Source organism: Petromyzon marinus, unplaced genomic scaffold (assembly GCF_048934315.1).
Source record: "Petromyzon marinus isolate PM22_M1 ecotype Great Lakes invasive population unplaced genomic scaffold, UKy_Petmar_22M1.pri1.0 PM_G_Scaffold_4, whole genome shotgun sequence".
NCBI lineage: Eukaryota > Metazoa > Chordata > Hyperoartia > Petromyzontiformes > Petromyzontidae > Petromyzon > Petromyzon marinus.
The window spans coordinates 3,136,099-3,208,187 of NW_027422983.1; the positions used below are offsets into that span (position 1 = coordinate 3,136,099).

Consider the following 72,089-nt stretch of genomic DNA (forward strand, 5'->3'; position numbering starts at 1 on the left):
ATGGCCATGCAAATGCCTTGTTACATACAGTACATTTGAAGGGTTTCTCTCCTGTGTGAGTTCTCTGGTGCCGTGTAAAATTTCCAGTCCGGTCCGTGCTGTATGCACGCTGGTCGCATTGTTGACTTGTCGTACCGAGCTGCGCTGAGTGCCTTTGCTCCATCAGACCAATTCTGCAGAGGAAGCGTCAGCTGCAGACATAAAAAATAATATCCACACCATCTACACGTCAGGCACAGAGGAATGCACACGTGACTTACACGTCTATACTTATTAATATATTCATGATGTAATGAAAAGTTTCTCAAATTCATCAGATTTGATGAACGTGCAAACGCCTTCCCACACAGAGTGCACCTGAAGGGTTTCTCTCCACGAGCTGCTATGGCACACAATGAGAGGGGAAATGTCATTAATATGCCTGGAAGCCTTCATATCTTCCAAGATGAATGTTAACCCAAAACTCTAAGCACACAATTTCGGCTGTCTGACTACAAAAGGAATATTTATGAAAGCTAAATTCAGCTGACATAGCAAAGGGTTTTGAAAACAATACTATTTGTGTTATGCAGAAATGCATTAATTAATGTTCAATCGCAGTTCCGACTTCAGCTGCATGTGTGTGCTGTGTTCACCTCCTGTTTACATTCTTATGAAGAGTTCCAGAGGAAAACAAAAATAAACTATTGTTTTGATATAACCTCCGTGTTCAACAGAGTTAATAGACTTTACTTCAAACACAAACTTGACACTGTCACACACTGCCATGAGTAAACAGGTGGTGGTGTTACCAGAACCATGCCTGGCCACCTTCATCTGCTCAGCATTAATTCTTCCTCACTCCACCAAGTAATGAATCCAGGATCAATCAACATAGCCGAGGCTATCCGTGTCTCTGTCTCTCTCTCCCCGTGGTGAAGGTGTTCCCCTCCACACATTCAGAGTCAACAGCGGCACGCGCTTAGCGTCTTTGACCGATAGATACATTGACGCACATATTGTTGGTTCTTTCAGTAAAGTCACGTAGATTGAAAATAAAAATAACAGATTAAATTCAATAAGATAAAGACCACTTGTGTTGCGATCGAAACGACGTGGTTTTTGCTTTATTTGCAATTCTTAATTATTTTACAATGTTATTTTTTTCTATCTACGTGACTTTACCGAAAGAACCAAGAATATTAATTCCTGCAGTCACCAAAGTTTTAAGTCAAAACATTCACACACGTTGACAAAGCCTCACCTTGTGTTGTTGTGGGCAGGTCGCTTCTGATAACAAGAGCGGTATAGCAGTTCAAGCGGGCTTGGCCTGGTGAAAAAAATAAAAACTGCGTGAATGTTGACAATAAAACAAAGTTACAAAGTGGCGAGCCGGGTGAAGACAAATTAAACTTAAGCGAGATAATTAAAGTGAACGCAATCAGGCGAGGGCAGGAGGCAAGGCCCCGCGTGGCTAGGCCCCGCGTTGTAAAGTTCCAACCTGGACATCGATTCCCATGCTCGCTGCTACTCAACTGACATCCCTACGAAAGAGAGCGAGGCTCTACCTTGGTAAACAACAACCACCACCACGACCACCAACACGATAATAATTTCTCACCTCGGATTTCAGTGCAAGAGCGAAGCGATCGCTTCCTGTTACCTCGTGACGTCACGCGGCAGCAGCAGGTAACATGACGTCACGGTAAAAGACACTCCCCTACCACGAGCGGCTCCTTAACTGAATAAAATTATGTTAATGAGCCCGGGCAATATGTCGAGGGATGGGGGCGTGGGTGCTGAACCCGTCCCAATAAACTCGCGACGGCTTTCACGAACTCATCATGTTAATGAGCCACCAGTCACTGGGCGTGGCTTTGCCCAAATAAGGATTGTACCGGAACAGATATCGGCAGTGACCAAGCAGAGGTGACGTCACTCTCAAGGGCGCGCAGGACGGGGGTGGGGTGAATACCTTGGTGACATGACGTCACTAGCAAGGCTAACGTGACATTGACTTTTCCAAGACAGAGGTTCTTTGTAAGCCATCTGGCTACCATGAGAGATTCGTTCATGAGGCTATCCACATATACAAGCACAGAGACAATTTCAACCGAGAAGATGGATTCTGGCTTAGCAATCATTGGAACGATTTGATAAACCATTTCAGGTCTTAATTGATTATTCACGCTTACAGTGGCTTTCAGACAGCATACATAAATTTTTCGTCTCCCCCCTCCTCTTTTCAGAACATAGATGGACTAGTCCTTCTAAATAAACTGCCAAATCGCTGCGCGTGGTGCTAACGTTTATAAATAAATAAATACACCGTTAAAAAATAAATACATTTATGCAAACCGACACACCTGATGACGACCGTTTGTGTTATGGTCCAAACGTCGTGAGAATTTTTATTGTTATATATATTTTATTATTTTATTGTTTCCCTTCAACGTGACTTTACCGAAAGAGCTAAGAATACGGAATATCATTTGGGTCATTTTTTTTTGTTACTCAAGATGAGATTTCTGATCATAACCAATAAAAATTTGTGTTTTTTTATTCAGACCGCGCCAATACCAACGCGAGTGTTTATTGTTGATGGTGAGTTTTGTAAATCCGTCGTACGGTTAAAAAGAAAAACAATTTCCCCGAAAAAAAAATCTCTCCGCCTTGGAGCCAATCAGGTTCCAGTTTCTCCCCTCCCACGTGACGCGGAGTTTTATTTGGCTCCTCCCCCTCCTCGCTCGCCGCCATTTTGAGAGTCGTGAGGGAGGTGAAGCCTGCGGCCTTGACAACGACGAAGATTCACCAGGGTCAGTGACAACCTCACACTCACACACACACTGTGACAACCTCACACACACACTGACAACCTCACACTCACACACACTGTGACAACCTCACACTCACACACACACACTGACAACCTCACACACACACACTGACAACCTCACACTCACACACACACTGACAACCTCACACTCACACACACACTGTGACAACCTCACACTCACACACTGACAACCTCACACACACTGTGACAACCTCACACTCACACACACTGTGACACACTAACACTCACACACACTGTGACAACCTCACACTCACACACTGTGACAACCTCACACTCACACACTGACAATCTCACACACACACACACTCTGTGACAACCTCACACACACACACACTGACAACCTCACACTCACACACTGTGACAACCTCACACTCACACACACTGACAACCTCACACTCACACACTGACAACCTCACACACACACACTGACAACCTCACACACACACTGACAACCTCACACTCACACACTGACAACCTCACACTCACACACACTGTGACAACCTCACACTCACACACACACTGACAACCTCACACTCACACACTGACAACCTCACACACACACTGACAACCTCACACTCACACACACTGACAACCTCACAATCACACACACTGACAACCTCACACTTACACACACTGACAACCTCACACTCACACACTGACAACCTCACACTCACACACACACACTGACAACCTCACCCTCACACTCACACACTGACAACCTCACACTCACACACACACTGACAACCTCACCCTCACACACACACACTGACAACCTCACACTCACACACACACTGACAACCTCACACACACACACACTGACAACCTCACACTCACACACTGACAACCTCACACTCACACACTGACAACCTCACACTCACACACTGACAACCTCACACTCACACACTGACACACTGACAACCTCACACTCACACACAGTGACAACCTCACACTCACGCACTGACAACCTCACACACACACACTGACAACCTCACACTCACACACACTGACAACCTCACCCTCACACACACACACTGACAACCTCACACACACACACACACTGACAACCTCACACTCACACACACACACTGACAACCTCACACTCACACACTGTGACAACCTCACACTCACACACACTGACAACCTCACACTCACACACTGACAACCTCACACACACACACTGACAACCTCACACACACACTGACAACCTCACACTCACACACTGACAACCTCACACTCACACACACTGTGACAACCTCACACTCACACACACACTGACAACCTCACACTCACACACTGACAACCTCACACTCACACACACACTGACAACCTCACACTCACACACACTGACAACCTCACAATCACACACACTGACAACCTCACACTCACACACACTGACAACCTCACACTCACACACTGACAACCTCACACTCACACACACACACTGACAACCTCACACTCACACACACTGACAACCTCACACTCACACACTGACAACCTCACACTCACACACACACACTGACAACCTCACCCTCACACTCACACACTGACAACCTCACACACACACACACACACTGACAACCTCACCCTCACACTCACACACTGACAACCTCACACTCACACACTGACAACCTCACACTCACACACTGACAACCTCACACTCACACACTGACACACTGACAACCTCACACTCACACACAGTGACAACCTCACACTCACGCACTGACAACCTCACACACACACACTGACAACCTCACACTCACACACACTGACAACCTCACCCTCACACACACACTGACAACCTCACACACACACACACACTGACAACCTCACACTCACACACACACACTGACAACCTCACACACACACACTGACAACCTCACACACACACTGACAACCTCACACTCACACACACTGACAACCTCACACTCACACACTGACAACCTCACACTCACACACTGACAACCTCACACACACACACACACTGACAACCTCACACTTACACACTGACAACCTCACTCACACACACACACTGACAACCTCACACACACTGACAAACTCACACACACTGACAACCTCACACTCACACACACTGACAACCTCACACTCACACACTGACAACCTCACACTCACACACTGACAACCTCACACACACACACACACTGACAACCTCACACTCACACACACACACTGACAACCTCACACACACACACTGACAACCTCACACTCACACACACATACTGACAACCTCACACTCACACACATACACTGACAACCTCACACTTACACACTGACAACCTCACTCACACACACACACTGACAACCTCACACACACTGACAAACTCACACACACACTGACAACCTCACACTCACACACACACACTGACAACCTCACACTCACACACTGTGACAACCTCACACTCACACACACTGACAACCTCACACTCACACACTGACAACCTCACACACACACACTGACAACCTCACACACACACTGACAACCTCACACTCACACACTGACAACCTCATACTCACACACACTGTGACAACCTCACACTCACACACACACTGACAACCTCACACTCACACACTGAAAACCTCACACTCACACACACACTGACAACCTCACACTCACACACACTGACAACCTCACAATCACACACACTGACAACCTCACACTCACACACACTGACAACCTCACACTCACACACTGACAACCTCACACTCACACACACACACTGACAACCTCACCCTCACACTCACACACTGACAACCTCACACACACACACACACTGACAACCTCACCCTCACACACACACACTGACAACCTCACACTCACACACACACTGACAACCTCACACTCACACACACACACACTGACAACCTCACCCTCACACTCACACACTGACAACCTCACACACACACACTGACAACCTCACACTCACACACACTGACAACCTCACCCTCACACACACACACTGACAACCTCACACACACATACACACTGACAACCTCACACTCACACACACACACTGACAACCTCACACACACACACTGACAACCTCACACACACACTGACAACCTCACACTCACACACACACACTGACAACCTCACACTCACACACTGTGACAACCTCACACTCACACACACTGACAACCTCACACTCACACACTGACAACCTCACACACACACACTGACAACCTCACACACACACTGACAACCTCACACTCACACACTGACAACCTCATACTCACACACACTGTGACAACCTCACACTCACACACACACTGACAACCTCACACTCACACACTGAAAACCTCACACTCACACACACACTGACAACCTCACACTCACACACACTGACAACCTCACAATCACACACACTGACAACCTCACACTCACACACACTGACAACCTCACACTCACACACTGACAACCTCACACTCACACACACACACTGACAACCTCACCCTCACACTCACACACTGACAACCTCACACACACACACACACTGACAACCTCACCCTCACACACACACACTGACAACCTCACACTCACACACACACTGACAACCTCACACTCACACACACACACACTGACAACCTCACCCTCACACTCACACACTGACAACCTCACACACACACACTGACAACCTCACACTCACACACACTGACAACCTCACCCTCACACACACACACTGACAACCTCACACACACATACACACTGACAACCTCACACTCACACACACACACTGACAACCTCACACACACACACTGACAACCTCACACACACACTGACAACCTCACACTCACACACACTGACAACCTCACACTCACACACTGACAACCTCACACTCACACACTGACAACCTCACACACACACACACACTGACAACCTCACACTTACACACTGACAACCTCACTCACACACAAACACTGACAACCTCACACACACTGACAAACTCACACACACACTGACAACCTCACACTCACACACACTGACAACCTCACACTCACACACTGACAACCTCACACTCACACACTGACAACCTCACACACACACACACACTGACAACCTCACACTCACACACACACACTGACAACCTCACACACACACACTGACAACCTCACACTCACACACACACACTGACAACCTCACACTCACACACATACACTGACAACCTCACACTTACACACTGACAACCTCACTCACACACACACACTGACAACCTCACACACACTGACAAACTCACACACACACTGACAACCTCACACTCACACACACTGACAACCTCACACTCACACACACTGACAACCTCACACTCACACACTGACAACCTCACACTCACACACACTGACAACCTCACACACACACACAGGCTGACAATCTCACACACACACACTGACAACCTCACACTCACACACTGACAACCTCACACACTGACAACCTCACACTCACACACACTGACAATCTCACACTCACACACTGACCTCACACTCACACACTGACAACCTCACACTCACACACTGACAACCTCACACTCACACACACTGACAATCTCACACTCACACACTGACAACCTCACACTCACATACTGACAACCTCACACACACACTGACAAACTCACACACTGACAACCTCACACTCACACACACTGACAATCTCACACACACACAGGCAGACAATCTCACACACACACACACTGACAATCTCACACACACAGAGACTGACAATCTCACACACACACACACAGGCTGACAATCTCACACACACACACACTGACAATCTCTCACACACACACAGGCTGACAATCTCACACTCACACAGGCTGACAATCTCACACACACTGACAATCTCTCACACACACATAGGCAGACAACCTCACACACACACAGGCAGACAATCTCACACACACACACACTGACAACCTCACACACACACAGGCAGACAATCTCACACAAACACACAGACTGACAATCTCACACACACACAGGCAGACAATCTCACCCACACACACAGGCAGACAATCTCACACACACAGGCAGACAATCTCACACACACACACAGGCAGACAATCTCACACACACACAGACTGATAATCTCACACTCACAGACTGACAATCTCACACACACAGGCATACAATCTCACACACACACAGACTGATAATCTCACACACACAGGCAGACAATCTCACACACACACAGACTGACAATCTCACACACACACACACTGACAATCTCACACACACACAGACTGACAATCTCACACACACATGCTGACAATCTCACACACACACACAGACTGACAATCTCACACACAGGCAGACAATCTCACACACACACACTGACAATCTCACACACACACACAGGCAGACAATCTCACCCACACACAGGCTGACAATCTCACACACACACACACTGACAATCTCAAACACACACACAGGCAGACAATCTCACCCACACACACAGGCTGACAATCTCACACACACACACAGGCTGACAATCTCACACACACACAGTCTGACAATCTCACACTCACACAGACTGACAATCTCTCACACACACAGACTGACAATCTCTCACACACACAGACTGACAATCTCTCACACACACAGGCTGACAATCTCACACTCACACAGACTGACAATCTCACACACACAGGCAGACAATCTCACACACACACAGTCTGACAATCTCACACTCACACAGACTGACAAACTTTCACACACACAGGCTTGATAAAATAAAATAACACAATAAAATTCTCACGACGTTTCGGCCACAACACAAGCGGCCTTCATCAGGTGAAGGGACGAGACTGTCTGGAGGACAGCGCTGGAGCGAACACAGCCACGCTCAGATCACGACCTTTAAGCTGTGTGAGAAGAAACAAAGCGCCTTGACAAAGGAATTAGCATATAATTTAGCATTGAAATAGCTGAGTGATTAGCTTGTGACTGGTCACAGAAATGGCTATGTTAAAGTTAAAGCATACACATCCGCAGAGGCACCCCTTGACAAAGGAATTAGCATTGAATTTAGCTAATCACTCAGCTATTTCAATGCTAAATTCTATGCTAATTCCTTTGTCAAGGCGCTCTGTTTCTTCTCACACAGCTTAAAGGTCGCGGTCTGAGCTTGGCTGTGTTCGCTCCAGCGCTGTCCTCCAGACAGTCTTGTCCCTTCACCTGATGAAGGCCGCTTGTGTTGTGGCCGAAACGTCGTGAGAATTTTATTGTGTTATTTTATCAATTTATTATTTTATTCTCATTCTACGTGGTGGTGACTTTACCGAAAGAACCAAAGAAGATCAATCCTTGCAGTCACGAAAGCTTTAAATCGAAACAACTGCCTTGTTCAGGTCACGAGCGCGAGGGGTGACGTCACGCGGAAGGGGAGGGGTGCGGGGGGGGTCCGTGACGTCACACGGTCGCCCGCAACCACTCTCCCGCACCGTGACGTCACGCGTGCCTCAACCCCCTCCCCCACCGTGACGTCACGAGCGCAGCTGCAGGGTGACGTCACCGAGCGTGTGGATTGCTGTGAGGTAAAAACAACACAAAACTATATATTTTTTTCTATATCTCACATTAAACACTTCGGGGTTCATATCAAGCAGAGGGCTGTTATTTTACGTTGCCGAGTAGTTTGATTATAAATACAATTTTACACGTCTTTTTTTTTAAGACTTCGGAGTTGCTACGTCTGAGGGGGGTTTTTTGTTCTTAATTTTTTTTCTCACCCCTTGAAGGTCACGAAACAAGCGATAAAAAGTGCGGGAATCCGAGTGTTTATAAATAACAAAAACAATATTACACGCTGGGGGGGGAGGGGTTAACAGGTCCCTGCAGGGTGGGCTGGTAGGAACATTGGAATTTTGTCAAGTCTCTGCGCTGTCTATTGCTGATTTTACACCCAAACAGCACGAGATTTCACTTCGTTAAAGTATTGAAAGGGGACGGACGGACACATTAATCTATTGCAGGCTGGTACACTCAGTTTACAATCTTCGCTACTACCAGTATAAAGGATGTCAGTGACAAGAGAGTGACTCTCAATGACGTCACTCACGTGGTTAAATAAAGGATGACAGTCACACGAGATTTCACTTCGTTAGAGTATTGAAAGGGGACGGACGGACGGACACATTAATCTATTGCAGGCTGGTACACTCAGATTACAATCTTCCTTCCTACCAGTAAAAGTTGCCTCATAGTAGTGATGAGACACCACGTCTGAGGGTTACCCTCAGACGTGGTGTCTCACTAAACACAAACAATAAAAAAAGCGCGGGAAACCCTCAAAAAGTTGTGAGGCGATGGATTTAATTCATTTATTTTATTTTTTATTTGGTATCGCCCTGTGAGCCACGACCCAGCGTCGCTTTCGTAAGGGCGAAACTTTCATCAGCCTCATGGGGTCCACAACATTTTACTTTGCTTGGAAATACGACGTTTTACACCCCCCCTCCCATCCCCAGCGATTTGATTGCTGTGCAGGGTTTGGAATGTGCTAGGAGATGTTAACTACTTCGCCTGTTATCATCACGGTGACTAGGAGATGTTAACTACCTCGCCTGTTATCATCACGGTGACTAGGAGATGTTAACTACCTCGCCTGTCATCATCACGGTGACTAGGAGATGTTAACTACCTCGCCTGTCATTATCACGGTGACTAGGAGATGTTAACTACCTCGCCTGTTGTCATCACGGTGACTAGGAGATGTTAACTACCTCGCCTGTTATCATCACGGTGACTAGGAGATGTTAACTACCTCGCCTGTCATAATCACGGTGACTAAGATATGTTAACTACCACGCCTGTTATCATCACGGTGACTAGGAGATGTTAACTACCTCGCCTGTCATAATCACGGTGACTAAGAGATGTTAACTACCTCGCCTGTTATCATCACGGTGACTAGGAGATGTTAACTACCTCACCTGTTGTTATCAAGGTGACTAGGAGATGTTAACTACCTCGCCTGTCATCACGGTGACTAGGAGATGTTAACTACCTCGCCTGTCATAATCACGGTGACTAAGAGATGTTAACTACCTTCCCTGTCATCATCACGGTGACTAGGAGATGTTAACTACCTCGCCTGTCATAATCACGGTAACTAGGAGATGTTAACTACCTCACCTGTTGTCATAAAGGTGACTAGGAGATGTTAACTACCTCGCCTGTCATCACGGTGACTAGGAGATGTTAACTACCTCGCCTGTTATCATCACGGTGACTAGGAGATGTTAGCTACTTCGCCTGTTGTCATCATGGTGACTAGGAGATGTTAACTACCTCGCCTGTCATCATCACGGTGACTAGGAGATGTTAACTTCCTCGCCTGTTATCATCACGGTGACTAGGAGATGTTAACTACCTCGCCTGTTATCATCACGGTGACTAGGAGATGTTAACTACCTCGCCTGTCATCATCACGGTGACTAGGAGATGTCAACTGCCTCGCCTGTTATCATCACGGTGACTAGGAGATGTTAACTACCTCGCCTGTTATCATCACGGTGACTATGAGATGTTAACTACCTCGCCTGTCGTCATCACGGTGACTAGGAGATGTTAACTACCTCGCCTGTTATCATCACGGTGACTAGGAGATGTTAACTACCTCGCCTGTTATCATCACGGTGACTAGGAGATGTTAACTACCTCGCCTGTCATCATCACCGTGACTAGGAGATGTTAACTACCTCGCCTGTTGTCATCAAGGTGACTAGGAGATGTTAACTACCTCGCCTGTTATCATCACGGTGACTAGATGTTAACATCCTCGCCTGGCCTACAGGAGATCGTCGGTTCGCGCCCAGGCCCTGACCACGCTTGCTCCTGCTGCTGTATATTTGGAGTCTGCGTCTCTCTCCCCATGTTGATTGCGTGGATTTGTCTCAGGGTCCTCCGATTTTTCCCGATACGGGGCCATCCATTTAGTTCGTTGTCATGGAGGGGGATACCCAAAATGCGTACGCTTGCATATGGAGGGGTCTACTCACAATGTACGCATAGGAAATGGGGGGGGGGGGGTTGAAGCCTCGATAATAATGCAGCCGGCGGTGGACTATCTGTTTGCTTAAACACGTTAATATGAATAATTGATCGTTTCTGCGTGGATTACATATCGGCCGTTCTACGGCCGATTCTAGGGGGTGGGGGGGTGATGCGTCAGGCGAACGTACGTAGGCAGGTGGGGGGGGGGTGTGTAAAAAGTCCGCGTGCGTTCGGGGTCAGGTTTTGACAGATTTTTGCGTACGCACGAAAAGGATGGCCCCTACACATTTAGATACTGTACAGCACTCTACACGGAGTGATCCCAGCTGTCCGGCAATGGTTTGTGTGATCATTCTCTGTACTACAGAGTGGCATGTGTGTGATCTCCATTGGTTTCCTCCGAGTTTCCCTCCCATAGCTAAACCCACAAACACAGTGGAACTGGTACTTGCCAGAACCACATCCCAAAGCTAAAAGATTACCTGGAAATGGCTCAGTGGGAGGGATCACAGCAACATCGCCCCCTCTTGTGCAAACTTGGCAGGACCCCTCCTGAAGAAGAGTTGAGACTCAGTGGGGCTTTCCTGAGCAACAGGCGTATTCATACATTAACAATACGGATGAATACAGACGGCACATTGAGTGTGGCATGCAGTCATTATCCTCTGCCATTGTCAATCGACTTCTGGAACGAAGGCCTCCCCAATCCGTCCCAATCTCAAGTGGTGAGGACTCAACACAGCTAGTCAGCCACTGACAAGCTCCCTCACCTACTAACTCACTCATCCAACCACCCACTCATCACATTGAAGGTTACGACAGCACGCTAAGCCAGCCAGCCACTGACAGGCTCACTCACCTACTAATTCACTTGCACCCACTCACCAAACTGCAAGCACAACAAGACACTCACTGAGCCAACCAGCCACTGACTAGTTCACTCACTCACCCACGCACGCATCCACTTACCCACTCACCACATTGCAGGTCACGACAGCACACTAAAGCCAGTCGGCCACTCACAGGCTCACTCACCCACTAACTCACCCACCCACTCACCAAACTGCAGGCACAACAAGACACTCACTGAACCAGTCAGCCACTGACAAGTTCACTCACCCAGAAACCCATCCACTCACCCCACCACCCTGCAGGTCACAACACACTCACCCTCGCAGAGGTTTTTGGGCAAGCGTTGCGCATTTTCAGATGCGCTTCTGCGTCCGTCTGGAACCATTTTCCTTCTGCTATTAGGAATCCACTGAAACTGTGCATTTTAAAATCATCTTGATTGAAAACTAATTTCTTTTGCACTGGTCTTTGTGTTTAGTTTCTTGTCCTCTACCCGTACCTCCGATTAGCACGGTTCGCTCTGTACGGTGTGAAATAAGTTCAACGTGCATACACCCAGCCCATCAGCCACTTACAAGTTCGCTCACTCACCCACAAACTCATCCACCCACTCACCAAACCGCAGGTCAGAACACTCCCCCTGCTCAGCAATTTATCCTCTAAAACCGTTGCTCTCCCAACTGATTTCTGTTTGCTTCGCCATCGTACTTTACCTCACTTGCTTCCGTCATTACCCTGACCAAGATCTCTCGCCGCCCTTAACGAACGAGACCGCACCCCGGTGCTCTCTCTGGAGCTCTCAGCCGGTCAGTAAATGGCAGGAGCTCGCAAAAAAAAAACGCGAACGCATTTTGCGCGCTCCATGCGAAAACGTGTTTCACCCGCGATTCGTTTCCCTCAACCAGAACGGCGGCGACTGGAACAGAAGAACTGGCGGCCCCCCCGGGGCCAGTGGTCAGGCGGGGAGGAAATGTCGGCGCACGAAGAAATTCTGGTGTGCAACTTGAGGAAGTGCCAGCGCATTGTCGGCGACTTCGCCTGGGTCACCTCCTGCTCGCACCTCTTTTGCGACGAGGACGGTGAACGCGAGTTCAAGACGGGGGCGGTCGCCTGCCCGGCGTGCGGCGCCTTGCCGCGCGGCAGCCTGGACGTGGTGCGGGTCTGCTTGAACCCCCCCGAGGAGCACAAGTCCATGGTGCTGGCGGGCCTAGGGCCGGACACCATCCAGGAGATATGTTCACGGGCGCTTTCATTCTGGATCTTTCAGGTATCGGCGTCTGGATCTTTCAGGTATCGGCGACGGATCGGTGACTTTTTAAGATTAAAAATTATTTTTTAAAAAGTAACAAACTGAAATGTTTTATATTTTAGCGGATAAAGTCCCACTGAGCTACGTAACCGCTTGAGCACCGTTAATTTTTTCCAGCGGGTAGGTTACCAGGTGTCGTCGTTGGCGTTCGGGGGAGGGGGGACAGGCCGGTGGTGGCGGCGCTCGTGACGGCACAGAGGGGTTTGCCGTTTAGAATCTTGCTGCGGCCGACCCGGGAGTTACCGTGGTGCGCGTTGTTTCTCAATGTTGTGTTGCAGTAAGTGCTGTTCACAAGAGGGAACCTGTTCCATTTGTTTTTCATTAAAAAGTTTAGGACTTTGCGGCCGCCAAAAACACTTCCTTTACATTACACAGACCACCCATACAGGTCGACACAACAACCGCCATTCGCCACTAAGTGGCGGTGACCTCACCACATCGCTTGTGCCAGGCTATGTGCATGTTGAGATCACGTGAAGAGTCGAAGGCCAACTGGTAGGAGGTTATGGGGCAGACCCAGGTGCCAGGGGTCCACTGACTGAAATGAATGGCCGATGCACCACCTGTGCCCCGTACTGTGCCAACTTGCTGTGCTTCAGCCACCCAACTGCCCAGCAGCAGCATTCACGAGCCTCCTCCAATTAGGCCGATCTAGACACCACTGGTACCAGTCCACTCAGCTCCACATCCTCTTGTACCACATCACTCCATCTCTTCTCGTTTAGCCCCCTCTATCTGGCTGAACAAAAGCTGTTTAGGCATGTGGGCTACATGACCCAACTAATGCAACCTTGCCTGCCAGAGGAGCTCACCGATGGGATTTTGTCCAGATCTTTTAAAGATCTGTGAGCTCCTCACACAATCCAGCCTGGTTAAACCCAGGATGGATCGTAGGCAGGCCAGCCTAAATGTTTCTAACCAGGGAAGATTTTCCTTTAGGGGGGTTTACATTTTGCAAGCGTAGAGAAGGGAGGGCATGACTGGCCGAGAAGATCCGAAGCTTCATAGGGAGTGACAGACCAGGTAGCTTTACGCAACTGATGGAAAGTTAATGCCGCTTGACTGATTCGGAATGAGACCTCTGTTGTCAAACCGGAGCTGGTCATGAGCACACTGCCCAGGTATGGAAAACTCTTCACTCTCTCCACAAACACAAAGATCCCCCATATAGCCTTAACAGGCCGGCATGGCACATGAAGGGGTGAGTGGCAAGCACAATGCCACGTCAGAATTGGGTATTACAGATAGGTAGCCTGCCGCCAACAAAAGAAAAGCTCCAGCAGAATTGCTTCATTATTTAGTTCTATCCATGGCTGGGTGAGCACGTCCCTACTTATCAAGCATTGTGCTCACCATTGTACCGAGTCACTTAAACGCAGGCGAGCTGCTGCTTCTCTACTGCATGAAAGTGACATGGCATGTTATCGTGAAACACCTCTATAGGCTTATCTTCCAAAGCCTCCAATTTGTGCGCAAGCTTTAACCCGCATTACATCGCCAATACTAACTAAAATAGCGCCTTCATCTACTGGCAGAAATTTAGTAACACGCTTTTCAAGATTATTACAAATCAGAACCTCTGAGTGCGTGTGATACAGCCACCGTTTAACGCACTAAAACATCACCTATTGCTAATACTCATGTTTAGTTTCATATCGCGTCATCATTCATTGCAAATTGCATCTCACCATCGCTGAGGAACCTCAGGCATACAGGCTGTGAGCCAACACCAACAATTAGCCAAGCTCTGCAGTCCTCTGCAAATTAAGTTAATGAGTGTTGATCCCTCCAATTCGCACAATTGGCTCCGTACCGTGCAAAAGAAGTTCAACATACACGCATACAGAAGGGATCTACAATATTTAGTCTGCACTTTGCTGTACTGCCTTCTTCCGGCGTGCCGGGGAGTGGCACCTCCTCGACGTCCATGGGAAGGGATTTTCGCAAAACGTGTGCGGTCCAGCCACCCTCACTGCCTCTGCGGTGCTGGATTAGAGGCTACGTACAGCATAGCCATCACCACCAAGCTATCTGTGATCCCCGAGATGCCTTTGTCCGTCTCCAAATTACACGCACTTTGCCCGTCTTAATGCAATGGACGCCATAAATACGGACTCTGAAATATCGAATATCACGAATGAGAATGCTTACCTACCCTGCTTGGTGGGTTAGCACAGGGGTCCCCAACCCCCTGTTAGGAACCGGGCCGCACAGCAGCAGGAGGTGAGCGGTGAGTCCGCGTGTGGCCCGCCCCATTATTTTATTATTTACCACTTCCGTCCGCGCCTCCTTCCCGCACTGCGCACTTGTCTCAGTCACAGTGTTGGTATAAAGCCCACAAGCTCTAACCCCCTAGTAGCCACAATGTGTAATAAACAAACGTCGCTGGAGAGCTTCTTTGAAAAGGGGGAAAGACCCAATGATGAACCCCCCCCCTCCCCCGGTCCGTGAAAAAAATTGTCTTCCACGAAACCGGTCCCTGGTGCCAAAAAGGGTGGGGGCCGCTGGGTTAGCACATTCCAAATGTAGCGTAATAGCGCCGTCTGCCGACTGAAAGTTATAAATACAGTGTACGGCAGTACATACGTCAGCAGGCGACAGTACACATGGGGGGAAGACCACTAGGACAGAGTTCATGGCCCCGATGATGGCAGCCTCGGCCGGTTGGTGCGCCCTGTTTTGTCCAGTTTTGTCTTGAGAGGGGCTTGCTGTTCAACACACTCGTGCTGGTGAGAGAGGCCTGCTGTTCATCACACCCGTGCTGGTGAGAGAGGCCTGCTGTTGAGAGGCCTGCTGTTCATCACACCCGTGCTGGTGAGAGAGGCCTGCTGTTCAGTACACCCGTGTTGAGGGGCCTGCTGTTCAGCACACCCTTGCTGGTGAGAGAGGCCTGCTGTTGAGAGGCCTGCTGTTCAGCACACCTGCGCTGGTGAGAGAGGCCTGCTGTTGAGGGGCCTGCTGTTCAGCACACCCGTGCTGGTGAGAGGGGCCTGCTGTTCATCACATCCGTGTTGGTGAGAGGGGCCTGCTGTTCAGCACACCCGTGCTGGTGAGAGAGGCCTGCTGTTCAGCACACCCGTGTTGAGGGGCCTGCTGTTCAGCACACCCGTGCTGGTGAGACGGGCCTGCTGTTCAACACACCCGTGCTGGTGAGAGGGGCCTGCTGTTTAACACACCCGTGCTGGTGAGTGGGGCCTGCTGTTTTAACACACCCGTGCTGGTGAGAGGGGCCTGCTGTTCAGCACACCCGTGCTGGTGAGAGGGGCCTACTGTTCAGCACACCCGTGCTGGTGAGAGGGGCCTGCTGTTCAACACACCCGTGCTGGTGAGAGAGGCCTACTATTCATCACATCCGTGCTGGTGAGAGGGGCGTGCTGTTCATCACACCCGTGTTGGTGAGAGGGGCCTGCTGTTCACTCCCATGCTGGTGAGAGAGGCCTACTGTTCATCACACCCGTGTTGGTGAGAGGGGCCTGCTGTTCACCACTCCCATGCTGGTGAGAGGGGCCTACTGTTCAACACACCAGTGCTGGTGAGAGAGTCCTGCTGTTCAGCACACCCGTGCTGGTGCGAAGATGGCGCCGATGATAGTAGCCTCAGCCGGTCGGTGCGCCCTGTTTTGTCTTGTTTTGTCTGTCAATTCAGTGTTTTGCCAAGATTTTCGGAGTTCTTTAACAAGAGACGAACTTTTAAATATCAGGGAAACAACTCCTGTGGATTTAATTCCTACTTTTCTGCTTCCAGCGGCAGAATTAGTAGGCATTCTAGTCAATGCCGCGCTAGGCTTTGCTCAAGCAGCGAAACGCCGCCCAAGGGGTAAACGGTCGGGGGCTCTAGTACGGCTACGCAGACGCGGGATCCGAACAGTGCTTCTGAGCTTTTTCCTCTCCAACGTACGTTCACTGTACAACAAAATGGATGAACTTCAGCTACTGATGGTAAAAAACAAAGACTTTCTTTCAGCTTCTGCTTTGTGCTTCACGGAAACATGGCTGTGTGATTTGATTCCGGACACTTCGCTACAACTAGCAGGATTCCATCTTGTAAGATCGGATCGTGACATAGCACTCTCCGGCAAGACGAAAGGCGGTGGTATTTGTTTTTACATTAACGCATGCTCGCCGATCAGATTCTGAGTGTGGAGCGAGCAAATCCAGATTCGTTGGTTATCGTACTTGGCGACTTTAACAAAGGTAATCTCAGCCACGAACTCCCCAAATACATACAATTCATTAAATGCCCAACCAAAGAAGGGAACACTCTGGATCACTGCTACACTACAGTCAGTAGAGCCTACCACGCCGTCCCCCGAGCAGCACTAGGACACTCTGACCATGCCATAGTCCACCTGATTCCTGCATACAGGCAGAAACTAAAACTCTGTAAACCTGCTGTGAGGACATCTAAACAGTGGACCAGTGAGGCTGTGGAAGATTTGCGGGCGTGCTTAGACTGTACTGACTGGGATATGTTCACGACTGCTACCAATAGTCTGGATGAACTCACAGAGGCTGTGACGTCCTACATCAGCTTCTGTGAGGACTGCTGTATCCCAACACGTACCAGGGTGAACTTTAACAACAATAAGCCCTGGTTCTCAGCAAAGCTCAGAAGGTTGAGGTTGGAGAAGGAGGAAGCGTTTAGGAGTGGAGATAGAGACAGATTCAAGGAGTCGAAGAACAGGTTTAGCAAAGCGGTGAGAGAGGCTAAACGACTGTACTCAGAGAGACTAAAACACCAGTTCTCTACAAACGACGCTGCTTCTGTCTGGAGAGGGCTCAGGCAGATCACCAACTACAAACCCAGAGCCCCCCACACCACTAACGACTCCCGCCTAGCCAACGACCTGAACGAGTTCTACTGTAGATTTGAAAGACAATTGGACTGTCCTGAACCACCCCTTCCAACCCAAGAGGCCCCATCCCCCACCAATACTACAGAGACGACTATCTCCTTTCAGGAGGGAGAAGTTAATAGACTTTTCAAGAGGCAGAATCCACGCAAAGCAGCCGGGCCGGTCTCTGTCTCTCCAGCCACCCTCAGGCACTGCGCTGACCAGCTGTCTCCGGTGTTCACCAACATCTTTAACACCTCCCTGGAGACATGCCATGTACCAGCCTGTCTCAAGTCCTCCACCATCATCCCTGTGCCCAAAAAGCTAAGGCCAACAGGACTAAATGATTACAGACCGGTCGCCCTTACATCTGTGGTAATGAAGTCTTTTGAGCGCCTGGTCCTGGCACACCTCAAAGCCATCACAGACCCTCTCCTGGACCCCCTTCAGTTTGCCTACAGAGCCAACAGGTCTGTGGACGACGCAGTTAACATGGCCCTCCACTTCACCCTACAGCATCTGGATGCCCCAGCATCCTACGCCAGGATCCTGTTTGTGGACTTCAGCTCTGCCTTTAACACCATCATCCCTGCCCTGCTTCAGGACAAGCTCTTCCAGCTGAACGTGCCCTACACCACCTGTAAATGGATCACACTTCCTGTCTGACAGGAAGCAGTGCGTTAAGCTGGGAACACAAATCTCCGACTCCAAGTCCTTCAGCACCGGAACTCCTCAGGGCTGCGTCCTTTCCCCTCTGCTCTTCTCCCCGTATACCAACAGCTGCACCTCCAATCATCTGTCCGTCAAACACTTGAAGTTTGCGGACGACACCACCCTCATTGGGCTGATCTCTGGTGGGGATGAGTCTGACTATAGGTGGGAAGCTGACAACCTGGTGACCTGGTGTAGCCAGAACAACTTAGAGCTAAATGCTCTAAAGACAGTTGAGATGGTTGTGGACTTCAGGAAGAATACAGCCCCCCTCACCCCCATCACCCTGTTAGACTCCCCAGTCAAAATTGTAGAGTCCTTCCGCTTCCTGGGCACTATTCTCTCCCGGGACCTCAAGTGGGAACTGAACATCAGCTCCCTCACCAAGAGAGCTCAACAGAGGATGTACTTTCTACGGCAGCTGAAGAAATTCAACCTACCAAAGACAATGATGGTGCAATTCTATACATCGATCATTGAATCCATCCTCACCTCCTCCATAACCATCTGGTACGCTGCTGCCACTGCCAAGGACGAGAGCAGACTGCAGCGTATCATCCACACTGCTGAGAAGGTGATTGCCTGCAATCTACCAACCCTCGAGGACCTGCACACGACAAGGTCCATGAGGCGAGCGAGGAAGATTGTGGCGGATTCCTCCCACCCTGGACACTCTCTGTTTCAGCTACTCCCCTCCGGCAGAAGGCTTCGGTCCATCAGGACCAAAACCTCACGCCATAAAGACAGCTTCTTCCCATCTGCTGCTGGCCTGTTAAACAAGGCCAAGGGCTTACACTGATTTTAACATTTTATCTACATAATGAAACCTTGCCGATATTAACTATGTTAACCTATTTGTATTTTTTATTTTTAAATTACTTAAAGCTATTTTATATTCGATATTTATTCAATTTTATATACTTCAGCCCCTTGGTGGTAGTTAGACTTTTAACCCTTATTATTATAGTAAGATTTGTTTAAAACTTATTTAAGATTTTAGATTCCTATATGTTGAATGTATGCACCATCCTGCCAAAGTAAATTCCGTGTTGGTGTGAACTTTCATGGTGAATAAAACCCTTTCTGATTCTGATTCATAGACTACAATGTTATCTCATTAGGAATCGATTCTAAACGCTCTCCTTTTCTACACAATCGATTCTCATGGTAGGTATCCCAATGGGATTCGATTCTATGCGCTTTAAATCACTAGCTAGATCGATTCCTATGTTATTAGAACAAATCGCCATAATCAATTTCCATGTTATCGAAAATGTATTCGATTCCATTGTACACTCACGACCAACGTCAATTCCAATGCAGTCCCAATAGGGATCGATGCCATCGGCTACATTTTTGACCACTATCGATTCGCATTTGTTATCCCCATAGGAATCGATCCGAGTTTTTAATTAAACCTTGAATCGATTTCCTCAGCACGTGACTTGGGTGAGGCGGCCACGTGGCTGCGTGTGGGGTTAATGGCGATGTCGAAACTCTACAAACTTGGCCTACTCTTCCCCTTCATCCTGCCTCTCCTCCTCCTCCACCACCTCGTCACGTGCAGCAGCCACGGTGAGCAGAGCCCGAGGTGGTCGATAAATCGGGTGCCAGGTTGTGATTGTGGGGGAGTGGTCGTGCAGTGGTTAGCGCACTGTGTGGGGAGTGGTGGTGCAGTGGTTAGCGCACTGTGTGGGGAGTGGTGGTGCAGTGGTTAGCGCACTGTGAGTGGGGAGTGGTGGTGCAGTGATTAGCGCAGTGTGAGTGGGGAGTGGTGGTGCAATGGTTAGCGCACTGTGTGTGTGAGTGGGGAGTGGTGGTGCAGTGGTTAGCGCACTGTGTGTGGAGTGGTGGTGCAGTGGTTAACGCACTGTGAGTGTGTGTGTGAGGAGTGGTGGTGCAGTGGTTAGCGCACTGTGTGTGTGAGTGAGGAGTGGTGGTGCAGTGGTTAGCGCACTGTGTGAGTGTGTGGGGAGTGGTGGTGCAGTGGTTAGCGCACTGTGTGTGAGTGGGGAGTGGTGGTGCAGTGGTTAGCGCACTGTGTGTGTGAGTGGGGAGTGGTGGTGCAGTGGTTAGCGCACTGTAAGTGTGTGGGGAGTGGTGGTGCAGTGGTTAGCGCACTGTGTGTGTGTGTGTGGGGAGTGGTGGTGCAGTGGTTAACGCACTGTGTGTGTGTGTGTGGAGTGGTGGTGCAGTGGTTAGCGCACTGTGTGTGTGTGAGTGGGGAGTGGTGGTGCAGTGGTTAGCACACTGTGTGGGTGTGAGTGGGGAGTGGTGGTGCAGTGGTTAACGCACTGTGTGTGTGTGGAGTGGTGGTGCAGTGGTTAGCACACTGTGTGTGTAAGTGTGTGGGGAGTGGTGGTGCAGTGGTTAACGCACTGTGTGTGTGAGTGAGGAGTGGTGGTGCAGTGGTTAGCGCACTCTTGAGTGTTTTTTCCCCATCTGCCCAGCTCCGCTGTTCCCACTGAATGTTCGTTTGGAGTCTCGAGACCTCCTGGCGACCCTTTGCTGGGACCCCGTTGAAGCGGCTCCCAGTGGGGATGGAGGGGATAGACCCCCACTTGTTGATCCTTTAACCATCAACTCGACCACCACCACCACGACCAACTCAACGTTCCTGAATGTTACATACACAGTTCAGAGCAAACTGTGAGATGCTCACTCACTCACTCAGCCACTCACTCACCAACCCACTCACTCACCAACCCATTCACTCACCCACTTACTCAGCCACTCACTCACCAACCCACTCACTCACCCACTCACTCACTAACCCACTCACCAACCCACTCACCCACTCACTCACCCACTCACTCACCCACTCACTCACTCACCAACCTACTCACTCACCCACTCACTCACCAACCCACTCACTCACCCACTCACCAACCAATTACCCACTCACTCACCAACCCACTCACCCACCCACTCACCCACTCACTCACCAACCCACTCACCAACCCACTCACTCACCAACCCACTCACTCACCCACTCACTCACCAACCCACTCACTCACCCACTCACCAACCAACTTACCCACTCACTCACCAACCCACTGACCCACCCACTCACTCACCAACCCACTCACCAACCCACTCACTCACCAACCCACTCACTCACCCACTCACTCACCAACCCACTCACTCATCCACTCACCAACCAACTTACCCACTCACTCACCAACCCACTCACCCACCCACTCACCCACTCACTCACCAACCCACTCACCAACCCACTCACTGACCAACCCACTCACTCACCCACTCACTCACCAACCCACTTACCAACCCCCTCACCCACTCACTCACCAACCCACTCAATCACCCACTCACTCACCCACTCAATCACCCACTCACTCACCAACCCATTCACCCACTCACCAACCCACTCACTCACCAACCCACTCACCCACCAACCCACTCACTCACACACACACCCATTCACCCACTCACTCACCAACCCACTCACCCACCAACCCACTCACACACACACGTCTCTCTCACCCACTGGCTCCTCACCACCCTCACCACTCCTCCCTGTGTCTCTGTCTGCGCAGCTTCAGACGAGCCCGCTGGCAGACCGTCTGCGCTGCCACAACGGAGACACGGTGCGACGTCTCCTTGGCGCTGGACGATCCCGGTGGCCGCTACCTCCTCCGTGTGAGATTATCCTTCTCATCCTCGCCATCGCGATCCTCACCCTGGGTAGCGCTTGTGGTCGTGCCCTTGAGGGAAAGTGAGTGGCACGAGATTGTACATATGCCTGTGTCTTTGTGTGTGTCTCTCTCTCTGTGTCTGTGTGTGTGTCTCTCTCTGTGTCTGTGTGTGTGTGTCTCTCTCTGTGTCTCTCTCTCTGTGTCTCTCTTTGTCCGTGCCTGTCTGGTGCTCACTAACAGCACTTGCCCCAACGGTGTTTTTCAGGCTACACGGAGGATCTTTGTCATCTTTGTCTGTGTGTGTCTCTCTGTGTGTTTGTGTCTCTGTGTATGTCTGTGACTTTTTCTGCCTGTGTGTGTGTCTTCGGCTCACAGGGGGAGATCACACAAACTCCACTCACTCGCTGTGTAGGACAGGGGAAGATCACACAAATTCCACTCACACTGTAGGACAGGGGGAGATCACACAAACTCCACTCGCTCTGTAGGACAGGGGGAGATCACACAAACTCCACTCACTCGCTGTGTAGGACAGGGGGAGATCACACAAACTCCACTCACACTGTAGAACAGGGGGAGATCACACAAACTCCACTCACTCACTCTGTAGGACAGGGGGAGATCACACAAACTCCACTCACTCGCTGTGTAGGACAGGGGGAGATCACACAAACTCCACTCACTCTGTAGAACAAGGGGAGATCACAAACTCCATTCACTCTGTAGGACAGGGGGAGATCACACAAACTCCACTCACTCTGTAGAACAGGGGGAGATCACACAAACTCCACTCACTCTGTAGGACAGGGGGAGATCACACAAACTCAACTCACTTGCTGTGTAGGACAGGGGGAGATCACACAAACTCCACTCACACTGTAGAACAGGGGAGATCACACAAACTCCACTCACTCACTCTGTAGAACAGGGGGAGATCACACAAACTCCACTCACTCACTCTGTAGAACAGGGGGAGATCACACAAACTCCACTCACTCACTCACTCTGTAGGACAGGGGGAGATCACACAAACTCCACTCACTCTGTAGAACAGGGAGAGATCACACAAACTCCACTCACTCACTCTGTAGAACAGGGGGAGATCACACAAACTCCACTCACTCACTCTGTAGGACAGGGGGAGATCATACAAACTCCACTCTGTAAAACAGGGGGAGATCACACAAACTCCACACACTCACTCTGTAGAACAGGGGGAGATCACACAAACTCCACTCACTCTGTAGGACAGGGGGAGATCATACAAACTCCACTCACTCTGTAGGACAGGGGGAGATCATACAAACTCCACTCACACACTCTGTAGAACAGGGGCAGATCATACAAACTCCACTCACTCACTGTAGAACAGGGAGAGATCACACAAACTCCACTCACTCTGTAGGACAGGGGGAGATCACACAAACTCCACTCACTCTGTAGAACAGGGGGAGATCACACAAACTCCACTCACTCTGTAGAACAGGGGGAGATCACACAAACTCCACTCACTCAATCTGTAGAACAGGGGGAGATCATACAAACTCCACTCACTCTGTAGTACAGGGGGAGATCACACAAACTCCAGTCACTCTGTAGAACAGGGGGAGATCACACAAACTCCACTCACACACTCTGTAGGACAGAGGGAGATCACACAAACTCCACTCAAACTCACTCTGTGGAACAAGGGGAGATCACACAAACTCCACTCACTCTGTAGAACAGGGGGAGATCACACAAACTCCACTCACTCTGTAGAACAGGGGGAGATCACACAAACTCCACTCACTCTGTAGAACAGGGGGAGATCACACAAACTCCACTCACTCTGTAGGACAGGGGGAGATCACACAAACTCCACTCACTCTGTAGGACAGGGGGAGATCACACAAACTCCACTCACTCACTCACTCTGTAGGACAGGGGGAGATCACACAAACTCCACTCACTCTGTAGGACAGGGGGAGATCACACAAACTCCACTCACACACTCTGTAGGACAGGGGAAGATTACACAAACTCCACTCACTCTGTAGGACAAGGGGAGATCACACAAGCTCCACTCATTCACTCTGTAGGACAGGGGGAGATCAAACAAACTCCACTCACACACTCTGTCGGACAGGGAGAGATCACACAAACTCCACTCACTCTGTAGGACAGGGAGAGATCACACAAACTCCACTCACTCACTCTGTAGTACAGGGGGAGATCACACAAACTCCACTCATTCACTCTGTAGGACAGGGGGAGATCATACAAACTCCACTCACTCTGTAAAACAGGGGGAGATCACACAAACTCCACACACTCCTTCTGTAGAACAGGGGGAGATCACACAAACTCTACTCACTCTGTAGGACAGGGGGAGATCATACAAACTCCTCTCACTCACTGTAGAACAGGGGGAGATCACACAAACTCCACTCACTCTGTAGGACAGGGGGAGATCACACAAACTCCACTCACTCTGTAGGACAGGGGGAGATCACACAAACTCCACTCACTCTGTAGAACAGGAGGAGATCACACAAACTCCACTCACTCTGTAGGACAGGGGGAGATCACACAAACTCCACTCACTCTGTAGGACAGGGGGAGATCACACAAACTCCACTCACTCACTCTGTAGGACAGGGGGAGATCACACAAACTCCACTCACTCACTCTGTAGGACAGGGGGAGATCACACAAACTCCACTCACTCTGTAAAACAGGGGGAGATCACACAAACTCCACACACTCACTCTGTAGAACAGGGGGAGATCACACAAACTCCACTCACTCTGTAGGACAGGGGGAGATCACACAAACTCCACTCACTCTGTAGGACAGGGGGAGATCACACAAACTCCACGCACTCTGTAGGACAGGGGGAGATCACACAAACTCCACTCACTCTGTAGAACAGGGGGAGATCACACAAACTCCACTCACACACTCTGTAGGACAGGAGGAGATCACACAAACTCCACTCACTCTGTAGGACAGGGGGAGATCACACAAACTCCACTCACTCTGTAGAACAGGGGGAGATCATACAAACTCCACTCACTCTGTAGGACAGGGGGAGATCATACAAACTCCTCTCACTCACTGTAGAACAGGGGGAGATCACACAAACTCCACTCACTCTGTAGGACAGGGGGAGATCACACAAACTCCACTCACTCTGTAGGACAGGGGGAGATCACACAAACTCCACTCACTCTGTAGAACAGGAGGAGATCACACAAACTCCACTCACTCTGTAGGACAGGGGGAGATCACACAAACTCCACTCACTCTGTAGGACAGGGGGAGATCACACAAACTCCACTCACTCACTCTGTAGGACAGGGGGAGATCACACAAACTCCACTCACTCACTCTGTAGGACAGGGGGAGATCACACAAACTCCACTCACTCTGTAAAACAGGGGGAGATCACACAAACTCCACACACTCACTCTGTAGAACAGGGGGAGATCACACAAACTCCACTCACTCTGTAGGACAGGGGGAGATCACACAAACTCCACTCACTCTGTAGGACAGGGGGAGATCACACAAACTCCACGCACTCTGTAGGACAGGGGGAGATCACACAAACTCCACTCACTCTGTAGAACAGGGGGAGATCACACAAACTCCACTCACACACTCTGTAGGACAGGAGGAGATCACACAAACTCCACTCACTCTGTAGGACAGGGGGAGATCACACAAACTCCACTCACTCTGTAGAACAGGGGGAGATCATACAAACTCCACTCACTCTGTAGGACAGGGGGAGATCATACAAACTCCACTCACACACTCTGTAGAACAGGGGCAGATCATACAAACTCCACTCACTCACTGTAGAACAGGAGGAGATCACACAAACTCCACTCACTCTGTAGGACAGGGGGAGATCACACAAACTCCACTCACTCTGTAGGACAGGGGGAGATCACACAAACTCCACTCACTCACTCTGTAGGACAGGGGGAGATCACACAAACTCCACTCACTCACTCTGTAGGACAGGGGGAGATCACACAAACTCCACTCACTCTGTAGAACAGGGGGAGATCACACAAACTCCACTCACTCAATCTGTAGAACAGGGGGAGATCATACAAACTCCACTCACTCTGTAGTACAGGGGGAGATCACACAAACTCCAGTCACTCTGTAGAACAGGGGGAGATCACACAAACTCCACTCACACACTCTGTAGGACAGAGGGAGATCACACAAACTCCACTCAAACTCACTCTGTGGAACAAGGGGAGATCACACAAACTCCACTCACTCTGTAGAACAGGGGGAGATCACACAAACTCCACTCACTCTGTAGAACAGGGGGAGATCACACAAACTCCACTCACTCTGTAGAACAGGGGGAGATCATACAAACTCCTCTCACTCACTGTAGAACAGGGGGAGATCACACAAACTCCACTCACTCTGTAGGACAGGGGGAGATCACACAAACTCCACTCACTCTGTAGGACAGGGGGAGATCACACAAACTCCACTCACTCTGTAGAACAGGAGGAGATCACACAAACTCCACTCACTCTGTAGGACAGGGGGAGATCACACAAACTCCACTCACTCTGTAGGACAGGGGGAGATCACACAAACTCCACTCACTCACTCTGTAGGACAGGGGGAGATCACACAAACTCCACTCACTCACTCTGTAGGACAGGGGGAGATCACACAAACTCCACTCACTCTGTAAAACAGGGGGAGATCACACAAACTCCACACACTCACTCTGTAGAACAGGGGGAGATCACACAAACTCCACTCACTCTGTAGGACAGGGGGAGATCACACAAACTCCACTCACTCTGTAGGACAGGGGGAGATCACACAAACTCCACGCACTCTGTAGGACAGGGGGAGATCACACAAACTCCACTCACTCTGTAGAACAGGGGGAGATCACACAAACTCCACTCACACACTCTGTAGGACAGGAGGAGATCACACAAACTCCACTCACTCTGTAGGACAGGGGGAGATCACACAAACTCCACTCACTCTGTAGAACAGGGGGAGATCATACAAACTCCACTCACTCTGTAGGACAGGGGGAGATCATACAAACTCCTCTCACTCACTGTAGAACAGGGGGAGATCACACAAACTCCACTCACTCTGTAGGACAGGGGGAGATCACACAAACTCCACTCACTCTGTAGGACAGGGGGAGATCACACAAACTCCACTCACTCTGTAGAACAGGAGGAGATCACACAAACTCCACTCACTCTGTAGGACAGGGGGAGATCACACAAACTCCACTCACTCTGTAGGACAGGGGGAGATCACACAAACTCCACTCACTCACTCTGTAGGACAGGGGGAGATCACACAAACTCCACTCACTCACTCTGTAGGACAGGGGGAGATCACACAAACTCCACTCACTCTGTAAAACAGGGGGAGATCACACAAACTCCACACACTCACTCTGTAGAACAGGGGGAGATCACACAAACTCCACTCACTCTGTAGGACAGGGGGAGATCACACAAACTCCACTCACTCTGTAGGACAGGGGGAGATCACACAAACTCCACGCACTCTGTAGAACAGGGGGAGATCACACAAACTCCACTCACTCTGTAGAACAGGGGGAGATCACACAAACTCCACTCACACACTCTGTAGGACAGGAGGAGATCACACAAACTCCACTCACTCTGTAGGACAGGGGGAGATCACACAAACTCCACTCACTCTGTAGAACAGGGGGAGATCATACAAACTCCACTCACTCTGTAGGACAGGGGGAGATCATACAAACTCCACTCACACACTCTGTAGAACAGGGGCAGATCATACAAACTCCACTCACTCACTGTAGAACAGGAGGAGATCACACAAACTCCACTCACTCTGTAGGACAGGGGGAGATCACACAAACTCCACTCACTCTGTAGGACAGGGGGAGATCACACAAACTCCACTCACTCACTCTGTAGGACAGGGGGAGATCACACAAACTCCACTCACTCACTCTGTAGGACAGGGGGAGATCACACAAACTCCACTCACTCTGTAAAACAGGGGGAGATCACACAAACTCCACACACTCACTCTGTAGAACAGGGGGAGATCACACAAACTCCACTCACTCTGTAGGACAGGGGGAGATCACACAAACTCCACTCACTCTGTAGGACAGGGGGAGATCACACAAACTCCACTCACTCTGTAGGACAGGGGGAGATCACACAAACTCCACTCACTCTGTAGAACAGGGGGAGATCACACAAACTCCACTCACACACTCTGTAGGACAGGGGGAGATCACACAAACTCCACTCACTCTGTAGGACAGGGGGAGATCACACAAACTCCACTCACTCTGTAGAACAGGGGGAGATCACACAAACTCCACTCACACACTCTGTAGGACAGGGGGAGATCACACAAACTCCACTCACTCTGTAGGACAGGGGGAGATCACACAAACTCCCCACATTCTGTAGAACAGGGGGAGATCACACAAACTCCACACACTCTGTAGGACAGGGGGAGATCACATAAACTCCACTCACACTCACTCTGTAGGACAGGGGGAGATCACACAAACTCCACTCACTCTGTAGAACAGGGGGAGATCACACAAACTCCACTCACTCACTCTGTAGGACAGGGGGAGATCACACAAACTCAACTCACTCTGTAGTACAGGGGGATATCACACAAACTCCACACACTCTGTAGGACAGGGGGAGATCACACAAACTCCACTCACTCACTCTGTAGGACAGGGGGAGATCACACAAACTCCACTCACTCTGTAAAACAGGGGGAGATCACACAAACTCCACACACTCACTCTGTAGAACAGGGGGAGATCACACAAACTCCACTCACTCACTGTAGGACAGGGGGAGATCACACAAACTCCACTCACACACTCTGTAGGACAGGGGGAGATCACACAAACTCCACTCACTCTGTAGGACAGGGGGAGATCACACAAACTCCACTCACTCTGTAGAACAGGGGGAGATCACACAAACTCCCCTCACACACTCTGTAGAACAGGGGGAGATCACACAAACTCCACTCACTCTGTAGGACAGGGGGAGATCACACAAACTCCACACACTCTGTAGAACAGGGGGGGATCACACAAACTCCACACACTCTGTAGGACAGGGGGAGATCACACAAACTCCACTCACACTCACTCTGTAGGACAGGGGGAGATCACACAAACTCCACTCACTCTGTAGAACAGGGGGAGATCACACAAACTCCACTCACTCACTCTGTAGGACAGGGGGAGATCACACAAACTCCACACACTCTGTAGGACAGGGGGAGATCACACAAACATCCCTCGCCATGACCCCCCCTCTCCCGTGTCTCAGCTGTGCTCAGCGCTCCGTCGTTCACCCTGAGGCTCGACAAACTGACGCTGGGGAAGGAGGAGGAGGGCGATGGTGAGGAGGAGGAGGAGGATGAGGAGTGCGGTGTTGTGGGTGACGATGAAGACAACGACGATGACGATGTCCGTGACGGCGGTGATGATGACCGCCGTGACTATAACGTTGAGGTCGATGGCGACGACTTCGACGACGATGACGATGTCCGTGACGACGACGATGACGACCGCCGTGACGGCGGTGATGACAATGGCCGTGACGGCGGTGATGACGATGGCCGTGACGGCGACGATGATGGCCGTGACGGCGGTGATGACACTGGCCGTGACGGCGGTGATGACGATGGCCATGACGACGACGATGATGACCGTGACGGCGGTGATGACGATGGCCGTGACGGCGGTGATGACAATGGCCATGACGACGACGATGATGACCGTGACGGCGGTGATGACGATGGCCGTGACGGCGGTGATGACGATGGCCGTGACGACGGTGATGACGATGGCCGTGACGGCGGTGATGACGATGGCCGTGACGACGACGATGATGGCCGTGACGGCGGTGATGACGATGACCGTGACGGCGGTGATGACGATGGCCATGACGGCGGTGATGATGACCGCCGTGACGACGACGTCGAGGTCGATGGCGACAACCTCGACGACGGTGGTCCTGGGGAGGCTGGGGAGTTGGAGGCGGCGGTTGACGGAGAGCCGGAGGTGTGGAAGCTGTCGTTGTTGGTCTCCGTTGGGCGTGGGTTGAGGACGCTGGTGTCCCACGACGTGGAGTTCCACCATCAGGTTGACATCTCGACAAGAGGCGGTGTTCGACGCACGGTGAGAGGTTGCCGGAGTTGTGACAGGGGTCGGGAGGTTGTGGCGGGAGATGTGTGTGGTTGGGTGGGTGGGTGGTGATGCTGCTACTGATGATGATGATACTACCAATGACACTACTACTGATGATGCTACTACTACTGATGATGATGCTGTTGCTGCTACTACTACTGCTGCTACTACTGATGATGATGATGATGCTTACTGCCAGGAGCGCTTCATCGGATGCCGGTACCAACACCAAATGATGCTTCTGCCGGGACGGGAGGATGAGTACTGCGTCCGCGTGAGAATGGTAGCCGACTTGCCACGGTGGAAGGCAGGGGAGTGGTCTCCACTGTCGTGTGTCTCCGTCCCTCCACCACACAGCACCGTGGGTGAGTGGGTGGCTGAGTGAATGAGTGAGAGGTATTTTTGTGCGTGTGAAGTGGGTCTCTGTGTGAGTAGTCTTGTGGATCCCTATGAGTGGTCTATGGGTCTCTGCGTGAGTAATCTATGGGTCTCTGCGTGAGTAGTCTATGGGTCTCTGCGTGAGTAGTCTATGGGTCTCTGTGTGAGTAGTCTATGGGTCTCTATGAGTAGTCTACGGGTCTCTGTGTGAGTAGTCTATGGGTCTCTATGAGTAGTCTATGGGTCTCTGCGTGAGTAATCTATGGGTCTCTGCGTGAGTAGTCTATGGGTCTCTGCGTGAGTAGTCTATGGGTCTCTGTGTGAGTAGTCTATGGGTCTCTGTGTGAGTAGTCTGTGGGTCTCTATGAGTAGTTTATGGGTCTCTGCGTGAGTAGTCTATGGGTCTCTGCATGAGTAGTCTATGGGTCTCTGTGTGACTAGTCTATGGGTCTCTGTGTGAGTGGTCTATGGGTCTCTATGAGTAGTCTTTGGGTCTCTGCGTGAGAAGTCTATGGGTCTCTGTGTGAGTAGTCTATGGGTCTCTGTGTGAGTAGTCTTTGGGTCTCTGCGTGAGAAGTCTATGGGTCTCTGTGTGAGTAGTCTATGGGTCTCTGTGTGAGTAGTCTATGGGTCTCTATGCGAGTAGTCTATGGGTCTCTGTGCGAGTAGTCTATGGGTCTTTGTGTGAGTAGTCTATGGGTCTTTGTGAGTAGTCTATGGGTGTCTGTGTGAGTAGTTTATGGGTCTCTATGAGTAGTCTATGGGTCTCTATGCGTAGTCTATGGGTCTCTATGAGTAGTCTATGGGTCTCTGCGTGGTCTTCCCACCCAGCCCCTCGTGTGGGTGTCGACACGGACGGCCAGGTCACGGCGGTGGTCGGCCAGAAGGTGGCGCTGCTGCGCTGCGTCCTGTGGGGAGCGGCCGTGGTGGTGGTGCAGGCCAACTGGCTGAAGGCCTCCCGTGACGACGTCTGGGCGGGGGCCAATTTGGCCGCGCTCAGCCCGCTGCACGGCACGGCGTACACCAACTCGTCCCTCGCGGGCCGACTGCGGTTCCGCGTTGGGGTGCCTCCCGGCGACGTCTCGCTGGAGCTGCTGGACGTGCAGGCTGGCGACGGGGGCCTCTTCCTCTGCCACGTGGCCACCTTCCCCCACGGCAACTACGAGGGGAGGGTCAGCCTCTCTGTCATCGGTGAGGATTGGCACTGCCCCACGCAGAGACCCATAGACTCATCACGCAGAGACCCATAGACTCATCACACAGAGACCCATAGACTACTCACACAGACCCATAGACTCATCACACAGAGACCCATAGATTCACACAGAGACCCATAGACTACTCACGCAGAGACCCATAGACTACTCACACAGACACCCATAGACTCATCACACAGACACCCATAGACTACTCACACAGACACCCATAGACTACTCACACAGACACCCATAGACTACTCACACAGACACCCATAGACTACTCACACAGAGACCCATAGACTACTCACACATACACCCATAGACTCACACAGAGACCCATAGACTCATCACACAGACACTCATAGACTATTCTAGATTTAAAGCTTTCGTGACTGCTAGGATCCATACTCTTTGGTTCTATTGGGTAAAGTCACGTAGGTAAAAAATTAAATAACAAACAAAAAACAACCATTGGAAAGATGTTCTAAATCGAACTAAACATTAAACTAATTTCAATGGTACAGTATATTTTTTCAAGTAGTGGTACCCCAAACTTTCGCAGCTCTTATAAATTCCCTTTTCACACCATCAATAGGTAAATTCCCCCTCCCCCCCCCCGCGCCAAACGGCAAGTCCACCGGCACGTACACCACCTCTTTTCTAAAATCGGCCAATCAAATACTAATTTTTATGCTAATTTCTTTGTCAGGACACCTTGTTTGCTCGCACACAGTTTAAAGGTCCGCGGTCTGAGCGTGGTTGTGTTTCGCTAAATTCTCCTGTTTGATTTGTACTAGGTGCCTCGGTGAATGTATATGCTCTGACTTTAACATAGCTATTTCTGTGACCAGTTACAAGCTAATCACTCAGCTATTTCATTGCTAAATTCTATGCTAATTCCTTTGTCAAGGGGTGCCTCTGCAGATGTGTATACTTTAACTTCGCTATTTCAATAAGCCATTTCAATGCTAAATTCTATGCTAATTCCTTTGTCAAGGCACTTGGCCTTTTTCTTCTCACACAGCTTAAAGGTCGTGATCTGAGCGTGGCTTTTTTTCACTCCAGCGCTGTCCTCCAGATAGTCTCGTCCCTTCACCTGATGAAGGCCGCTTGTGTTGTGGCCGAAACGTCGTGATTTTTGTTATTTTATTTTTTACCTACGTGACTTTACCCAATAGACCCATAGACTACTCACACAGAGACCCATAGACTCACACAGGGACCCATAGACTACTCACACAGAAACCCATAGACTCATCACACAGACACCCATAGACTACTCACACAGACACCCATAGACTTCTCAGACAGAGACCCATAGACTCACACAGAGACCCAAAGCTCATTATCTTCTGCAGATGTAGATGCCACTGGTTCTTCACGTTCTGCAGATGTAGATGCCACTGGTTCTTCACGTTCTGCAGATGTAGATGCCACTGGTTCTTCACGTTCTACAGATGTAGATGCCGCTGGTTCTTCACGCTCTGCAGATGTAGATGCCACTGGTTCTTCACGTTCAGCAGATGTAGATGCTGCTGGTTCTTCACGCTCTGCAGATGTACATGCCACTGATTCTTCACGTTCTGCAGATGTAGATGCCGCTGGTTCTTCACGCTCTGCAGATGTAGATGCCACTGGTTCTTCACGTTCTGCAATGTAGATGCCACTGGTTCTTCACGTTCTGCAGATGTAAATGACACTGGATCTTCACGTTCTGCAGATGTAGATGCCACTGGTTCTTCACGTTCTGCAGATGTAGATGCCACTGGTTCTTCACGTTCTACAGATGTAGATGCCACTGGTTCTTCACGTTCTACAGATGTAGATGGCACTGGTTCTTCAAGTTCTACAGATGTAGATGCCACTGGTTCTTCACGTTCTGCAGATGTAGATGCCACTGGTGCTTCACATTCTATTGATGTAGATGCCACTGGTTCTTCACGTTCTGCAAATGTATATGCCACTGGTTCTTCACGCTCTACAGATGTAGATGCCACTGGTTCTTCACGTTCTACAGATGTAGATGCCACTGGTTCTTCACGTTCTACAGATGTAGATCCCACTGGTTCTTCACGTTCTGCAGATGTAGATGCCACTGGTTCTTTATGTTCTGCAGATGTACATGTCACTGGTTTTTCGTATTCTGTTGATGTTAATGTCACTGGTTCTTCTCGTTTTGCAGATGTAGATGCCACTGGTTCTTCACCTTCTGGAGATGTAGATGCCACTGGTTCTTCACCTTCTGGAGATGTAGATGCCACTGGTTCTTCACGTTCTACAGATGTAGATGCCACTGGTTCTTCACGTTCTACAGATGTAAATGACACTGGATCTTCACGTTCTACCGATGTAGACGCCACCACCGCCGTCTGTTGCACGCCGGTTGAACTCACAACTTTCGGTCCGAACAGGCAACTGGACACACGAACAGGTTTGTTTGCATCTCTGAATGTTGCATGCGTGTGTGTCCATGTACGTGTGTGCGTGCATGCATGTGTGTTAGTGCGTGTCTGTCCGAGTGCGTGTGCATGCATGTCTGTCCGTGTGCGTGTGTGTGTGCGTGTGTGTGTGCGTGGGGAGCGGTAGTGTAGCGGTTAGCGCGCTGCGCTATGAACCTGGCGACTCGGGTTCGATTCTCGCTCACGGCCAACACCAGTGACGATTATCTGAACCGGTCCCGGGCCTCCCCTAGGTCGACTCAGCCTCAAATGAGTACTTGGTGTGGTGTGTAAACATTGCCACTAGGGAGACAAAGGCGGTCGGGCATGGTGCTGGCCACCCACCCCCTCGTGTACCGTTCCGGCCTTCATAGGTGCTCGCTAACAGCACTTGCCCCTACAGTCTGTTAAGGCTATACGGGGGATCTTTGTGTGTGCGTGTGTGTGTGCATGTGTGTGTGCGTGTGTGTGTCCATGTGCGTGTGTGTGTGCGTGCGTGTCCGGCAAAACAACCCCCTACCTCCTCGCGGTGCCGGACGGGCAACTCTGTCGTGGACAGTGCTGTGGGGGGAGGTCCAATTGTGATTGGCTCCTCCCCTCATGGCATATGTGTCCACCACAGGGGCTAAACGGGGGCTCTGGACAGGTGCGAGGGGCTGGTAACCCCTCCACCTTCTATTAATTACCACTAAACCGCAAATTAAGTATATAACTAATAAGCTTGTGCCGGAGGCCCCGGGGGGCCAGGCGTCTATGACGTCTCCTGCCCAAACCCCAATTGGCGGAGCCAGGAGATTGAATATCTACCCTCGGGGCTCCTCCAGAAACAACGAAAAACCACTACGGGTAGCCACGTGGAATGTTCGAACGCTCACTGCGGAGGAGAGGCTGCCACTCCTCTGTCGGGAGCTGGACCGGTACCGCCTGGATCTATGTGGCATTCAGGAGGTCCGGTGGACCGGCTCTGGCTCCTGCCACCATGAGGGGTGGACAGTCCTCTACTCGGGGCAGCAGACTGCCAAACAACAGGGTGTGGCTCTTCTTTTGAACAAAAGAATGAAGGGGGCGTGGGAGCGTGGCGGTGAGGTGTGGGAAGCTGTAAGCCCCAGGCTACTTTGGGCTCGCCTTCCCATCAACCGGAGACAAGGAATGGTGGTCGTGGTTACTTATGCCCCCACCGAAGATGAACATCCGTGGAGGGATGCAGGCAAAGCCGATGAGTCAGATGCCATCTATGACCTGTCACAGGTGCTGGCTAAAGTGGCCCCTCGGGATAGAGTCATCATGTTGGGTGACTTCAATGCCTGAGTTGGTCATGATACTTCACCTGGTCTGGAGTGATTGGAGGGCATGGGCCAGATCAGCTCAATAACAACGGTAGGAGGCTGCTAGATTTTTGTGCAGCCCATGGGCTTGTAATTACCAACACGTTGTTCCGGCATCGGCGCATCCACACAACATCATGGATGCATGCCGGGTCCAAGCAAGAACATCTGCTGGACTACATAGTGACGGACCAGCGGATGCGATCCCATGTCCTTGACACCAGGACCGACCGTGAAGCTGACCTGCCCTCTGCCCATCGACTAGTCATATGTAAGATGCGCCTGCCATTCTTCCACTCTGGTGGTGGGTGTACACCCAGGACTCCATTCCAACCTAAAGTGGCCTGGTCTCACTTATCTGATGAAAGTTGCAAGCGAGAATTTCATCATCGCTGGCGGCTGGGATTGGCATCGTCCCCGACTCCTCCTGATGTCGAGGGTAAATGGGCGAGGTTTAGGACTGTGACTCATGCAGCTGCAATGGCTGCTTTGGGTACGCGGTCCAGACCTCCCCAGAGACCCTGGCTGACAGAGGAGGTTTTCAGGATGGTCGAGAAAAAGCGACAGGTCCACTGTCATCGGCTACAGAATCCCACGTCAGAGAATGAGGAGGCTTACCGCAGCCTTCGCTCGGAGGTTCGGAGAGCCGTGAGGCGCTGCAAGGATGGGTGGTGGTCGCGGGTTGCTGAGGAGATGAGTCTGCCTCAGTGGCCCATGATCACAAATCTCTATTTAACTCCATCAAAAAAGTAATCTGCAGCGCCACACCTATTACCATCATTAGGGGAAAAAACGGTGACCCAATCTCCGACCCCCAGGAACAGGTTTGCAGATTTGCTGAGCATTTCTGTGAGGTCCTGGGGGAGGGAAAATCCCTCAGCCAGGAAAACATCGTGGCACAAAGCGAGGATGACCCTGCTGAGGCTGCGGTGCCTCAAATATTGGAAGAAGTCACCCCCTGTGAGTGGCTGCCTGAGGTGCCATCTGTTGAGGAAGTACTGAAGGCGATCCGGAGTCTGAGACTAGGAAAGGCAGCGGGCAGAGATGATCTCCTAAGCGAAATGCTGAGGGAGGGCGGCGTTTGTGCACAGACTGCCCTATATGACATCATAACAACTGTCTGGACCACTGGACGGGTTCCGCAGGATTGGAAGGATGCCCTGGTGGTCCCCCTTTTTAAGACTGTAACAACAACAGACTGTAACAACTACAGGGGCATCTCACTCCTCAGTGTGCCGGGAAAGGTCCTGGCAAGGATTATTCAACATCGCCTTGCCAGGCACGCTGAGGAGAGGCTTGCGGAGCCCCAATGCGGTTTCAAGAAAGGGCGGTCCTGCACAGATGCCATATTTTCTGTCCGTCTGCTACAGCAGAGGTGTAGGGAATTCCAACAAGACCTACATCTCTGCTTTATTGACCTGGTCAAGGCCTATGATACCATCAGTAGGCCTGGGCTCTGGGTTGTTTTTTGTGCTTTTGGAGTACCTGAATCTCTGCTCATGATCATTAAGGACCTTCATGATGGTGAGCGGGCCCGGGTAAAACTACGTGGCCGGGAGTCAGAGTCATTCCCTGTACACCTTCGGGTGCGACAGGGATGTCCTCTGGCTCCCACATTATTTAACATCTATTTTAACCACGTAGTTCGTGAAGCCTTCAATAGCTGTACCGGGGGAATCTCCATATGGTACAGATATGATGGGAGGCTGGTCGATGCCCGGGTGCGGTCAAGGGATGGCTCCCTATTGCTCAACCACGTTATGTATGCTGATGATTTGGTAATAGCTGCTCATTCAGAAGAGGAGTTGGAGACGCTGCTGCTGAGACTGGAGCGTGCCACTAAGAGGTGGGGCCTTACCATCAGCCCCACCAAAACTAAGCACCTGCCTGGGTATTTTGTACCATCGGACACTCCACCCCCACAACTCCAAATCGGTGATGGGGCAGTGATGGGGCAGTTGTGGAGAGAGTGGAGAGTTTCCCATACCTGGGCAGTGTGCTTATGACTGGCTCCAGTTTAACAGCAGAGGTCTCCGAATCAGTCGAGCGGCAATATCTTTTCATCGGTTGCGTAACGCTGTGTGGAAGCTACCTGGTCTGTCGCTCCGCACTAAGCTTCAGGTCTTCTCGGCCACGGTCATTCCCTCCCTTCCCTACACTTGCGAAACGTGGACCCCCCTAATGGAACATCTTCGCCGGTTAGAAACATTTAGGCTGGCCTGCCTACAATCCATCCTGGGTTTAACCAGGCTGGATTGTGTGAGGAGCTCACAAATCCTTGAAAGATCTGGACAAAGTCCCATCGGTGAGCTCCTCCGGCAGGCAAGGCTGTGTTGGCTGGGCCATGTAGCCCGCATGCCCAGCCACTGCATGCCGAATCAGCTTTTGTTTGGCCGGATCGAGGGGGCTAAACGGGCGCGGCACGGGCTAGAGAAGAGATGGAGTGATGTGGTACAGGAGGACGTGGAGCTGAGTGGACTTGCCGATGACTGGTACCAGCGGTGTCAAGATCGGCCTCTGTGGAGGAGGCTCGTGAAGGACGCTACTAAGCAGTTGGAGGCAGTCGCCCTCCAACAACAACGGAGGGCGGAGGAGCGACGCTCACAACAACGAGCGGAGCGCCGGGTGGCTAAAGCACAGAAGGTTGCCACAGTAGGGGGCACAGGTGGTGCATCAGCCAGTCATCTCAGTCAGTCGACCCGTGGCACCTGGGTCTGCCCCGTGACCTCCTGCCAGCGGGCGTTCGACACTTCACGTGGCCTCAGGGTGCACATAGCCTGGCACAAGCGTCGTGGTGATGTCACCGCCACTTAGTGGCGAATGGCGGTTGTTGTTGGTACGTGTCCGTGTGTGTGTCCCTGTTCTGGCCACCCATCCCCTCGTTTGTCACAATCACGGCCTTCACAGCTGCTGATACTCGCTAACGGCACCCGCCCCGACAGTCCGCCGGGGCCTTCACGGGGGAATTTTGTCTCCGTCCGTCCCTTTGTCTCGCTCCCTCGACCCGCAACGCCCGGGTGCGAGCGGCACGAGCCTCAAAGCGCACCTAGCCTGGCGCGTGTGGTCATCGCGGCGGTTGTCGTCGTCGTGCTACGGCGGCACGCTGACGCCACGCGGGGGATTGTTGTTGTGCCACGCAGAGAAGGCGGCGGCGGCGGGCCGGGCCAGCTGGGCCGCTCCGGCCGCGATCCTCGCCGTGTCCCTCGCCCTGGTGGCCACGCTGCTGCTGCTGCTGCTGCTCTACCGCCGCCGACGCCGCCGGCAGCAGCAGCATTGGCAGGAGCCCTGGGGCCCCACGTGAGTCGCTCGCTTCTCTCGGACGTGGGGCGGACGTCGGCGGTGCCCGCGGGGTCATCTTTGTGACGACCTGCCGCTGTGCCCCCCCCCACCACCCCCCCCACTACCCCCTCACTACCCACATGCGTGCAGGGAGGATTCCCACACTCTCCCCAAGGCACCGCGGAGAAACGCGGAGGGCGACCGTGGCTATGTGAGTGGCACACCGCCAGGACACAGAGGGGTGTATAGTGTAGTGTATAGTGTAGTGTGTAGTGTAGTGTGTAGTGTATAGTGTAGTGTGTAGTGTAGTGTATAGTGTAGTGTATAGTGTAGTGTATAGTAGTGTATAGTGTAGTGTGTAGTGTAGTGTATAGTTTAGTGTGTAGTGTATAGTGTAGTGTATAGTGTAGTCTATACTAGTGTAGTGTATAGTGTAGTGTATATATAGAGACACACTTAGACTCGACCTAAAGCTTTTGTGACTGCAGGAATTCATTTTCTTTGGGTCTTTCGGTAAAGTTGTGCCCACTTCGTTTATGACCCTTGGGCTACACCCAACTTTAAAACTTTAAAACAGCCTGCTGCCTGCTCAGCAGCTTTCTTACCCCTCGTTTCTCCTCCTGATGACGATTGCCAAAATAATACCCACAGACTCACCACACAGAGACCCATAGACTCACCACACAGAGACGCATAGACTCACAACACAGAGACCCATAGACTCACCACACAGACACCCACAGACTCACCACATAGACCCACAGACTCACCACACAGACACCCACAGACTCACCACACAGACACCCACAGACTCACCACACAGAGACCCACAGACTCACCACACAGACCCACAGACTCACCACACAGAGACCCATAGACTCACCACACAGAGACCCATAGACTCACCACACAGAGACCCATAGACTCACCACACAGAGACCCATAGACTCACCACACAGAGACGCATAGACTCACAACACAGAGACCCATAGACTCACCACACAGACACCCACAGACTCACCACACAGACCCACAGACTCACCACACAGACACCCACAGACTCACCACACAGACACCCACAGACTCACCACACAGAGACCCACAGACTCACCACACAGACCCACAGACTCACCACACAGACACCCACAGACTCACCACACAGACACCCACAGACTCACCACACAGAGACCCACAGACTCACCACACAGAGACCCATAGACTCACCACACAGAGACCCACAGACTCACCACACAGAGACCCACAGACTCACAACACAGAGACCCACAGACTCACCACACAGAGACCCACAGACTCGCCACACAGAGACCCACAGACTCACCACACAGAGACCCATAGACTCACCACACAGAGACCCACAGACTCACCACACAGAGACCCACAGACTCACCACACACTGTGCGTGTTGTGGGGATGCTCCGTGTGTAGTTGCTAACGCTAGAGAGTGGCAACACGGCGGATATGGAGCTGCACGAGTTGCCACCGCAGCCTCAGCACCAAGACAGCGGAGCTGGCAGCTACGACTACACGGTGAGGAGGGGTGGGTGGCGAGCGAGCGGTGAGCGAGCGGTGAGCGAGCGGCGAGTGAGTGTCCGCCCACATCACCGATGCTCCTGCTTAGGCTGAGTGAGCGATCTGCTTCTGGCCACCCCAGTGGGTGGGTGGGGGGTGGGGTCGGTCACCGTCTCTCTAATTTATTCCGACCCGCGCAGGTTTTCACAGACGAAGATGACGACGAGGAGTGGAAGGAAGATTTTTGAGAAGCGGCTCGGGGTGGGGCGGGGGGGTGGGGGAGCGAGAGTGCTCCACCTTGCCGTGCTCCACCTTGCCGTGCTGCACCTTGCCGTGCTCCACCTTGCCGTGCCCCACCTTGCCATGGTTGCCGGCGGCAACGCCGGGGATTGTCGCTTCGCGAGCGGGTGAACCCCCCCCCCCCCCCGAAAGAACCAAGAAGAATTGTTGTTGTTGTTGTTTGATCCCAACTGAGCGATGTTTTTCAGCATTGGGGGATATTTGCCTCGTGCCGGTTACAATCGGTGCCCCGAGTTTGGCTTTTAACTTTTTTTTTTTGGGTGGGGTGGGGGTGGGAATTTGTTTTACGAAAGAGCTCTCCGTAAACCGGACGCAGTGTTTTTGTTATTTTATTTTAGTCTTCGCGACGGTCTCTCACCTCCCAGCGCTTTCCCCCGGCGTTGGTGTGCCGCTGGACGGGAGGCGACTGGGCGTCGTGCCAGGGAGCCAGGGAGAGGGGGGTGGGGGGTGGGGGGAGAATTTAAATTCTCCCTCGCGTGGCCGGGGGTCAACGAGCGGCGACATTGGCACGGTCCGTCACGACGTCCGGCACCGAGGGAGTTCCGCGTGTTTATATTATATTGTTTTGTCGGGGCGACAGGCGGCGTCACGATGGCGCGTACAACGCCGTGAGCCTTCGTGCGCCACGTCAGCGTCTCAGTTTTTTATTTCTCCCCGAGCCCGGCCAGTTTCATCGGCCACTCCCGCGATGCCGCGGCACTTTCGTAGTTTGATGCTGTTGGTTTTCGGCGAGCCGATATCGTCCGGGTTAGATCGCTGTCGCCTGACGAAGCTGGTTGTTGTGATTGCTGGGGAAATGTCACGGTATCCAGAGTGCAAATGTTGTTGCTTGGCTCGCTAACCCACCAGTGTGATGTGCTAGTGTACTACACTACACTATACACTACACTATACACTACTCTATACACTACACTATACATTACACTATACACTACACTATACGCTACACTATACACTACACTATACACTACTATACATTACACTATACACTACACTATACATTACACTATACGCTACACTATACACTACACTATATACTACACTATACACTACACTATACACTACTATACACTACACTATACACTACACTATACACTACACTATACTATACACTACACTATACTATACACTATGCACTACACTATACGCTACACTATACACTACACTATACACTACACTATACACTACTATACACTACACTATACACTACACTATACACTACACTATACTATACACTACACTATACACTACACTATACACTACACTGTACACTACACTGTATACTACACTATATACTACACTATACATTACACTATATACTACACTATACACTACACTATACACTACACTATATACTACACTATACACTAAACTATACACTACACTATACACTACACTATACACTATATACTACACTATACACTACACTATACACTACACTATACACTACACCATATACTACACTATATACTACACTATACACTACACTATACATTACACTATACACTACACTATACACTACACTATACACTGCACTATATACTACACTATACACTACACTATACACTACACTATATACTACACTATACATTACACTATACACTACACTATACACTACACTATACACTACGCTATACACTACGCTATACGCTACACTACACACTACCCTATATATACTACACTATACACTATACTATACACTACACTATACATTACACTATACACTACACTATACACTACACTATACTATAAACTACACTATACACTACACTATACACTATACTATACACTTCACTATACACTATACTATACACTACACTATACACTACACACTACACTCCACTACACACTATATATACTATATACACTACACACTATATATACTACACTATTTTGTTGCTTGGCTCGCTAACCCACCAGTGTGCTGTACTAGTGTACTACACTACACTATACACTACACTATACACTACACTATACACTACACTAGACTATATACTACACTATACACTACACTATACACTACACTATGCACTACACTATACACTACACTATATACTACACTATACACTACACTATACACTACACTATACACTACTATACACTACACTTTACACTACACTACTATACACTACACTATACACTACACTACTATACACTACACTATACACTATACTATACACTACACTATACACTATACACTACATTATACACTACACACTACACTATACACTACACTACACACTATATATACTACGCTCTGTTGTTGCTTGGCTCGCTAACCCACCAGTGTGCTGTACTAGTGTACTACACTACACTATACACTACACCATACACTACACTATACACTACCCTATATATACTACACTATACTATACACTACACTATACACTACACTATACACTACACTACTCTATACACTACACACTATATATACTACACTACACACTATACACTACACACTATATATACTACACTGCACTATATACTACACTATACACTACACTATACTACTATACACTACACTATACACTACACTATATACTACATTATACACTATGACACACTACATTAGTAGGATCCGTCAATAATTGTTCACATTGTTTTGTGATGTTCTTCTGCCAGTTCACCCAGAGTCTTACCGTTTATTCATATTCTCTGGTTCTTTCAGTAAAATCACGTAGATAGAACAAATAAAGTGAATAAAAAATACCACGATGTTTAGATCGCAACACAGAGAGCCATCGACTCACACGGAGAGCCACAGAATCACAGAGACATAGACTCACACGGAGAGCCATAGACTCACACAGAGAGCCACAGAATCACAGAGCCATAGACTCACGCAGAGAGCTACAGACTCACACAGCTACAGACTCACACAGAGAGCCACAGAATCACAGAGCCATAGACTCACACAGAGAGCCACAGAATCACACAGAGAGCCACAGAATCACAGAGCCATAGACTCACGCAGAGAGCTACAGACTCACACAGAGCTACAGACTCACGCAGAGAGCTACAGACTCACACAGCTACAGACTCACACAGAGAGCCACAGAATCACAGAGCCATAGACTCATACAGAGAGCCACAGACTCACACAGAGAGCCACATAATCACAGAGCCATAGACTCATACAGAGAGCCACAGACTCACACAGAGAGCCACAGAATCACAGAGCCATAGACTCACACAGAGAACTACAGACTCACACAGAGAGCCACAGAATCACAGAGACATAGACTCACACAGAGAGCCATAGACTCACACGGAGAGCCACAGACTCACACAGAGCCACACAATGACAAAGCCATGGACTCACACAGAGTCACACAATGACAGAGCCATAGACTCACACAGAGAGATACAGACTCACACAGAGAGCCACAATCACAGAGACAAACTCACACGGAGAGCCACATAATGACAGAGCCACACAACGACAGAGTCAGACTCACACGGAGAGCCATCGACACACACAGAATCACAGAGCCATAGACTCACACAGAGAGCTACAGACTCACACAGAGCCATAGACTCACACGGAGAGCCATAGACTCACACGGAGAGCCATTGACTCACACAGACAGCCACAGATTCACAGAGCCATAGACTCACACAGAGACCCATAGAGACCCATAGACTCACACAGAGACCCATAGACTCGCACGCAGCCAAAACAAACTACAAAACAATTCACGGCCAAACACATCCGAAGAGAGGCGCCCGACAGACACCCGAATTTGATTCCCGCTCACGGATGCGCCCTACCCAACACCATCAAAGACGTAACCGGTCAAACTGGGGGGGGGGGGGGAGACAAAGGCGGCCGGGCGTGGTTGCTGGCCCACACCCCCGTCTCGTGTGACGTCTTTAAATGCAAAAGCGCTGAAGCTGGCGCGTGTCTTGACAATGGCGCCCTCTAGTGGCTGCTCACGCGTGGAGATGGCGCTTGGTTGATAAATTAGAGACAACGATCCCCCGCGCCCCCCCCCCCCACCGGAGGGGAGGCGGTGGGCGGGTCTCGTGATGGGGGGAGGGGCAGTCACGTGCCTATGGGTGGGGGTGGGCGGGTCTCGTGATGAGGGGAAGGGCAGTCACGTGCCTACGGGTGGGCGGGTCTCGTGATGGGGGGAGGGGCAGTCACGTGCCTACGGGTGGGGGTGGGCGGGTCTCGTGATGGGGGGAGGGGCAGTCACGTGCTTATGGGTGGGCGGGTCTCGTGATGGGGAGGAGGGGCAGTCACTTGCCTACTTGTGTGGGGGTGGGGAGTTTGGTGATGTGGTGTGACGAGAAGGGAGTGATTTGAGGTGCGGAGTTTAGGCGAGAGAGAGGAGGTGTGGCGAGAGAGAGGCGTGAAGGGGCTGAAATCCGGCAAGTGGAGGGAGCCACATTGCATTCATGGCTTTTATTTTGGTGATTTCGAAAACGTTTTTTTTGGTTTTGGCCATGTTTTTGTTTATTGTAGTACGGAGTTAGACTGATGGCCTTAATCTTAGTTGTCTTGTGGTTGTTGTTGTTATTTGACTTGCATTCCACTGGGATTTTTGCACACAGCGTTGGTGTACGGTGCTATTTCAGGAATATTTTGCTGTTTTTCCCTGGATTTTCTGTTTGCACAGTCACACAAAGTCACTTCAAGATGTTTTCTTGTTCATGTTTGTTTTGTTTGTTGCGATTGCACCCGATTCAAGAGCCGAATGGCTCACAGGGCTATACCAAAATAAATGAAACTATGAACTAACTATGAACTATGCTTCGTTGTTCTTACCCTCACCGCGATCACGGTGGCAGCAAGCAGCGGCAAGCAGGGGCGGCACCGCTCCCCCATCGCCATGAGCCTCCTCCACTCAAGCCGCCGGCCGCGCCCGCACCGCCTCGTCCAGGCCCCGGCGTGGCTGGCGCCGCGCGCCACGCTGCGGTGCGATCCCCGCTGGGCCAGGACACTCCGCGGCTCCGAGCTGATGGAGGCGCCGCGGTTCGCGTGCGGCACCGACGGCTTCTACGCGGCGCGGCGGGGCGAGGGCCGGGGCGCCGGGGGCGCCGGGGCGGGCGGCGTCGTGGACGAGTGCCGCTTCCGTTGCCGCTCGCCGACGCGACCGGAGCGGTACTGCGCTCCGCCTCGCGGCACGGGGGGGGGGCCTCGAGGCATGGGGGGGCCTCGAGGCACGGGGGGGCCTCGAGGCACAGGGGGGCCTCGAGGCACGGGGGGGCCTCGTGCAGGCTGCTGTTATGCTTCATGGTGGGCAGCTCTATCATCTTAATGCTCCTGCTCTCACCATAATCCTCACAACTCACATGGTGGAAAGCCCTCATCCAGTGGTGAATTAATAAAGTGATGTACAAATATACGACAACGGTCTGATTTGCTCCCCAAAAAGGTAAGATTAAATCCCCATTAGCCTAATAAACTTAAAAAGCAATGTTTAAACAACCAAACTCGTAATTTGTTATATTGCTGGGGAGATGCTTTATCGCTAGCCATGCTATCTTAATGTTTTACAGCTGTAATCCTCTTGTTACGTGTGTAAAGTCACGTAAATGGCAACATGTAGTGTAATTTAAGGTGAATAACGTTAGTATCAATATTATGTACGAGAAGTAATACCCACTGTAGATTGTAGTCTGTTTTTTTATCGTAGCGAGTGTGTAGATTCCTATGTTAACTTATTCTTGTTTCGATTTAAAGCTTTCGTGACTGCAAGGATTCATCTTCTTTGGTTCTTTCGGTAAAGTCACCACGTAGAATGAGAATAAAATAATAAATTGATAAAATAAAATAACAATAAAATTCTCACGACGTTTCGGCCACAACACAAGCGGCCTTCATCATGTGAAGGGACGAGACTGTCTGGGGGACAGCACTGGAGCGAACACAGCCAAGCTCAGACCGCGACCTTTAAGCTGTGTGAGAAGAAACAGAGCGCCTTGACAAAGGAATTAGCATTTGGTATTACCTTAGAGTCGCGGCTTTAAATCTAAATTTAACCGCCTCTATGGGGAGGGATTCCACATAACCTTAAGATCATTCAACAGACTCCGGGATAAGAAGGCTCAACTAATCGAGTCTCTCACCTTTCTGAAGAGATGCCGCGACTTATTCTTGTTGCTGAGTTTTGTCCTATTTCGTCTGATGTAAGTGTGTTTGTTCTATTTTATTGTGGTGATGAGATGTCTCATCAAGGCCTGGCTCCTTCCTTCGCGGTCGGGTGTCGCCTTTGTCTATCTCGGTGGGAGTCGTGTTCTCTCCCTTTGTCGTTTTATTGCTACCGCATGTGGCTAGGAGACAAGGCGGCCGATAGGCTTCCTCTATGGAATCCTTTTCTCTCGGTCCCGTGATCAACCCATCTCGCTCCATCTCCTCTGGGTGACCCTTGGCTTAACTCTAATAATCATTATTTGCTTTATGTTTTCCAAGATTCATCTTTAATTTTTAATTTGTTTACCCACCTAAGGTGTTGTTAACAACTTCACTGATTTTGATTTAAAGCTTTCGTGACTGCAGGGATTCATATTCTTGGTTCTTTCGGTAAAGTCACTACGTAGAAGGGAAACAATCAAATAATATTGTTTTATATTGAGTATAATTTTGTTGTTTCCCTTCTACGTGACTTTACCGAAAGAACCAAGAATATAACTTCACTGATACCGAGATGTCTTCGATGGCAGATTATCAGTCATCTTTAAGTGCAATAACCTCGACTTAAAGCTTTCCTGACTGAAGGAATTAATATTCTTCTGGTTTTTCGGTAAAGTCACGTAGATAGGTTCAACGAAAATAACAAAAATATTTTTTTAACACAAAACATTTTTTTGTTATTTTCTTTGAACCTATCTATGTGACTTTACCGAAAGACCCAAGAATATGCAATGACCTCGTTTAATAATAATTATCATGACAGATTAAGAACAATAATGGTAACAATGATAACATTAACAATAATGAACAATAAGGATAACAAGGATAATTTTAACAATTTATGATAATCGTAATGATGATAGCAATGATACGGATACTGATAATACGGATGATCGTGATAAAGATATTATAACGATACAGATAATGACAATAATACGGATACGGATAATCGTGATAAAGATATTATAACGATACAGATAATGACAATGATACGGATACTGATAATATGGACAATCGTGATAAAGATATAACGATACAGATAATGACAATGATACGGATACTGATAATACGGACAATCGTGATAAAGATATAACGATACAGATAATGACAATGATACTGATAATATGGATAATTGTGATAAAGATATTATAACGATAATGACAATGATACGGATACGTGGCTGTGTTCCACTCCAGCGCTGTCCTCGAGAAAGTCTGGTCCCTTCACCTGATGAAGGCCACTTGTGTTGTGGCCGAAACGTCGTGATTTTTGTTTTATTTTTTACCTACGTGACTTTACCGAATAGAACCAAAGAGTATGATAATAACTCTTATATTTTATTTTAAACAAACCCCCCGCCCCCCAGGAAAGAGAATGCCGTGAATGTTGAAGCAATGGATCTCCCAAACGACGTGGAGACTCACCACGTCGGCGGCGGTGCTCACACCCAGCTCCACTTAGCCCAGCGGAGCATTACCTTGGAAGGGCTTTGTGTGGTGGTGGAGGAGAAAGAGGAGGAGGTGGAGGACGAGGCAGAGGAAAAGGAGGAGGGACAGCAGATGGAACGTGACCCGTGGGATGAGTTAGACAAGCTGGAGTGTGCCTCGTGGGATGAGTTCGACAAGCTGGACGATGAGGTGCAGCGTATCCTGTGTGATGAGTTAAACGAGGTGGGGGAGCGTGTCCTGTGGGATGCGTTTGACAAGGTGGGGGAGCGTGTCCCATGTGATGAATTAGACGAGGTGGGGGAGCGTGTCCTGTGGGATGAGTTAGACGAGGTGGAAGATGAAGTGCAGCGTATCCTGTGGGATGAGTTTGACAAAGTAGGGGAGCGTGTCCTGTGGGATGAGTTTGACAAGGTGGAGGAGTGTGTCCCGTGTGATGAGTTAGACGAGGTGGGGGAGCGTGTCCCGTGGGATGAGTTAGACGAGGTGGAAGATGAAGTGCAGCGTATCCTGTGGGATGAGTTTGACAAGGTGGGGGAGCGTGTCCTGTGGGATGCGTTTGACAAGGTAGGGGAGCGTGTCCCATGTGATGAATTAGACGAGGTGGGGGAGCGTGTCCCGTGGGATGAGTTAGACGAGGTGGAAGATGAAGTGCAGCGTATCCTGTGGGATGAGTTTGACAAGGTAGGGGAGCGTGTCCTGTGGGATGAGTTTGACAAGGTGGAGGAGTGTGTCCCGTGTGATGAGTTAGACGAGGTGGGGGAGCGTGTCCCGTGGGATGAGTTAGAAGAGGTGGAAGATGAAGTGCAGCGTATCCTGTGGGATGAGTTTGACAAGGTGGGGGAGCGTGTCCTGTGGGATGAGTTTGACAAGGTGGAAGAGCGTGTCCCGTGTGATGAGTTAGACGAGGTGGGGGAGCGTGTCCTGTGTGATAAGTTAGACGAGGTGGGGGAGCGTGTCCCGTGTGATGAGTTAGACGAGGTGGAGGACGTAGGCTACAAGTGCTCTCCCATGGAGTCGATTGGAGACGAGGCTTTGCCGTGTTCCGACGGAGGGGACCCCTGGGAACGGATCTTTGACGTCGCCTCCGCCGTGACCTCCTCCACCGCCTCCACTTCGACGTCGTCGACTCTCGGAGGTCTCCCCTCGGAGGCCATCGACGACGCGACCCGAGGGGGCTCCTCCTGGACAGAGTCGGATCTCGTTATTTTCAAGCTGATAGAAAACGCCCGGCGTGGCGGCGGCGGGGACGACGACGATAGCCCCGGGGAGGTCGCGGCCGCGTCTCTCTGCGGCCCCGGCGCTCCGGGCGAGCCGTTTGAGGACGCTCGGCGGGGCACCTCTTTCCGCGGGGAGGACGCCCACGCCGAGGAGGAGGCCGGGGTCGGCGGCGCTTGTCGTCTCGCGGCCGCCGCCTCGGGCGCGAGGACGCGAGCGGCGGGCCGACCTCCCCCTCGGCGGAACCTTGGTGGGCCGCGACTGGACGCCGGCCGGGCCTCCGCCGCGGAGCTCGCGAGCCGAGGCGGAGCTCCGCCGGTCCACCCTGGCGCGAGCTCGGAGCCGGCGCGGCCCATCGTCGGCGGCGTCCGTCAAATCGTGCGGAACCCGTGGGGCGCGTTTCTTCCCGTCGGCCCGGCGGGGTGCGGTCTCTCACGATTCGACGACGCGGAGGCCGCCGCCGCCGCCTCCTCGTGGCGCTCGCCCGACGCCGGCCGGTAGCGCCGGCGGCTTTGGGAGGAGTTGTGCCGGGCGACGCGGGGCCCGCCGCCGCCGGTGCCGGCCGGTCTCCCCCCCGCGCCCCCGAGCCAGCCAGGGACGCACGCTGGGGGGCGGCCTGCGGATGACAGTCCCCGCCGAGGCTCTGGGGAGGTTGCAGCCGAGGCCGCGGAGCCGCCCAAGGAGAGAAAACAGCGAGCCAGGAGCGTCTTCACTCGGCGTATGTGTACACGGTGACGGTAGCGGTCGCAGTGACGGCGTCGGTTGTTTTGGCGGTTTCCGTTTGACTCGGGGTGCAAGATGGAGGAGAAGTGAAGCCAATCACCAAGGCAGGGAACTCCTCTGCTTACAAACATCACTTCAGATAATCCCCTACTTATGAACGTTACTGCGAGGACTCCCCTACTTACAATCATTACCGCAGATACTCCCTTATGAGCATCGCCAGAGGGATTCTTCTATTTACTATCACTGCTGCAGGGATTCCCTTACATTACCGCAAGACGCCCCTGTTTACAAGCATTAATATAGAGACGCCCCTACTTACGAACATTACTTCAGAGATTCCCATACTTGAGAGCGCTACGACGTGGATTCCCCTAGCTACGAACATCACAGCATGTACTCTATGTACGAACATTACTACAGGGACTTCCTTACTTATGAACATTCGACTTACGAACTTTCAGAGATGCGAACAAACCTGGTCCGTATGTCTACTTGCAGCTGCTCGTACCGAGAGTCGTAAGTTCAACCGGCGCGCAACAGATGGTGGTGGCATCTACAGTGAGGGAAAAAAAAAGTATTTGATCCCTTGCTGATTTTGTACGTTTGCCCACTGACAAAGAAATGATCAGTCTATAATTTTAATGGTAGGTTTATTTGAACAGTGAGAGACAGAATAACAACAACAAAATCCAGAAAAACGCATGTCAAAAATGTTATAAATTGATTTGCATTTTAATGAGGGAAATAAGTATTTGACCCCCTCTCAATCAGAAAGATTTCTGGCTCCCAGGTGTCTTTTATGCAGGTAACGAGCTGAGATTAGGAGCACACCTGTCCACAGACGCAATCAATCAGATTCCAAACTCTCCACCATGGCCAAGACCAGAGAGCTCTCCAAGGATGTCAGGGACACGATTGTAGACCTACACAAGGCTGGAATGGGCTACAAGACCATTGCCAAGCAGCTTGGTGAGAAGGTGACAACAGTTGGTGTGATTATTCGCAAATGGAAGAAACACAAAAGAACTATCAATCTCCCTCAGCCTGGGGCTCCATGCAAGATCTCACCTCGTGGAGTTGCAATGATCATGAGAACGGTGAGGAATCATCCCAGAACTACACAGGAGGATATTGTCAATGATCTCAAGGCAGCTGGGACCATAGTCACTAAGAAAACAATTGGTAACACTACGTCGTAAAGGACTGAAATCCTGCAGCACCCGCAAGGTCCCCCTGCTCAAGAAAGCACATATACATGCCCGTCTGAAGTTTGCCAATGAACATCTGAATGATTCAGAGGACAACTGGGTGAAAGTGTTGTGGTCAGATGAGACCAAAATGGAGCTCTTTGGCATCAACTCAACTCGCCGTGTTTGGAGGAGGAATGCTGCCTATGACCCCAAGAACACCATCCCCACCATCAAACATGGAGGTGGAAACATGCTTTGGGGGTGTTTTTCTGCTAAGGGGACAGGACAACTTCACCGCATCAAAGGGACGATGGACGGGGCCATGTACCGTCAAATCTTGGGTGAGAACCTCGTTCCCTCAGCCAGGGCATTGAAAATGGGTCGTTGATGGGTATTTCAGCATGACAATGACCCAAAACACACGGCCAAGGCAACAAAGGAGTGGCTCAAGAAGAAGCACATTAAGGTCCTGGAGTGCCCTAGCCAGTCTCCAGACCTTAATCCCATAGGAAATCTGTGGAGGGAGCTGAAGGTTCGAGTTTCCAAATGTCAGCCTCGAAACCTTAATGACTTGGAGAAGATCTGCAAAGAGGAGTGGGACAAAATCCCTCCTGAGATGTGTGCAAACCTGGTGGCCAACTACAAGAAACGTCTGACCTCTGTGATTGCCAACAAGGGTTTTGCCACCAACTACTAAGTCATGTTTTGCAGAGGGGTAAAATACTTATTTCCCTCGTAAAAATGCAAATCAATTTATAACATTTTTGACATGTGTTTTTCGGGATTTTTTTGTTATTCTGTCTCTCACTGTTCAAATAAACCTACCATTAAAATTATAGACTGATCATTTCTTTGTCAGTGGGCAAAGGTACAAAATCAGCAGGGGATCAAATACTTTTTTTCCCTCACTGTACATCTGTAGAACGTGAATAACCAGTGACATCTACATCTGTAGAACATGTAAAACCAGTGGCATCTACATCTGTAGAACATGAAGAACCAGTGGCATCTACATCTGTAGAACATGAAGAACCAGTGGCATCTACATCTGCAGAACATGAAGAACCAGTAGCATCTACATCTGAAGAACGTGAATAACCAGTGGCATCTACATCTGCAGAACGTGAAGAACCAGTGGCATCTACATATGTAGAACGTGAAGAACCAGTGGCATCTACATCTGCCGAACGTGAAGAACCAGTGGCATCTACATCTGCAGAACATGAAGAACCAGTGGCATCTACATCTGTAGAACATGTAGAACCAGTGGCATCTACATCTGCAGAACGTGAAGAACCAGTGGCATGTACATCTGCAGAATGTGAAGAACCAGTGCTATCTACATCTGTAGAACGTGAAGAACCAGTGGCATCTACATCTGTAGAATGTGAAGACCAGTGGCATCTACACCTGCAGAACGTGAAGAACCAGTGGCATCTATATCTACTGAACATGAAGAACCAGTGGCATCTACATCTGCAGAACGTGAAGAACCAGTGGCATCTACATCTGTAGAATGTGAAGACCAGTGGCATCTACACCTGCAGAATGTGAAGAACCAGTGGCATCTACATCTGCAGAACGTAAAGAACCAGTGACATCTACATCTGCAGAACGTGAAGAACCAGTGGCATCTACATCTGCAGAACGTGAAGAACCAGTGGCATCTACATCTGCAGAACGTGAAGAACCAGTGGCATCTACATCTATAGAATATGAAGAACCATTTGCATCTACATATGTAGAATATGAAGAATCATTGACATCTACATCTGCAGAACACGAATAACCAGTGGCATCTACATCTGCAGAACGTTAAGAACCAGTGGCATCTACATCTGCAGAACGTGAAGAACCAGTGGCATCTACATCTGCAGAACGTGAAGAACCAGTGACATCTACATCTGCAGAACGTGAACAACCAGTGGCATTATGAGACCTCCTTTGCCAGTAACAAGATATAGAAATAGGTGTTACCCTTTTAACTGGCACAAAAACTGACACCTTTATTCAAGGCATAATCTTTGCAATAACCACAACACAAGCAGTCAAAATACAAACAAAAAAGACAACTCTGATAATATGCACTGTCCTTGAATTTGATTGGTCCACACCCGAGACGGCTTTTCTTAGAGCCTAGTCTCCATTGGTGTTGGACCAGAAGACGCAAAAAGGCGTACAACTCAAAAACAGTGCATTATCAGAGTATTGAGGGCTCGGGGTGAGCATTTACATTATGAGACCTCCTTTGCCAGTAACAAGATATAGGAATAGGTTTTACCCTTTTAACTGGCACAAATAACCACAACACAAGAAGTCAAAATGCAAACAAAAAAGACAACTCCGATAATAATATGCACTGTCCTTGAATTTGATTGGTCCACACCCGAGACAGCTTTTCTTAGAGCCTAGTCTCCATTGGTGTTGGACCAGAAGACGCAAAAAGGCGTACAACTCAAAAACAGTGCACTATCAGAGTATTGAGGGCTCGGGGTGAGCATTTACATTATGAGACCTCCTTTGCCAGTAACAAGATATAGGAATAGGTTTTACCCTTTTAACTGGCACAAAAACTGACACCTTTATTCAAGGCATCATGTTTGCAATAACCACAACACAAGAAGTCAAAATGCAAACAAAAAAGACAACTCCGATAATAATATGCACTATCCTTGAATTTGATTGGTCCACACCCGAGACAGCTTTTCTTAGAGCCTAGTCTCCATTGGTGTTGGACCAGAAGACGCAAAAAGGCGTACAACTCAAAAACAGTGCACTATCAGAGTATTGAGGGCTCGGGGTGAGCATTTACATTATGAGACCTCCTTTGCCAGTAACAAGATATAGGAATAGGTTTTACCCTTTTAACTGGCACAAAAACTGACACCTTTATTCAAGGCATCATGGTTGCAATAACCACAACACAAGAAGTCAAAATGCAAACAAAAAAGACAACTCCGATAATAATATGCACTATCCTTGAATTTGATTGGTCCACACCCGAGACAGCTTTTCTTAGAGCCTAGTCTCCATTGGTGTTGGACCAGAAGACGCAAAAAGGCGTACAACTCAAAAACAGTGCACTATTAGAGTATTGAGGGCTCGGGGTGAGCATTTACATTATGAGACCTCCTTTGCCAGTAACAAGATATAGGAATAGGTTTTACCCTTTTAACTGGCACAAAAACTGACACCTTTATTCAAGGCATCATGTTTGCAATAACTACAACACAAGCAGTCAAAATGCAAACAAAAAAGACAAATCTGATTAATAATATGCACTGTCCTTGAATTTGATTGGGCCACACCCGAGACAGCTTTTCTTAGAGCCTAGTCTCCATTGGTGTTGGACCAGAAGACGCAAAAAGGCGTACAACTCAAAAACAGTGTACTATTAGAGTATTGAGGGCTCGGGGTGAGCATTTACATTATGAGACCTCCTTTGCCAGTAACAAGATATGGGAATAGGTTTTACCCTTTTAACTGGCACAAAAACTGACACCTTTATTCAAGGCATCATGTTTGCAATAACTACAACACAAGCAGTCAAAATGCAAACAAAAAAGACAAATCTGATTAATAATATGCACTGTCCTTGAATTTGATTGGGCCACACCCGAGACAGCTTTTCTTAGAGCCTAGTCTCCATTGGTGTTGGACCAGAAGACGCAAAAAGGCGTACAACTCAAAAACAGTGTACTATTAGAGTATTGAGGGCTCGGGGTGAGCATTTACATTATGAGACCTCCTTTGCCAGTAACAAGATATAGGAATAGATTTTACCCTTTTAACTGGCACAAAAACTGACACCTTTATTCAAGGCATCATGTTTGCAATAACCACAACACAAGCAGTAAAAATGCAAACAAAAAAGACAACTCTGATAATAATATGCACTGTCCTTGAATTTGATTGGTCCACACCCGAGACGGCTTTTCTTAGAGCCTAGTCTCCATTGGTGTTGGACCAGAAGACGCAAAAAGGCGTACAACTCAAAAACAGTGCACTATCAGAGTATTGAGGGCTCAGGGTGAGCATTCACATTATGAGACCTCCTTTGCCAGTAAAAATATATAGGAATAGGTTTTATCATTTTAACTGGCACAAAAACTGACACCTTTATTCAAGGCATGATGTTTGCAATAACCACAACACAAGCAGTAAAAATGCAAACAAAAAAGACAACTCTGATAATAATATGCACTGTCCTTGAATTTGATTGGTCCACACCCGAGACGGCTTTTCTTAGAGCCTAGTCTCCATTGGTGTTGGACCAGAAGACACAAAAAGGCGTACAACTCAAAAACAGTGCACTATTAGAGTATTGAGGGCTCGGGGTGAGCATTTACATTATGAGACCTCCTTTGCCAGTAACAAGATATGGGAATAGGTTTTACCCTTTTAACTGGCACAAAAACTGACACCTTTATTCAAGGCATCATGTTTGCAATAACTACAACACAAGCAGTCAAAATGCAAACAAAAAAGACAAATCTGATTAATAATATGCACTGTCCTTGAATTTGATTGGGCCACACCCGAGACAGCTTTTCTTAGAGCCTAGTCTCCATTGGTGTTGGACCAGAAGACGCAAAAAGGCGTACAACTCAAAAACAGTGTACTATTAGAGTATTGAGGGCTCGGGGTGAGCATTTACATTATGAGACCTCCTTTGCCAGTAACAAGATATAGGAATAGATTTTACCCTTTTAACTGGCACAAAAACTGACACCTTTATTCAAGGCATCATGTTTGCAATAACCACAACACAAGCAGTAAAAATGCAAACAAAAAAGACAACTCTGATAATAATATGCACTGTCCTTGAATTTGATTGGTCCACACCCGAGACGGCTTTTCTTAGAGCCTAGTCTCCATTGGTGTTGGACCAGAAGACGCAAAAAGGCGTACAACTCAAAAACAGTGCACTATCAGAGTATTGAGGGCTCAGGGTGAGCATTCACATTATGAGACCTCCTTTGCCAGTAAAAATATATAGGAATAGGTTTTATCATTTTAACTGGCACAAAAACTGACACCTTTATTCAAGGCATGATGTTTGCAATAACCACAACACAAGCAGTAAAAATGCAAACAAAAAAGACAACTCTGATAATAATATGCACTGTCCTTGAATTTGATTGGTCCACACCCGAGACGGCTTTTCTTAGAGCCTAGTCTCCATTGGTGTTGGACCAGAAGACGCAAAAAGGCGTACAACTCAAAAACAGTGCACTATTAGAGTATTGAGGGCTCGGGGTGAGCATTTACATTATGAGACCTCCTTTGCCAGTAACAAGATATGGGAATAGGTTTTACCCTTTTAACTGGCACAAAAACTGACACCTTTATTCAAGGCATCATGTTTGCAATAACTACAACACAAGCAGTCAAAATGCAAACAAAAAAGACAAATCTGATTAATAATATGCACTGTCCTTGAATTTGATTGGGCCACACCCGAGACAGCTTTTCTTAGAGCCTAGTCTCCATTGGTGTTGGACCAGAAGACGCAAAAAGGCGTACAACTCAAAAACAGTGTACTATTAGAGTATTGAGGGCTCGGGGTGAGCATTTACATTATGAGACCTCCTTTGCCAGTAACAAGATATAGGAATAGATTTTACCCTTTTAACTGGCACAAAAACTGACACCTTTATTCAAGGCATCATGTTTGCAATAACCACAACACAAGCAGTAAAAATGCAAACAAAAAAGACAACTCTGATAATAATATGCACTGTCCTTGAATTTGATTGGTCCACACCCGAGACGGCTTTTCTTAGAGCCTAGTCTCCATTGGTGTTGGACCAGAAGACGCAAAAAGGCGTACAACTCAAAAACAGTGCACTATCAGAGTATTGAGGGCTCAGGGTGAGCATTCACATTATGAGACCTCCTTTGCCAGTAAAAATATATAGGAATAGGTTTTATCATTTTAACTGGCACAAAAACTGACACCTTTATTCAAGGCATGATGTTTGCAATAACCACAACACAAGCAGTAAAAATGCAAACAAAAAAGACAACTCTGATAATAATATGCACTGTCCTTGAATTTGATTGGTCCACACCCGAGACGACTTTTCTTAGAGCCTAGTCTCCATTGGTGTTGGACCAGAAGACGCAAAAAGGCGTACAACTCAAAAACAGTGCACTATTAGAGTATTGAGGGCTCGGGGTGAGCATTTACATTATGAGACCTCCTTTGCCAGTAACAAGATATAGGGATAGATTTTACCCTTTTAACTGGCACAAAAACTGACACCTTTATTCAAGGCATCATGTTTGCAATAACCACAACACAAGCAGTAAAAATGCAAACAAAAAAGACAACTCTGATAATAATATGCACTGTCCTTGAATTTGATTGGTCCACACCCGAGACGGCTTTTCTTAGAGCCTAGTCTCCATTGGTGTTGGACCAGAAGACGCAAAAAGGCGTACAACTCAAAAACAGCGCACTATCAGAGTATTATACTCTGATAGTGCGCTGATATACTCTGATAGTGCGCTGTTTTTGAGTTGTACGCCTTTTGGCGTTTTCTGGTCCAACACCAATGGAGACTAGGCTCTAAGAAAAGCCGTCTCGGGTGTGGACCAATCAAATTCAACGACAGTGCATATTATCAGAGTTGTCTTTTTTGTTTGAATTTTGACTCCTTGTGTTGTGGTTATTGCAAACATGATCCCTTGAATAAAGGTGTCAGTTTTTGTGCCAGTTAAAAGGGTAAAACCTATTCCTATATCTTGTTACTGGCAAAGGAGGTATCATAATGTAAATGCTCACCCCGAGCCCTCAATACTCTGTATCTACTTTATGTATTTTTGGTAAGCCGTATAATCTTGGTGGCCTGGCAGCAGAAGGTTTCAACGAAAACTGTTTAGATTGATCAATTAATGCGGTTGAATCAGAAATTATTTTGTTGGTTTGTGTGACGAGGCTGTTGGTGGGATCTCTTTATTTTTGTAATACATTTTATTTATTAAAACATTTCATTTAATTTTTACGTAGGTATAAAATAAAATTAATTTAAATAAAGTAATGTAATATATTTTAAAAATAAAATTAAACGTAGGTATTAAATAAAATAAATTTAATTTAAATAAAATATATTTAATTTATTAAACATTTGAATTTAATTTTACGTAGGTATGAAATAAAATAAATTTAAATAAAATTTTATTTATTACTAAATTAAATTTAACGTAGGTATAACATAAAATTAATTTAATTTAAATTATAAAAAATATTCATTTATAAAAAAATACGTAGGTATAAAATAAGTTTCAATTAACTTAATTAAAATTTAAAATTAAATTTAACGTAGGTATAAAATAAAATGTATTTAAATTATAAAAAATTATTCATTTATAAAAAAAATACATAGGTATAAAATACATTTTAATTGAATTAAAATTTTAAAATAAAATGTAATTAAATTTAATAATAAATAAATTTTATTTTCTACCTCCGTGACTTTACCGAAAGAAACAAAGAGTGTGGACCCACGTGACATCAAGGCTGTCCTAGTCTAGGCAAGGCCTCAGGGTGTACCGGGCCTTTCATAACAACAGCCGCAGCAGCAACAACGGTTCTCTTGAGAAAACGCTTTAAAAAAAAAGTCAACGTAGCTTACCTTGACACTCGCGAACTTTAATGATTAAAATAATTAAAACTAAACTAAACACTCACACGCACATGGGCGCGCGGTGGTCAGCGTGTAGGGCATTAAAATGGTAGCGTCCTCCCGTGATCTGATTGGTCGCCGCGTGCCAAAGTGGGTAGGGGGGGAGGGCCAGCGATCCGATTGGTCGAGAGGAAAACCTGGACGCGTCTCCAGCGATGGTGCGCAGCGATTGGTCAACGGTTGTCCTATGCTAATTTTGGTATGCTAATTAATGTTAATATGAATGCTAATGCGGAATATTTATCCATACTCATTAAGTTTAATGTTTATCCTAAATTAGTTAAAAATGTATGCTCATTTAGTTAACATTCTATGATAGTATCGTTATATTTTTTTTATGCTATGATAACAGCAGTGCATACTGACTGTGGTGGTACCTGCTATGATTACAGCAGGCATACTGACTGTGGTGGTACCTGATATGATTACAGCAGTACATACTGTGGTGATACCTGCTTTCACTACAGCAGTACATACTGAACGTAATGGTACCTGCTATGAATACAGCAGGTATACTGACTGTGGTGGTACATGCTATGATAACAGCAGGCATACTGACTAGTGGTACCTGCTATAATTACATCAGTGCATACTGTGGTGGTACCTGCTATGATTACAGCAGGCATACTGACTGTGGTGGTACCTGCTATGATAACAGCAGGCATACTGACTAGTGGTACCTGCTATAATTACAGCAGGTATACTGACTAGTGGTACCTGCTATGATTACAGCAGATATACTGACTAGTGGTACCTGCTATAATTACAGCAGGTATACTGACTAGTGGTACCTGCTATAATTACATCAGGGCATACTGTGGTGGTACCTGCTTTCACTACAACAGTGCATACTGACTGTGGTGGGTACCTGCTAAGGTTACAACAGTGCATACTGCTTAAATGCTTCATCACGTGTCGTGAATGTGATCGTTTCATCCCAGAAATGGTGTCCTTGACCGGCCCAGAGCAGACATTTCACTTTGCCTTAGAACCTGAGGTGGCACAGCATTAGCAATTCCAAGTTCTTTATGTGACCAATAGCGACGAATTATGTGGCAAGCATTTGAAATGAGTGGGTTATGACGTACTGTACTTCACTCTTATCGACCATTAACATAAGTCTGTGTTACTGGCATTGTGCTGCCTCGGCTGGTACCAACTTCTTCTTTGACCACGTGGACCACGCGGATGAATGGTCCACGCGAGTTGAGCGACCGATGGAGAAGACCTATGGGGGCACGCGGCGGGAGACTCTCAGGCGAAATCGTGGAAGTCGCGTGACAGAAACCACGCGTGGAGGATAGATGCATGCTGGCGAGACGTCGTCTTCAGTTTAATTTAAGTTTCATGTGTAGAGCCCTGTGAGCCGTGCGGCTCTTGACTCGGGTGCAACCGCAACAAAACAAAAACGTGAACAAGAAACATCTTAAAGTGACTACGCGCAAACAGAAAAATCCAGGAAAAAACCAGCAGAGTCTTCCAGAAAAAAACAACCATATTTCAACGCTGCGTGCAGAAATCCCAGTGGGATGCAAGTCAAACAATAACCATAAGACAATTTAGATTAAAGTTATCAGGCTAACTCTGTACTACAACAAACGTTTTCAAAATCACCAAAACAAAGCTACAAAAAACAATGTAACAGTGATCGACATAGGCGAGGCCATTACCGATTCAGACAATCGTCACCGGTCTTTGCCGTGAGCGGGAAATCCAACTGGTTGGCCGACTTCGTGGCGAAGTGTGTTCATCACGACACTACCGCTTCCCACATTTACACACTCACGCAAAGACAAATATCCCGCAGCACCTGCCCCGAGCACCTTAACAGACTGTTGGGGCAGGTGCTGTTAGCAAGCACCTGCCCCCGACAACCTTAACAGACTGTTGGGGCAGGTGCTGTTAGCGAGCACCTGCCCCGAGCACCTTAACAGACTGTTGGGGCAGGTGCTGTTAGCGAGCACCTGCCCCGAGCACCTTAACAGACTGTTGGGGCAGGTGCTGTTAGCGAGCACCTGTGCAGGCCAGCACGGCTTGGTGAATGAGTTATTGTGTGTGTGAGAACCTGAGAGGGTGGGTAGGTGGTTTTGTGAGCGATTGATTGGTATAAATAAATATTCTGATGAATTTGCAACTTGGTATCTGAATTCAATATTTGGACGGCAGAACGTGTATTTACATTCGTATTCATGCGTGTTATGTATGAAGTGTATTTGTTGGGGTGTGTGTGTGCACCTTCTACCAACAGTCTGTTCAGAAGGGTGCGCGAGGCACGTGCTAGTGGTTCGTGTGCTGGGCTCCTCTCTGATTCGTGCGCCACGGAGCACGTGACGTGCCGTGCCGTCAGCCAAATAGCCGCGTTCTTGCGACGCTCAAGATTCCTGAAGAATGACCTCGTACGAGAAGATTGCACAGAAAGACATAGACATGGCGAGTGGAGCGAGTGTCGCTGTGTGTGTGTAGATTCCCGTGTGGGGAGTAGGCAGGGCTGTTGCGTCGCTAGAGGAATAGCGCAAATTTATATTCCAGTTGTTGAGTTCTTTTTTTAAAAGGTCATGGGCCTCCTCTACATCCACTCAGACTCAAAACGATTGCAGCATCTGATTCAACGTGTTAAAACATTACCAATGTGGAGACCTCCCCTTGAAGGCATCAGCGTAGGGGAGACAAAGGTGGCCAGGCGCGGTGTGCCGTGCTGGTCTTCAGCACAGCTCTGGCCCAAGGCTACCAGGGGGGGATCTTCGTCTCTGCAGCTGTACGTGAGGAGCGTGCTTAGCGACACGCTTCACAATTTTTTTTTCCTCCGCCCCCGGTTCCCTCCCTTTTGACTCCGGATTCTGAGAAGCCTGCGAGGTCCTCATCCACAGCCGCTTGGGCCGAAGCGGTCGCGGTCTACGAGGCGAACCAAGGGTACTGAACATCTGCGAGAACGAGCTTTATAGTTCATCGTATTCCTCCAGTGTGAATATTGATTGAGATTCTGATTATGACCAAAGGCAAGGACAGAAACCCCCCCCGTGTAGCCATAACAGACTTGGGGCAGGTGCTCATCGCGAGTAACCAATCAACACCCACCACTCACTTGCTTCAGTGGGAAACAACTTGGACGTGCCCGCCCTTGCTCGACACTAAACAATGATTTAATAGCGACGACGAGTACATTCATACGTAGAGTGACGCACCTTGAATGACGACATTCAAGGTGCGTCACTCTTCGGCCTGTGGCCGTATCTCCCAGCAATTTGCCTCTTTGGTTTCTCCTCTTAAACACCTGGCGAGTTGCTATCTCTTAAACAAGTAATTTGGCAAGGATAGTCTCGGTAACAATAAGTAAATCAATGGTAAACGAGCGCTAATTTAACAAGTGTAGAGGATTCTCACGACGTTTCGACTGCAACACAAGCAGTCATCATCAGGTGTGAAAATCAACGGCAAGAAACATTTGAGAGAAGTGGCGGTTTGTATTTATTTATTTTCTTGAAATGAAAGATGTCGAGCATCCTGAGCTAGCTAACACTGAGTGGCTCCTGAAGTTGTACTATCTTGTGGACATGACTGGACATCTGAACCAGCTCAATGTGAAAATGCAAGGCATTGGAAATACAGTCTTATCCCTTCAACAAGCAGTGTTTGCATTTGAAAACAAGCTGGAACTCTTCATCGTGGATATTGAAAAAGGTCGTTTACTGCACTATGAAAAACTGAGAGAATTTAAAGATGCGTGCACAGCAAGTGACCCCGTTTAACATTTTGATCTCCAGCAGCTAGCTGGCTTCACATCTGATCTCCAGCAGTCATTCAAAGCACGCTTTGGAGAATTTCCTGAGCACACTCGTCTTTTCAAGTTCATCACTCATCCACACGAGTGTTCAGTGGACAAAGCCGACCTGAGTTACATCCCTGGTGTCTCCATCAGAGATTTTGAGCTGGAAGTTGCTGACCTGAAGGCTTCAGACATGTGGGTGAATAAGTTCAAGTCACTGAATGAAGCTTTGGAAAGACTTGAACAGCAAGCAGAGCTGGCGAGCACACACAAGTGGACAGAAATGAAAAAACTTCAACCTGCAGACCAGCTGATTGTCAAAACATGGAACGCGCTTCCTGTCACATACCACACACTGCAGCGTGTGAGTATTGCTTTATTGACCATGTTTGGTTCTACGTATTCATGTGAGCAGTCGTTCTCACATCTAAAAAACATCAAGACCAACCTACGATCCCGTTTAACGGATGAAAGCCTCAACGTCTGCATGATGCTTAACCTCACCACGTAACAACCAGACTACAAAGCCATCAGCAAAACAATGCAGCACCAGAAGTCGCATGAATGGTAAGAAGTATTTTATTTATTACTAGTTGTTGGTATAACGTTATTAAAAAGGATACATTCAGAGACTTATTATATTCTAAAATTGGTGGTCTTAGTTAAAAATACACGCATTTAGTTGTATTCAGTGTTAAAAAAGTATATGGCTCTCACGGAATTTTATTTTAAAATGTGGCTTTCATGGCTCTCTCAGCCAAAAAGGTTCCCGACCCCTGGTGTAGTGTATAATAGTGTATTGTATAGTAGTGTATATTGTAGTGTATAAGTGTATAGTGTAGTGTATAATAGTGTAGTGTATAATAGTGTAGTGTATAGTGTAGTGTATAGTGTATAGTAGTGTATAGTGTAGTGTATAGTGTAGTGTATATTGTAGTGAATAAGTGTATAGTGTAGTGTATAATAGTGTATATTGTAGTGTATATTGTAGTGTATAAGTGTATAGTGTAGTGTATAATAGTGTAGTCTATAATAGTGTATTGTATAGTAGTGTATAGTGTAGTGTATAGTTGTATATATTGTAGTGTATAAGTGTATAGTGTAGTGTATAGTAGTGTATTGTATAGTGTATAATAGTGTTTAGTGTAGTGTATAGTGTAGTGTATAGTAGCGTAGTGTATAGTGTAGTGTATAGTAGTGTAGTGTATAGTGTAATGTATAGTAGTGTAGTGTATAGTGTAGTGTATAGTTTAGTATAGTGTTGTGTATAGTGTAGTGTATAGTAGTGTAGTACGCACACTGTTGCACATGGTTTGCTCATGTGGGTGTGTAGTGGAACGCACTGCTCATTAGAACATTGCCTCGTTACGCGGTAAATGCTGCGGCACAACAGGAGGGAACTGCAGGGATGAGGCTCTCCGCTCTTTGTGCTGTGAATTAAAACAGCGCCAGGGTGGAGCGTCCCGTCCCTACAGCTCATAGCTGTGACGGAGCGAGAGTGATCAGCGGACAGCCACCATGGTTGCCAGGTAAGGGGAGACTTCACCCGGAACTCTCCTCCACACGTGTTCCCTATGAACATTGTCGCAATAAACGTACGATCAGGAATCTTTAAAATATCAGACCTTTGTTGTTCCGCAAGAATATTAACGCTCAAACTCGTATCGAACTCTTCATTAATTCACTTGGTCAAACAGTTCAGGTACTCGGCAAAGCATTTCACCACCCGGTATGCAACAGTTAAACAATCTACTCCAAATGAACACCGAAATGTCAAATCATCATCCACCATTGACTTCCACATCGATGGAAGCCGTTTGCCACGACGTCCAAGCCATTAAACACCGGAACAATGCACGTGCCATTCAAGTACATCTTGAAACCCATTATCTGAAGTAGTTGGTATTAAACAACAATAACTAAATAATAGAAACACGTTTACAATATTGAGCGAAGTTATAGTCACGGACTCTTTCCAACTTGATCTCAACAGGACCACAAAAGCTCAGATATGTGTTGCATAATAATGAATCAATCTGATTGAAATCATCAAACACTTTCCGATTTCAACATCACCTTATAAAAGAATAACATTTTAAATATAAGCGCACAACTTTATCTATCTGTGATGAGCGCTGCACTTTCCGTTGTTTTCATGCAGGGGGCGCTGCAAACCTACGCGCCCCCTGCATGGACGACGGAGGCGCAGGGACAGACGTTCGATTACGTTGGAATCGATCTGCAGACGGCGGTCTTCTCGCACGGCCAGCTCCGTGTCGCCTTATCTCGATCCCGCAATCCCAACCAGGTAAAGGGCCGCATCGAACCGAACCCCCGGCAAGACCGTCTACTTAACGACGAGAGAAAATTCACACGAAATGTCCTTTTCAATGAAGTCTTCCAGATGTAAATTGAGACAAGCTTTTAATGAAGAAATACAATTATCTAATTCAAAACACAACACAATTCAAACATGCTTCATTTTAAAACTTCAAAACGGAGCATGGGGTACTTGCGTGAATGCGTCCTTCGTGTGCCGTAAATGTTGTGACTTTCCTGGCCTGAAGGCCGTCAATGTGTTGGACCATTATTGGTGCACAGCGTTTCAACAACAGCAGTGGGGTTTGCTTCAAACGATAGGTATGAACATCCAGACGTGAATCAGCAAGGTGCATTTCTAGTCCTAGTTAGACAAAATCTACGTCAACACGTAAGACAAAACTACAATTCGTGTTGTAGAGAATGTACCTCCTATACGTGTAACTTTTAAGTGGTATGCCTTGTAACTGATGAATGATCCGAGCGTGCTACCTATTTCAAAGACAATGAGTTGCTCCAGATGCTTCGTGGAACACAAAAGTACCCTTTGACCTGTATCACAAGAACAACGGGTCTCACCTGAGTAATCTGTACAGGTTACTTTCAAACACACACACACACTTTGTCCTAACATCACTTAATCAATGTTTGACCCTTATAGATCAAATGTTACAAGTATGCACAAAACCAGACAAGTATACATTCTAAATTATTGACAGGCATATTAACAAAATTGGATTACTGCAGTGAAATATACTGCATCACGTTACATCATATTAACAAGAAGCTTTTTAAAAAAGTTGCACAGTCTGCTTCACCGTGTATGTAAAACATACTATTGTGTCATTCAAAACGAGTAGGCCATTGCATGCTGGCGTCTGAGTGAAAATGTAGCAAATTCTAAACATTACCTACAAACCACACAACTGAGATGACACATCAATCATCGCCCCCTACTGACAGGCTCTTGTCCACATGCAGGCCGGTGCAGGGCCACCACCTTGTGCCACACAGGGGCAGCTGCTACTTGAGGATGCTCTTTGAGTGTTTAGGTGAGGTACGACACAAAACTCCGAGTTGCTGAGGCGATTAAGCAAGCACCGTGTAAAAGCAATTATGATAACATAGTGAATGCTTGGGAGCTTATTGGCTCTTGCTCCTGGTTAGAGATCTACCCAACCCACGGGCCCACAAAGTGTTCAACTTCACATTGTCATTAAAGGCTTGTGACAAAGGTGCATCTATTGTAGCGACATCGTCTCTGGCTTACACATCTACCGGGTCTCCACTTGACTTTGGATTGTCTCGGAGGAAGTCCACCTACACCTCCACTTCCACAAACTGCTGGGAGTTGCCTCGCTCTGCCTCACAGTCAGAATTCTCCTTCTGCTTTACGTTGCCTCCATCGATGTGAAGGTCCCATTTTGGAGTTGAATCTTCATCTTCACATTTCACCTTCACTTCTTCCCTCTTCACCATCACTTCTTCCCTCTTCACCATCACCTCTTCATATTTCACCTCGATACCTTTAAAAGTTTTGATTTAAAGCTTTCGTGACTGCAGTAATTCATATTCTTAGTTTTTTCGGGAAAGTCACGTTGAAGAGAAACAACAAAATAATAAAATATATAAACCAATAAAAAATTCTCACGACGTTTCGACCATAACTCAAACGGTCATCTTCAGGTGTGTTGGTTTGCATAAATTTATTTTTAAACGGCGCATTTATTTAATTATAAAAAAACGTTGGCGTCACGCGCAGCGATTTGGCAGTTTGCCCAGGACTAGTCCATCTATTTTTTTTTTTAAAGAGGAGGGGGGAGACGAAATTTTTTATAATGTATGCTGTCTGAAAGCCACTGTAAGCGTGAACAATTAAGAACTGAAATGGTTTATCAAATCTTTCCAATGATTGCTAAGATAGAATCCATCTTCTCGGTTGAAATTGTCTCTGTGCTTGTATATGTGGATAGCCTCATGAACGAATCTCTCATGCAAGCCAGATGGCTTGCAGAGAACCTCTGTCTTGGAGAAGTCAATGTCATGTGAGCCTACTGAATTATAACAGTGATCTGCCACGGCCGAGGTGTTGGTCCTACCGTGTTTAAGGTCTGCTTTATGTTCACGAATGCGGTCCGAGACATGGCGTTTGGTTTCTCCAATGTAACTACTACCACAGAGGCAACTTAGTTTGTAGACACCAGGGTATTGTATGTCCGGAATCACATCTTTTACAGACGGAACCAGATCACGGATTTTATGTAATGTGTTGAAACGGACCTGGATCTTGTGTTTATTCAAGATTTTGGAGATCTTTTTTGTGATCCCAGCAATGTAGGGTAAAGTGATGGTTTTTAAAGGCTCCTCAAGAGGGTTCTTCTTCATGGTTTGAGTGATAGCTTTGCGGATTGTATAGTCGGAGTAAGATGGATTCTATCTTAGCAATCATTGGAAAGATTTGATAAACCATTTCAGTTCTTAATTGTTCACGCTTACAGTGGCTTTCAGACAGCATACATTATAAAAAATTTCGTCTCCCCCCTCCTCTTTAAAAAAAAAAATAGATGGACTAGTCCTGGGCAAACTGCCAAATCGCTGCGCGTGACGCCAACGTTTTTTTATAATTAAATTAATGCGCCGTTTAAAAATAAATTTATGCAAACCAACACACCTGAAGATGACCGTTTGAGTTATGGTCGAAACGTCGTGAGAATTTTTTATTGTTTTATATATATTTTATTATTTTGTTGTTTCTCTTCAACGTGACTTTACTGAAAAAACTAAGAATACCTTTAAAAGTGTCCAAGCTGCGATTTTCGTCCGGTTCTTGTTTCGTGAGGGATGGGCTTATTGTGGCACTTTGACTTTCACAAGCTGATTTCAGATTCCACTCCTTGAAGATCTTCTGATGCTTCCGTGTTTTCTGGTGTACTTGAAGATTTTATGAATGTGCAAACGCCTTCCCGCAGAGTGCACCTGAAGGGTTTCTCTCCCGTGTGTGTTCTCTGGTGTACTTTAAGATGTGATGACTGTGCAAACATCATCCCACACAGAGTGTACCTCAAGGGTTTCTCTCCTGTCTGTGTTCTCTGGTGTACTAGAAGATTTGATGAATGTGCAAATGCCTTTCCGCACACACTGCACTTGAAGGGTTTCTCTCCCGTGTGTACTCTGGTGTTTTTTAAGATTTGATGACTGTGAAAATGCCTTCCCACACACACTGCACTTGAAGGGTTTCTCTCCCGTGTGTGTTCTCTGGTGTGATTTAAGACCAGATGACTGTGAAAATGCCTTCCCACACACAGTGCACTTGAAGGGTTTCTCTCCCGTGTGTGTTTTCTGGTGTGTTTTAAGAGCAGATGACTGTGAAAATGCCTTCACACAGTGCACTTGAAGGGTTTCTCTCCCGTGTGTGTTCTCTGGTGTTTTTTAAGAGCAGATGACCGTGAAAATGTCTTCCCACAAACACTGCACTTGAAGGGTTTCTCTCCCGTGTGTGTTCTCTGGTGTGTTTTAAGAGCAGATGACCGTGAAAATGCCTTCCCACACACAGTGCACTTGAAGGGTTTCTCTCCCGTGTGTGTTTTCTGGTGTGATTTAAGACCAGATGACTGTGAAAATGCCTTCCCACACACACTGCACTTGAAGGGTTTCTCTCCCGTGTGTGTTTTCTGGTGTGTTTTAAGAGCAGATGACCGTGAAAATGTCTTCCCACAAACACTGCACTTGAAGGGTTTCTCTCCCGTGTGTGTTCTCTGGTGTGTTTTAAGAGCAGATGACCGTGAAAATGCCTTCACACACACACTGCACTTGAAGGGTTTCTCTCCCGTGTGTGTTTTCTGGTGTTTTTTAAGAGCAGATGACCATGAAAATGTCTTCTCACAAACACTGCACTTGAAGGGTTTCTCTCCCGTGTGTGTTCTCTGGTGTGTTTTAAGAGCAGATAACCGTGAAAATGCCTTCACACACACACTGCACTTGAAGGGTTTCTCTCCCGTGTGTGTTCTCTGGTGTGTTATAAGAGTAGATGAATCTGAAAACGTCTTCCCACACACACTGCATTTGAAGGGTTTCTCTCCCGTGTGTGTTCTCTGGTGTGTTTTAAGAGCAAATGAACTTGAAAATGTCTTCCGACACACACTGCACCTGAAGGGTTTCTCTCCCGTGTGTGTTCTCTGGTGTTTTTTAAGAGTAGATGAATGTGAAAATGTCCTCCCACACACACTGCACTTGAAGGGTTTCTCTCCCGTGTGTGTTCTCTGGTGTGTTTTAAGAGTAGATGAATCTGAAAAAGTCTTTCCACACACACTGCACTTGAAGGGTTTCTCTCCCGTGTGTGTTCTCTGGTGTGTTTTAAGAGCAAATGAATCTGAAAATGCCTTCCCCCACACACTGTACTCGAAGGGTTTCTCTCCCGTGTGTGTTCTCTGGTGTATTACAAGATTACATGACTGTGTAAACGCCATCCTGCACATCGTGCACCTGAAGGGTTTCTCTCCTGTGTGTGTTCTCTGGTGTTTTTTAAGAGCAGATGACCATGAAAATGCCTTCCCACACACAGTACATTTGAAGGGTTTCTCTCCTGTGTGAGTTCTCTGGTGCCGTGTCAAATTTCCAGTCCGATCCGTGCTGTATGCACGCTGGTCGCATTGTTGACTTGTCGTACCGAGCTGCGCTGAGTGCCTTTGCTCCATCAGACCAAATCTGCAGAGGAAGCGTCAGCTGCAGACAGAAAAAAAGAATATCCACACCATCTACACGTCAGGCACAGAGGAATGCACACGAGACTTACACATCTATACTTATTAATATATTCATGATGTAGTGAAAAAGTTTCCCAAATTAATCAAATTTGATGAACGTGCAAACGCCTTCCCGCACAGAGTGCACCTGAAGGGTTTCTCTCCACGGGCTGTGATGGCACACAGTGAGAGGGCAAATGTCATTAATATGCCTGGAAGCCTTCATATCTTCAAGATGAATGTTAACCCAAAACTCTAAGCACACAATTCCATTTCTGATGGTCTGAAATCCGTTTTAGCTAAAGGTCTAAACTTTGCTGTCACACCGAGACACTTACCGGTTAATGATATCATTGCCCATGTCGACGTTGCACTCAAGGGCTTGAGTCACATCTCTGCAGACGTAGCAAGATCTGAAATCGCTGCAACCCTCAAAAACGCTAAGTTGCCACCTAGCAACATCAGCAAAGACGAACGTTTTGAATTATCTCAATTAAAAAAGAGGGATGATATTGTCGTTCTCTCAGCCGACAAAGGCAATGCCACTGTCATCATGGACAAAACAGAATATAACAACAAAATTCAAGAACTACTCAACGATGGCAGCTATACAAAAATAAAAAGAGATCCCACCAACAGCCTGGTCACCAAAACGAACAAAATTATCTCTGATTCAACAGCATTAATTGATGAGAACAAACAGTTCTTGTTGAAACCCTCTGCTGCCAGACCACCAAGATTATATGGCCTTCCAAAGATACACAAAGAAGATACACCCCTTCGTCCCATCGTCTCTACTATCAGCTCCCCCACCTACAAACTGGCACGTTTTCTGGCTGATATACTGCGACCTTTCACTGGAAAAACCACCTCTGCGGTACTAAATTCTACTCACCTGGTATCGACAATCAAAGACATTTCCCTGTCCCCAAGCGACCTGCTTGTCAGTTTTGATGTGGTGTCCTTG

At 48.3% G+C, this 72,089-nt stretch overlaps 1 protein-coding gene and 1 long non-coding RNA gene across 2 annotated transcripts; both read left to right on the forward strand.

The window, feature by feature from the left end:
* The first annotated feature begins 2,696 nt into the window (after positions 1–2,696).
* Positions 2,697–14,344, forward strand: LOC142916535 (uncharacterized). The gene is made up of 3 exons (XR_012936537.1): positions 2,697–2,795; positions 9,196–9,381; positions 13,600–14,344. It is a non-coding gene; the product is annotated as an uncharacterized LOC142916535 (long non-coding RNA).
* A 6,471-nt stretch (positions 14,345–20,815) lies between these two features.
* Positions 20,816–42,754, forward strand: LOC142916603 (uncharacterized). The gene is made up of 11 exons (XM_076061742.1): positions 20,816–21,123; positions 21,999–22,197; positions 23,106–23,284; positions 30,578–31,431; positions 31,640–31,805; positions 32,650–33,009; positions 35,200–35,448; positions 39,921–40,077; positions 40,210–40,270; positions 41,506–41,607; positions 41,790–42,754. Exons 1-11 carry the CDS (start codon positions 21,030–21,032, stop codon positions 41,835–41,837), a joined length of 2,469 nt encoding a protein of 822 aa, XP_075917857.1. The 5' UTR covers positions 20,816–21,029; the 3' UTR covers positions 41,838–42,754.
* Positions 42,755–72,089: the final 29,335 nt, after the last annotated feature.

What these genes read in the sequence shown, in the direction of transcription:
- LOC142916603 (XM_076061742.1), top strand. Translation starts at nt 21,030, where the DNA reads ATGGCGATGTCGAAACTCTACAAACTTGGCCTACTCTTCCCCTTCATC. An exon ending in TCCACCACACAGCACCGTGG is followed by an intron (nt 31,806 to 32,649) that starts GTGAGTGGGTGG and finishes CTTCCCACCCAG; the next exon opens with CCCCTCGTGTGGGTGTCGAC. An exon ending in CGGAGGGCGACCGTGGCTAT is followed by an intron (nt 40,271 to 41,505) that starts GTGAGTGGCACA and finishes CTCCGTGTGTAG; the next exon opens with TTGCTAACGCTAGAGAGTGG.